Here is a 72,089-nt window from a genome sequence, read left to right as displayed (position 1 = left end):
GACAACAGATTGCCCACTATATCTGCATACTCAGACTAGCCCACTCGTGAGTACACGAGTGAGAGTGGTGCCCACAACGTGAGGGGAGATGAGAGAGGACCCGCGAGGGGGATATGAGATAAAACGCACAATATGAGGGAGAAATGAGAGGTGGCCCACAATGTGAGGAGGAGAAGGGAGAAGATCCAAAATAGGTGGAGGAGATGCGATCGGAACCACAATATGACGGGGGATAATAGGGGGCCCACAATGTGAGGAGGGATGAAAGAGGGCCCACAGTAAGAGGGGGATATGAGTGGGTGCCCACAAGATAAGGGGAGCTGGAAGAAGAGGGGGCACAATATGATAAGAAGATGAAGGGTACCCAAAAGATAAAAGGGAGATATAGAAGTCCAAAAGATGAGGGGTAGTTGAGAGGGGGTCCAATGATGAGGGATGGTCACATTGTGATGAGGAGATGAGGGGGCACAACATGAGGGGGAGATTAGTGAGGACAAAATATGAGGGGGAGACACAAGATGAGGGAAAGATAAGTGGGGGGCACAATATGAGGGTAGCTACATTATGAGGTGGCAACAATATGAGAGTGGCAGAAATTTGATGGGGCTACAATTTAAGGGGACCCGTAATATGATGAGGGGGCAGTAATGTGATGTGCCCACGATATTACATAAAGATAACAGGGGCCACAATTTTTAGGGGGCAATGAGGGGAACACCATATGAGGGGGAGCTGGGGATGGCACAGATTGCTTCTAATCAGATGTACTTTATAATGCAGGACCTCAATAAATGTGGCAAATGGCATTTCAGGTGCAAAATACTCCAGTTTTCTGACGTAGACAGATTGATGCATCTCCCCCAATGGGGCACATTTACTTACCTGTCCGATGAAGTTCTACCGAAAGTGCATTGTCCGTCGAGAATTCACTAAGATCGTGCGCCCGATATCCTGCATGTGTCGCTCACCGCTCAGGTCCGACAGAGTTCCCCTTCTTCTTACTGGTGCATGTAAGTGTATTGTCTTGCGACACAATTTGAAAGTTAAATCCTGCGCTCAGTCCGAATCAGTCAGATCATCCAACGGCACCCTCCCCCCATTTCTGTCGGATGAAAGTCGACGCAATTGCGCCAAAATCCGATCGCGTACAGCACAATCCCCTTCTTAATAGCTGTCACAGCGAAGCAAATCATGAAAATTTCTAAAAGCCGATGATCCACGGGACCCTTAGTAAATAAGCTCCATGGTGTTTAGTGCTTTAAGGTATTATATCTGCTGCATTCACATGTTGTGTTTGTTAACGCAATTCAATTGTGTTTTTACTATGTAACATTGTGTTTATGTGTCTACTCAATGAAAACTTAACGTAAAAATGTTGTTAATGTATCACAACGCAAATGCAACGTGTGAATGCAGCCTTAATACCAATCTCCATCTACATGGCCGAGCTGCGATATGTTCATGGAATGCTGCCAATCACAGCCAGTGGCCCAGGCCTGCCATTGTAATATTCCTATAAAGCCCTTCTGGATATGAACATGTCTAGAACACTCTCCCATAGACGTCACTGAGATGTGCTGCCAGGCTGCAGGGAGTCACTGTACTCTATATGACTGTAGTTTACCCCCCTTTCCCCCGATCAATCAGAGAGAATTTCTGTTCTTTGAAGGTCACACATTGGTGGGGGTCTTCTATTTTCACAAAAGAAATGTGAAGATCAGGCTAGTGGCCAGATTTCAGGTTCTAAAAAGTTGATTCACATGTAAAAGGAAATTTTAATCTACGAAAATTATTAATTAATAGCAGAGGTGCAGATTGTTGTAAAAACCCCTGGCGGTGAAACAGTTATAATTGAAAGTGTAAATATAAAATTGGTTTTGTTGAATGCCCCCGGGCCTGACCTCCGTCCTGCTAGAACTAATTAGTGAGATATTGATGACAGTTGTTTTCATGAGTGGGCATGCTGAAATAATGCCCTACTTCCCCAAACTAGATGCATTCAGGTAACCAGCCTGCCAGTATCAACTACAAGGATTGAAATTGTTTCAATGCACCATTTTCACTTTGTTACATGGAGCACTGAATGCTGAACATTAAACATGCTCACTGTAGATAGGATGTTATGTAGAAACTGCTCAGTTCGTCCTGATTTATAACATGCCACCTGCACATAGGACACTATAAGCAATCCACTTGGATCCCCTTGCCCTATAAGAGGCTGCCTGCAGATAAAACGCTACATGCGCACAAATGAGCCAATAATTGACTGTGATGTGAAAAGACATTTCTTCCACTTCTTCAACTATTTTTTTCTTTTTTAGCAAAAGGACATAATTTCAATAATGGCACTGAATAGGACTCAGCCCTCATGAACACAAACATAGCTTATGGCCATGTGCTAGCTCTATTTCAGCCAGCAACCGGCCTTGTAGCTTTCTTTGAGCTCACGGCCATGGTTTCAACTGTCCCATGTGTGAGAGATATCATATTTCTCTCCAGATGCCATCTTGCTCACCCAGACACCATCTTGTCTTAGCCGGGGGCCATGTTGTCCGCTATCCAGCCATGTCATGATTCAGCCACCTTGTGTAATCTGTTTGCTTTTCTGCCTGATTCTCCTTGACTCTTGTTAGAGATAGTTGTCCTTCAGCCTGTTTTTTTTTTCTCTGATGAAGAGTGATGTTTTCAGAGCAATGTTAAACATCCGTTTTTTTTGTGGACACGGAGACAAGAAGGATGCATTATGGAAACAAAACAGAAGTAAAACGGAGACAAAATTCAACGGATGCGCAACTGTAGCTGAAACCCAACGCCAATGTGAGAGTAAAATAATTAATAAAAATTATATTTTATCTTGCCACTTTTCCCTCCAAACGCCTATCCTCATCTCTGATTTACATACCATCAACTAGCATATGTCAGGTAATATACATTAATATAATGTTAATATATGCCTTTTTACACATTTTACGAATCTACATACACTCACCGGCCACTTTATTAGGTACACCATGCTATAAACGGGTTGGACCCCCTTTTGCCTTCAGAACTGCCTCAATTCTTTGTGGCATAGATTCAACAAGGTGCTGGAAGCATCCCTCAGAGATTTTGGTCCATATTGACATGATGGCATCACACAGTTGCTGCAGATTTGTCGGCTGCACATCCATGATGCGAATCTCCCGTTCCACCACATCCCAAAGATGCTCTATTAGATTGAGATCTGGTGACTGTGGAGGCCATTTGAGTACAGTGAACTCATTGTCATGTTCAAGAAACCAGTCTGAGATGATTCCAGCTTTATGACATGGCACATTATCCTGCTGAAAGTAGCCATCAGTTGTTGGGTACATTGTGGTCATAAAGGGACGGACATGGTCAGCAACAATACTCAGGTAGGCTGTGGCATTGCAACGATGCTCAATTGGTACCAAGGGGCCCAAAGAGTGCCAAGAAAATATTCCCCACACCATGACACCACCACCACCAGCCTGAACCGTTGATACAATGCAGGATGGATCCATGCTTTTATGTTGTTGACGCCAAATTCTGACCCTAACATCCAAATGTCGCAGCAGAAATCGTGATTCATCAGACCAGGCAACATTTTTCCAATCTTCTACTGTCCAATTTCGATGAGCTTGTGCAAATTGTAGCCTCAGTTTCCTGTTCTTAGCTGAAAGGAGTGGCACCCGGTGTGGTCTTCTGCTGCTGTAGCCCATCTGCCTCAAAGTTCGACATACTGTGCGTTCTGAGATGCTCTTCTGCCTACCTTGGTTGTAACGGGTGGCAATTTGAGTCACTGTTGCCTTTCTATCAGCTCGAACCAGTCTGCCCATTCTCCTCTGATCTCTGGCATCAACAAGGCATTTCCGCCCACAGAACTGCCGCTCACTGGATGTTTTTTCTTTTTCAGACCATTCTCTGTAAACCCTAGAGATGGTTGTGCGTGAAAATACCAGTAGATCAGCAGTTTCTGAAATACTCAGACCAGCCCTTCTGGCACCAACAACCATGCCACATTCAAAGGCACTCAAATCACCTTCCCCATACTGATGCTCGGTTTGAACTGCAGGAGATTGTCTTGACCATGTCTACATGCCTAAATGCACTGAGTTGCCGCCATGTGATTGGCTGATTAGAAATTAAGTGTTAACGAGCAGTTGGACATGTGTACCTAATAAAGTGGCCGGTGAGTGTAGAAGTAGCATTATTTCCATTCTCTGTATTTTTGTTGTCAGAGCTGGCAGGTGATATAAATGACATAAAATGATCCAGTTAAATTATGCGCAATGTATATTTATGTCTGTAACCAGAAAAAAAAAATAGAAAAATATTATGCGGGTAAAAGCTGATTTACAAGATAAATCTATTGAAAGCACATTGTGAACAGGCTAATTGTGGGTTGAATCTGGTCAAGCAATGCTGAAGTTAAATAGTGGAAACTGATGCTGGCATGCAGGCCAGTGGTAGCTGGAAATGTTCATAAGGAGGCCCATGACTAATAAACACAGGCACAGTCAGCTATGGATAAAATATGAGCATCCCCTCAAAAGGCAACATATCTGTTGTCAACAGTGGCAATGGAGTACAACAGAAAGATAATGGTTGCTCCAAGGATGTTGTTTATTAAATAAACAGAGGCTACACAAAAAGATTAATCTAAAGCAAACAAAGGATATCCTACTATCCTACTATTTGCTTATCCACACAAGCAAGACTACTACAAAAATTCTTATCACGATGTTCCAATGAAGTCTGTGAAAGTGAGTGGAAAGCATAACTGAACAGGTATAAGGATACAAGGAAACAGGAATAAGGATACAATTTTTATCAATATGTGATGATATTTGTTTTGATAATGCCGTGATTGAATTGGCGAAACGTCGCACTACTATGGTGGAATAAACTTTTTTCTTTATGGAATTTTTGGAGTGCTGCTTCTCGACTGTCTACTACTACATATTGGGGTCTAAGTCGGACCTCTTAAGAAGACCTGCACCCGACATTGTTTTTACACACGGTGCCGCTCCACACACGCTTTTTGGACTGTTTTGTTATGTGCTATTTATGTGTTGTTGTTGATGGGAAGGAAAATAATGACATTGTAATTGTGTATTTATAAATAAAGGAAAAAAAAAGGAATAAGGATACAATAAAAGAAGCTAATCCGGCTATAGGCCCCTGTGCATCAAGGGGGTCCCTTCCATTGTCATACCTGCAAAATTCATCTGTGATTTTATAGCCACCTGTCACATGGAAAATGCAACCTAAAGCCTCCTTCACACACACATATACTCGCCGGGGCCAGAACCGGGGTGTAGCATATGGCCGGCTCCATAGGGAGAGATAGAACACGTTATATCTTTTTTCCAGCTGTGGCCCAGTACGGTGATAATGATGATACACATTGTGGCCACCGCACCATGCCAGTGCAATTCTGTGGCGGCCATATAATCAATGACAGTTAATATCAGCTTTTGTTGTATATTCCAAGGATAAAATGCACATGGTCACATCTACGACAATCAATATTTGCAAGCTTATCAGAGATGTGACTGTGTGCATTTTATCCTTGTATTAAACAATAAAAGCTGATTTTAACTGTCACTGAATATTGGTGCTGGACAATACTGGTGCTACACTCACTGAAGCCACAGTGGAGCCCTGAGGGCGCGTTCACACGATGCGCTGAGTTGCGGTTTTTGATGAGTTTTTGACACATTCCAAAGGCTTCAGCCTCGATCACATGCTGAGGTTACACTGCGTTTTAGCAGATGCAGTGGAAACGCAATGTAACCTCAGCATGTGATCAAACCTTTGGAATGTGTCAAAAACGCATCAAAAAATGTGACATGATGCATCACATCGTGTGAATAAATATCCTGACTGGATAGGTGGTGAGCTGAAATTTTTCCATTATGTATTATGGAAGAAGCACATGACAGTCAAATCGGCCATAAGCTGTTCTCTTTATTTCTTTTTACTACGGACAGCACATGACCACAGCGCAATACTTTCTTTTCTTTTCCCCAAAGGAATTGACCTGACTTTTATTTATTCTCTTCTAAATCTACATTACAATCTGGATGTATTACATACAATGAACATTGTATACCAGATTTTGCTGGAAGTACCCAGGGGCGGACTGGGAATTTAAAATGGCCCTGGAAAAAAATATAAAAGTGGCCCCATCTTATGGGCGGAGTCAAAACAAGTGGGTGTGGTCAGATAATGTGGGTGAAGTTATAACAGACAAATTGTTGGTAGATGGCCTTAATGCAAAACAAGAACATCTTTTGCTAGTAAGTGAATAGAATGTGCAAGGATTGTGACCTGTCGATCAGTAAATTATGCCTTAATTACCTTTCCCTTGTGCCATACATGTAGAATTCAGAGAAAGAATATATTGATACTGCCTCCTATGTACAGGAATAATGCTACAATAACACATTCAATCCTGCCTTCTATATACAAAATAAAACTACTACAATACCTTCTCCCATGTACAAGCCAACTACTATAATACTGCCTCCTATGTACAGGAATATAACTACTATAATACTGCCCCCTATGTACAAGAATATAACTACTATAATACTGCCCCCTATGTACAAGAATATAACTACTATAATACTGCCCCCTATGTACAAGAATATAACTGCTATAATACTGCCCCCTATGTACAGGAATATAACTACTATAATACTGCCCCCCTATGTACAGGAATATAACTACTATAACACTGCCCCCTATGTACAGGAATATAACTACTATAATACTGCCCCCTATGTACAAGAATATAACTACTATAATACTGCCCCCTATGTACAAGAATATAACTACTATAATACTGCCCCCTATGTACAAGAATATAACTGCTATAATACTGCCCCCTATGTACAGGAATATAACTACTATAATACTGCCCCCTATGTACAGGAATATAACTACTATAATACTGCCCCCTATGTACAAGAATATAACTACTATAATACTGCCCCCTATGTACAGGAATATAACTACTATAATACTGCCCCCTATGTACAAGAATATAACTACTATAATACTGCCCCCTATGTACAAGAATATAACTACTATAATACTGCCCCCAGTGTACAAGAATATAACTACTATAATACTGCCCCCTATGTACAGGAATATAACTACTATAATACTGCCTCCTATGTACAGGAATATAACTACTATAATACTGCCCCCTATGTACAGGAATATAACTACTATAATACTGCCCCCTATGTACAAGAATATAACTACTATAATACTGCCCCTATGTACAAGAATATAACTACTATAATACTGCCCCCTATGTACAAGAATATAACTACTATAATACTGCCCCCTATGTACAAGAATATAACTACTATAATACTGCCCCCTATGTACAAGAATATAACTGCTATAATACTGCCCCCTATGTACAGGAATATAACTACTATAATACTGCCCCCTATGTACAGGAATATAACTACTATAATACTGCCCCCTATGCACAAGAATATAACTACTATAATACTGCCCCCTATGTACAGGAATATAACTACTATAATACTGCCCCCTATGTACAAGAATATAACTACTATAATACTGCCCCCTATGTACAAGAATATAACTACTATAATACTGCCCCCAGTGTACAAGAATATAACTACTATAATACTGCCCCCTATGTACAGGAATATAACTACTATAATACTGCCTCCTATGTACAGGAATATAACTACTATAATACAGCCCCCTATGTACAGGAATATAACTACTATAATACTGCCCCCTATGTACAAGAATATAACTACTATAATACTGCCCCTATGTACAAGAATATAACTACTATAATACTGCCCCCTATGTACAAGAATATAACTACTATAATACTGCCCCCTATGTACAAGAATATAACTACTATAATACTGCCCCCTATGTACAAGAATATAACTACTATAATACTGCCCCCTATGTACAAGAATATAACTACTATAATACTGCCCCCTATGTACAGGAATATAACTACTATAATACTGCCCCCTATGTACAGGAATATAACTACTATAATACTGCCCCCTATGTACAGGGATATAACTACTATAATACTGCCTCCTATGTACAAGAATATAACTACTATAATACTGCCCCCTATGTACAGGAATATAACTACTATAATACTGCCCCCTATATACAAGAATATAACTACTATAATACTGCCCCCTATGTACAAGAATATAACTACTATAATACTGCCCCCTATGTACAAGAATATAACTACTATAATACTGCCCCCTATGTACAAGAATATAACTACTATAATACTACCCCCTATGTACAGGAATATAACTACTATAATACTGCCCCCTATGTACAGGAATATAACTACTATAATACTGCCCCCTATGTACAGGGATATAACTACTATAATACTGCCTCCTATGTACAAGAATATAACTACTATAATACTGCCCCCTATGTACAGGAATATAACTACTATAATACTGCTCCCTATGTACAGGAATATAACTACTATAATACTACCCCCTATGTACAGGAATATAACTACAGTACTATAATACTGCCCCCTATGTACAGGAATATAACTACTATAATACTGTCCCCTATGTACAAGAATATAACTACTATAATACTGCCCCCTATGTACAGGAATATAACTACTATAATACTGCCCCCTATGTACAGGGATATAACTACTATAATACTGCCCACTATGTACAAGAATATAACTACTATAATACTGCCCCCTATGTACAAGAATATAACTACTATAATACTGCCCCCTATGTACAGGAATATAACTACTATAATACTACATATATACACAGAAGCGAACATGAAAAAAATCAGTATTTATCATATACAGCTACAGAAAACACATGAGATCCTCACCTTTTGCATCCAGTGACATCAGGTGACGTTTCCTCGGATTGTTCTCGTTCCTCTTCTTCATTAGTTCCACCATCATCTTGTCTCTTCCTCCAGGTACACAGCTTTCCTGCAGAGTTTACCACACAGACGTCTTATGTTCTGCACGTTCCTATTGTCCCTTAACTGTCCCTTCTTCTGCTACCACCAATACTGTGCCCCAAATACTGTAATAGAGCCCCCTGAAATATTAGCACCACACAAATAGTGCCCCATAATGTAACTGTAATGGGAGGGATAATTTATTTCTTCTTTCTCTCCTTTAAACCCCCCCCCCACCACCACCACCACAACCACCACCGACCCAACCCAGTATTGATAGAGCTCCTACTATGACCCAGGCATAAAAATAATGGCCCCAGCCCGCCCCAGACATATAACTAATGCCCCCTGCCCGCCCCAGACATATAATTAATGCCCCCTGCCAGCCCCAGATATATAATTAATGCCCCCTGCCCACCCCAGACATATAATTAATGCCCCCTGCCAGCCCCAGATATATAATTTATGCCCCCTGCCAGCCCCAGATATATAATTAATGCCCCCTGCCCACCCCAGACATATAATTAATGCCCCCTGCCAGCCCCAGATATATAATTAATGCCCCCTGCCCACCCCAGACATATAATTAATGCCCCCTGCCCACCCCAGACATATAATTAATGCCCCCTGCCCACCCCAGACATATAATTAATGCCCCCCTGCCAGCCCTAGATATAGAATAATGCCCCCCCCCCCGCCCCAGACATATAATTAATACACACTGCCAGCCCCATATATACAATAATCCCCCCCAGACATATAATTTATGCCCACTGCCAGCCCCATATATACAATAATCCCCCCCAGACATATTATTTATGCCCCCTGCCAGCCCCATATATACAATAATACCCCCCACCCCAGACATATAATTTATGCCCACTGCCAGCCCCATATATACAATAATACCCCCCACCCCAGATATATAATTTATGCCCACTGCCAGCCCCATATATACAATAATACCCCCCCAGACATATAATTTATGCCCACTGCCAGCCCCATATATACAATAATACCCCCCCCAGACATATAATTTATGCCCACTGCCAGCCCCATATATACAATAATACCCCCCCCAGACATATAATTTATGCCCACTGCCAGCCCCATTTATACAATAATACCCCCCCCCCCGACATATAATTTATGCCCACTGCCAGCCCCATATATACAATAATCCCCCCCCAGACATATAATTTATGCCCACTTCCAGCCCCATATATACAATAATACCCCCCCAGACATATAATTTATGCCCACTGCCAGCCCCATATATATAATAATACCCCCCCAGACATATAATTTATGCCCACTGCCAGCCCCATATATACAATAATACCCCCCCAGCACTAACATTTTTCCAGAAGGGTAAAAATACTCCTCTCACCATTTTTGAGGAGTATTTTTACCCGAGGAGGAGTATGAAAATTTCGGTAATACACATAGCACACTCACACAACACACACACTCACAACTCACAGCACACACTCCCCACTCACAGCACACACTCCCCACTCACAGCACACACTCACGGCACACAACACAACACCGCACACACTCCCCACTCACAGCAGAGCACACACTCACACTGCACACACTCCCCTCTCACAGCACACACCACAACACCGCACACAACACACTCACAGCACTGCACACACTACACTCACAACACACTCACACTGCACAGCACACACTACACTCACCCGGCACTGCTCTTAGGCCCCGTCGATCACAAACGCAGGCAGCTGCGGGCAGGTAGAGATGGAGCAGGACGGGGAGCAGCAGCTTCGTGGCCCACATGCAGTGGCGTAACTAGAAGAGGCTGGGCCCCATGACAAACTTCTGCATGGGGCCCAGCCTCTTCTAGTTACGCCACTGCATGTGGGCCACGAAGCTGCTGCTCCCCGTCCTGCTCCATCTCTACCTGCCCGCAGCTGCCTGCGTTTGTGATCGACGGGGCCTAAGAGCAGTGCCGGGTGAGTGTAGTGTGTGCTGTGCAGTGTGAGTGTGTGTTGTGAGTGTAGTGTGTGCAGTGCTGTGACATGTGCGCCGTGACAGCGGGCACACGGGACAGGAGGAGGGGGTGAGCGATGCTTACCCCCTCATACATACAGCATGTACACACATACAGTATATACAGACACGCTGCATACACAAAACAAATACGCATACGTACAGCATAAACACACACAGCATATTCATACACTCACAGTGCACACACACCATACACTCACACAGCATATTCATACACTCACAGTGCACACACACCATACACTCACACAGCATATTCATACACTCACAGTGCACACACACCATACACTCACACAGCATATTCATACACTCACAGTGCACACACACCATACATTCACACAGCATATTCATACAATCACAGTGCACACACACACAGCATATTCATACAATCACAGTGCACACACACCCGCCATACACTCACACAGCATATTCATACAATCACAGTGCACACACACCCGCCATACACTCACACAGCATATTCATACACGCACAGTGCACACACACCCGCACACACCATACATTCACACAGCATATTCATACAATCACAGTGCACACACACACAGCATATTCATACAATCACAGTGCACACACACCCGCCATACACTCACACAGCATATTCATACAATCACAGTGCACACACACCCGCCATACACTCACACAGCATATTCATACACGCACAGTGCACACACACCGTACACTCACAGTGCAACTGCACATACCATGCACAAACAGCCCATACTCTCACACAGCACATACACTCACAGGGTGCACACACACCATAAACACAGCACACATACAGACACACCACAGCACACATACAGACACACCGCAGCACACATACAGACACACCGCAGCACACATACAGACACACCGCAGCACACATACAGACACACCGCAGCACACATACAGACACAACACAGCACACATACAGACACAACACAGCACATGCACAACACATACACACAGCACATACATAGAGGGACTTACAGTCGGCTGTCTGTCGCATTCGGGCGCAGGAGCCGGGAAGCAGAGAAGCCGAGGGGAGCGGAGGAGCCAAGCAGCGGACGAGGGGAGAGGGGGATAGCGGAGAGCGGGGGAAAGAGCGGCATCGGTGACAGCCCCGCCCCCCCTTCTGATGGGCCCGGTCTCAATGGCGACCGCGGACGGTGCGCCGCTGCCCACATGTCTCCCCTGGGGCGGGTGCTCTCACTCCGGCCCGCCCCCCAGTCACGTGTCCCGCTGAACGGCCCGGCGCGCGCTGCGATCGCGCTACTGACATTTAACTCTTTTGCAGCGCGCGCCGGGCCGTTCTGCCTGCGCGCTACAGGGAATAATTGCCAAGCGTAACTTTACGCATGGCAATTATTTTGGGGGGTAATGGCGCCTCATCACGCGTCTATGACGCATGGTGAGGCGTTAATGCGACCTCTGCCCCCCAGACATATAATTTATGCCCACTGCCAGCCCCATATATACAATAATCCCCCCCCAGACATATTATTTATGCCCACTGCCAGCCCCATATATACAATAATACCCCCCCAGACATATAATTAAGGCCCCCTGCCAGACCCATATATACTATAATCCCCCCCACCCCAGACATATAATTTATGCCCACTGCCAGCCCCATATATACAATAATACCCCCCCAGACATATAATTTATGCCCACTGCCAGCCCCATATATACAATAATCCCCCCCCAGACATATTATTTATGCCCACTGCCAGCCCCATATATACAATAATACCCCCCACCCCAGACATATAATTTATGCCCCCTGCCAGCCCCATATATATAATAATCCCCCCCCGACATATAATTTATGCCCACTGCCAGCCCCGTATATACAATAATACCCCCCCACCCCAGACATATAATTTATGCCCACTGCCAGCCCCATATATACAATAATACCCCCCCACCCCAGACATATAATTTATGCCCACTGCCAGCCCCATATATACAATAATACCCCCCCAGACATATAATTAAGGCCCCCTGCCAGACCCAAATATATAATAATCCCCCCCCCCGACATATAATTTATGCCCACTGCCATTCCCAAATATAGAATAATGCAGCCCCCCCTCCCAGACATATAATTAATGCCCCCGGTTCTGTAATTTAAAAAAAAAAAACATCATACTCACCCCTTTGGTGCAGTTTCTTACCGTCTTCCTCGGTCTTCGGTGGCTTGGTGTCGAGGCGCGGGATAGTGACGTCACTGCTCCGCGCCTCCACACCAAGCCGCGGAGCTACACGGAGGCAGGCGACAGCTGACATGGTAAGTGCCAGCCTCCTCCACGCTACACAGGTCGCGCAATGACGTCGATTGCACGACCTGTGTAGCTGGGTGTATACACAGACGCAGAAGCAGCGGTGCTGCGCTGCGTCTGTGTACTAATCAATAGTAACTGCATCGTACGATCGTACGATGCAGGTACTATGGATTATGTGAAAAGTTTTAGCGAGTGCGGACCGGCCCCAGACCGGCCCAGGACCGACCGGCCCACCGGGAAAATTCCCGGTGGGTACAATGGCCAGTCCGCCCCTGGAAGTACCCATTGTGAGGCACATTTACTGAGGGTTTGCGACAGTTTTCTGTCAAACTTTGCACGTTCTATTAAGTGTAAACTGCTTGCACGGGTATTTAAGAAGTGTCTGTGTCCACCATTGTTTTGCACGCGACCATTTTGTGGCGAAGCTGCACTAGCCACCATGCAACACAAATTAAAGCTCATTTTGGCGCTCATTCGGACCGTGCCGGATTTAACATGCAAAGTCTGTCGCACGCCCTATGTTAAAGGTGCACCACATAACAGTTGTTGAACTCTGTCGGGCCAGTCCAGGGAAGCGACAGATTCATCATTTCAGGCACACATACAGGGATTTTCCCACTTATTGGTGGGGGTCTCAGTGATAAGTCCTTCACAGATCACGGAAACAAGGGTTCGATGGGGTCCCACGTACCTCCGTTGGACCCCCTGTCGCTCCAGGAGACAGCCACGCATGTCCATTCTGCTCCATACACCTCTATAGAGCTGACGGAGAGCTGACTGAGGTACGTGGGACCCCACTGGACCCCTCCTTTTCATGATCTGTGGGGGTCTGAGACCCCCACTGATCACCAAGTTAGGCCCTATCCTTTATACACTACAACATACAGTTGTTCCCTTCTAAACCCCATCCCCAGTGTTTCAATTATGATAATAAACGTGCTATAAAAAGAAGTCACAATGAAGAATCTGGAGTTTGCAATGATGATATAGAATTATGTTATTCTATAATACTAGAAATATAAAATAATCAAATGCATTATAAACGAAACTGGAGCCTGTTCACTATGAGGTCTAATTAACCCTTTCTCACAAAAATTTATTTTTCTTTAATGAATGCGTAGTTTTGTTTGTATGCGTGCCAATCCACATCCAAAAATAGAAGCACTTACATAAAAGAGTACTTTTGCTGTCGGTTTGTAATTTACCTATACTGAAAGATTAGCTGGGCATCCTAATTCACATCACAATGCTGCTGCTTCGTCACACTGTGCCCACGACACCAAAATTAGACTGTGCGTTTTACTGGGTGGAGAATTCTATGAAACATAAGCCAAGTCATGCTGCTTATCTCAGGTAGCAGATTGCATTGGAGAACTAATGGATTTGCTTCCATGTAAGGCCTCAGAACACCAATGTCAGTAAATTTCCTTGAATGTGAACCAGTGATTCAGTGATATTTGCCTTGTGCTTCCAATAACTATTTTATTTTAAGTCCTACATTATTGGTTTCGTGCTCTGCCCTTATTCCTGCCTGTGTTCTGGTAAATCTATTCTGTACAGTTCTGAATATATTAAACTCACTTTTCTTCCCCAAGGCCTGTGAGTGTCAAAACCAGAGCTTTATTTTATTTAGGGGGTGGAGAATCAGCAAGCAGCTATTTTTAGATTGCTGAGCACAGGTTGGAGGCCCCAGTGTTTGTCTGCCCATATAGTGTCTACACAGCATACACATATTTCTACACACCTGAATACATGTTCACATGTGTCTGACACATCAACATGCCTCCACTTATTCACATGGATGCACCCGTCTCTTTTCTGGCAAATGGAATTGGCATGCTGCCAGGCAGTCTGTGCTTTTATACAGATAATAACACACTAAGGAATCAGTGATTATATACAGACAAATCACATAACTATACCCTGTGCATGTGTCTTCTGTCTGATCTACTGCTTCTTAACCTCTTTCAGCCTGGAAGCAAGATTACATCTAAGGATGAGCATCAGAAAATAAGGATTGACCTTAATAGTATAAGCATAATTATACTGTCCGAATAGAATATTTTTATTACTGACGTATAAGTACTTTTCAGCACCACATTGCCCACACCACAATATAGTAACAGCTTAATGATATCTCAATCACACAATGGGGCACATTTACTAGGTGCGCCAGTTTTCTGTCGGACTTTGCACGTTCTTTCTAGTGCAAACTGCTTGCACAGGTATTTAAGAAAAGTTTGCTCCACATTTGTGTCGCATGCAACCCTTTTGTGGCACAGCAGCACTAGGCATCATTCAACACAAATTTCTACACTGAAGTGGGCATATGGACTGTGCTCCACATTTAACATGCAAAGTCAGACAGAAATGTGTTACGAGCCCCATGTAAAGGCACGCAGCTCTTTTGTGGTGCAGCTGCACTGGCTTCCATGCAACACAAATTAGGGGAAGTGCCGCCGGATGGTCCTACTGATTCGGACCGAGTGACGTATTTAACTTTCAAATTGTGTTGCACACCCTATGTTGAAGGTGCACCACAAAAAAGATGGGGAACTCTGTCGGACCTGAGCGGGGAATCGACACATTCATGATTTCTGGCGCACACAATAAGGCATTTACTAAGGGTCTGCACACTGCATTTCCGTTGGGTTTCCCAACTATATGCCCCACATTCCACAGGGGTTTTTGGCATATGCGATTGGATTTTGGCGCGACTTTTATGCGACACAAATCGGGGGCGTGGCCGTTGGACAACCCGACTGATTTGGACTAAGCGCGGGATTTAAAATTCATATTGTGTCGCAAGACAATGCACTCACATACACCGGAAAGAAGAAGGTGAACTCCGGCGGACCTCAGCGGGGAAGCGACACATGCAGGATATCAGGCGCACAATCTTAGTGAATCGCGCTGGACTTCATCCTCGTCGGACAACACACTTTGGGGACAGACAATGCACTTTTAGTGAACTTCAGTGACCTTGTAAGTAATTGTGCCCCAATGTGTTAAGAATATGTTAAAATTATATTAAATGCAAATATGAAGATGAAGTTAACATATATGTTAACATTGTGTTTTTTAAACCCAAATACAACAGCTGAGGGTAGGAGATTTGCTTAATTTCATTGCTTTTAATATTTCTGTTTACAAAACCCATTGTTAACACACTGTGTAAGTGATATGTTAACATTGTATTAATTAATGTTAATGCAAGCATAAACATTGCGTTTTGTTAATGCAAATGTTAACATCAATATAATTAGGCAAAAGTCCTCTCAGCAGTTGTATTGCATTTCAAAATGCAACGTAAACGCCACGTGTGAACACAGGCTGCTTGTCTTTACTATTTAGCTGCATGGCGCTCTGTTATCTTTGGCACAAATACAGTGAATGGGAGTGCTGGAGATAGCCAAGTGCTGCGTTCTGCAATTTCTAACACTCCCATGCCACTGAATGGAGCAGTAGGATTCATGCTTATCCTGTTGTTCCAGCCCATTAATAAGAATTCTATCCCGTGCATAGGGGATATCTTGGTACAACTCTTTGCTTTGGGGGACAAGTACTTGTGCAGGACTCCTCTCTACAGAGGAACTGCATTTTTATCAAATAATGGGTCATGGGAACACCTAACATTTCAGTTTACTATTGGATCCACTTTGTTCTATATATACCAGCGCTACAGACTAAAATCTACTGGAGGAGCATTATTAAGGCTTGTACACCGGTTTTCTGGGGTACTAGCCTTGAAACAATTGCAGTTACTTATACACTGACAGGAATTGCAATTATTTCCCCCCTAAAACTAACTTCATGCCAAGTGGAGTGTGGAGGGACAAGAAGGGGGCTATGCCCGCAGGCACAGAGGGGCGGAGCACCTAGTTACTGCCCAGAGCCTGTGAACAAGCTATAGCCTGTGATCATTCAGGCATAGGTTAGGCTACATGCAAACAACTATGTTCTCACCGGGGCCAGAAACCCAGCTATAAACCGTGTGGCTAGAACACAGCACCCATTACAGTTGTGTGAATGTAGCCTTGTAGTCTGCCTGGAATAGAACAGTTACATCAGAGGGGAGGTGCCTCTTGTTATATACAGTGGGTGCAGGGGGTGAGGTTCACATTATAACCCCCCACCCCCACACATTATTTACATTTGCTTAGTATTTTCTTTGATCGGTTATAAATTATTTTATATGTAAAAATTAAAGCAGTGATGCATTATTATTAAAGGTGACAACCCCTGTAGACTTCTATATTTCTTCTAGCTTTCCTCCTTCCTTCCAGTTTCTTTCTGTTACTTCTATGTATAACATGACTGTATTTCTTACTGTCACAAAAAATTACAATGAGCATTCACATTCCATTGTAAAAAGATATTGCATTCTTTACATTACTGAATGCTTCAACATTCTGTTTATGTATATGTCATGTTATTTCAGTTCTTTCTGCTTCTCATTGTTGTTATTTTCTATTTTATGTAAGCGTAAAAGCCTTCTCTCATAAAAGCCTGGTTCTTACATAATTTCTCTGCTTTTCTGCTGTCACTCCATTCAGATCTCTCAAGAAATATATTGTGGCAGTATATCATCATAATCACAAGCTGGCTTTGGATGCAAGGGTCTCAATGCAATGTGAGCTGGCAGCAATTTGCTACTAATAAAAACTTGCATAATATTTTAATACATGCATTCTTCTCTCTTATTGGAGTTGTCTTTGTGACGCACATTGGAGGACATTTATCATACACCAATGCAAGTGCGCCAGTGTATGATGAGTCCCCACACCGTTCGGGTTCCGCGCTTTACATCAGGAGGCTCTGTTAAAACATTTGTGTGAATGTAGCCTAAGAGTAGAAACTAACAAGAACAGAGGGAGCAGAGTCAGAATGGATTGTTAATTTTTTAAATATATGTATATATTATATCTCCGTAATGTATAGAAAAGAAGAACAATTGTTCTGCATGTAGGTGGTGGTAATGTTGCAGAGTATTGTATATGAGTGATTGGAGTGCGATGCCTTTATAGTAATGTGACTTATAGGAATCACGCATGCATTTTCAGGGCTTATTCAGACAAGTGTTTTAATGTCCTTATACTATCAGGGATGTTCACCAACAATGACCCACTGTTCTCTATGGACTTTTTCAGACTTTCAGTGAGTATAAATTGTGACATGCAATACTTTTTCACTAATGTGGACCACAGGCTACCAGAGAAGTCAATGGGTCCACAGAAAAACATCACAGACATCACACAAATGTCATCCATTTGCTTTCCATTTTTTTGCTGTGGAACCTGTTTTTTGGCTAGCCAGTTTTGTTCAACCCTCCATTTTTTGCAGATATGAAGTACTGTACAATATTGACCCAACACAGACAAAAACAGATGCATTTTCTGAAGACAAATAATGTAATATAAGAATCACACAGTTTTTGATGGATGCAGTTTTTTAAGGGAAACAATGGAACAGGCCAACAGAAGATGAAAAACTATCGAAGGAAAATTGATTAACTTCTGTGTTTGACACAGAGAATTCTGTAGAGAATTGCTACATAAAATGCGTGTTTACAAGTAACCTTATATCTGGAACAAATCAGCTAAATAAAGACTTTTTATGTCATGACATTTTTTGTTTTTAGTGGATTATGAAGACTCCAAACAAGCAAAATGGTCCATTTCAGCTTTTACACACCAATCCAGCTCTGCTAACAAGGGATTGAGACCTGTTAGAATGAACCAAATGTATAAAATGTCCATTCATATGGACAATACAGGGACACATACAACAAAGACTCTTATCAATGTTCTTCTTTATATATGAATATTATATGGTGACATCAAGGTGCATTTCACTTGGTAAGAATCTTATATGGGTGAGAATGCATCAAAGAGTTTAAGAAAAGAGCTACTGCCATCATTCACTTCTTATTCACAAGAGTAATCTTTTCATAAGGTTAACATGCTCCTGAACCACTCTCTGAAGTCTCTCCACAGGCTGAAATGGCTGCTTCCAGAGAACAATAACTGCATGCCATGCGATGTGCAGGGTGTCCTCCTGTCCCCTGTGTCTCCCACCTTTCCACTCTGCTGCGCTCCTCCCTCCCTCCCGTCCTCGGCTCCCTCCTCCCTCCTCCCTCCATTGAAGCTGTGTGCAGGAGCTGTCACTGCACAGCGGTGCTGAACACAGTCTCCAGCCCGGCTCCCTGTGCACTGCAGAGCCTATGGCAGAGACATGAACGAGTCCAGCAGCTCCCTGCTCAGTGCAGGGGAAGCCAGGCGACCCCATGCCAGGTACCAGCTGCCCCATGAGCCTGATCCCAGCTTCAGGAGGCCTCTGTGTCACCCACGGGATATTGCACTGGCCGGGGGAAGGAGGCGACAGTCCCCGCGGACAACCGAGAGCCCCCCGATAATGAGAAGACTGCCTCAACAAGAGGGAGGCAGGAGAAACAGGCAGCCCGGGAGCCCACATTACCAGCAGTACCATGCCAGCCACCATCGCTACCCTCCGATTTATCCCCAGTACCCATCCAGCAAGTACCAGTCCAGCAGCCCACCTCCTGACCACCGCAGCCACATCCAGCACCACCCCAATTATCATCAACACACCCCCACTCACCAACCTCACATCAGTCAGACCCATGTCCACCAGCACATGTCTCCAAGTAACCACAGGCAATCTCCAAGCCCTAAGCAGCAATCCCCTAGTCCCAGGCACCATCCCCAGGTCCCTAGACATCATCAGTCCAGTCCCAGGGAGCATACCCCTAGTCCCAAGCAGGTCTCTCCTATTCCAAGGGAAGAAGGCAGCCAAGATCAGAGGGCAAAGAAGAAGGACTCTAGAAGAGGATCTGAAGGCACCTCCACTCAACCCTCCAAAGTCAATGAGCTTCCTCCAGCTAAGAGCAGTGACAGTGACCCTGAGCCTGACACGGAGCCTCTGTTTGTGGAGTTGCACCCCATCCTTAGCTCTGTGTTTGGTCAGGTGAGAGTCCTCTATTTATTTACCATTCCTAAATCCTGGTCATGATTTCCTCTTACCCTCATTTCCTTTGAACCCCATTAAGGACAATGTGACCTCTCTTACTAAGAAGTTCTTTATTAAGGAGTCATTTATTTTAGGTGTATATCTCATCTGTGATATGCTGACAGTGTATTCAATGATGTACTACAATGTATGGTATGTGACCACAAAGCTGCATTATTGATCCTTGCATCATGAATATCAGTCTATGTCTAAAAGCCTATGCAGACAATGTGAATGGATGTAATGACCTTACTCTTACTGGTGACATTCTCCTTTATAATTGTTACTTGTTGTTCCTAGCAGTAGATTCTAGATGTGATATCCCTGCACCCATCTATCATTGTAATTAGCCTGGTTCATCTACTAATAACTCAGAAGTATATTAATTCTGCTAACACTGGTGTCATTGATTTTGTATTTACAAATTCACATCATAAATAATATATTAGGTCAATATACACTGTAATTTGTTTTTAACAGTGAAATATGAACGATCAGGCTGCTATAACATATTAGATCTTCTACTTTATTGGTTCCCAACCTCATTAACTTCAGAAGGCTTCATTGCAAATGTCATAATATTTCATCTTACCATCAGTGAAAGGCACTGGAATAATTATATGCACATTACAGCTCCCAATCATTTTTCATACCACTTCATGTTGTAGATTTTAGTCATTTCACATATGCAAACTGTTCAATTTGTCCTATTCTAAATATTATCCAATAAGGGCATGACCTTGCCCAAAACTACTTATGTTCTTTTGCTATAGATATAATAATAGCAAGCTCAAAAAGAATATAAGATCACAACATATCTAAGACTCTAAACAACTGGGCTGCATTTGATATGTAAGTGTATTATATTCTCTTAAGAACATTTTCTATATAGGTAAATGGGAATGAGCATACATAAAATCTTGGGTTGCATTCAACATGAGCCATTACATATTTTACTCTGAAGCAATGTGATAATCAATATTTATTTATGTTACTTATTTGTTTCTGCCATATTCTTTCATAATGTACAGATATTTTCTACCAGTCCCTTCAGTCCTTGTTCCTAATGGGGACTCAAAATCAATTTTTCCTATGTGTGACTCACATACTCAGGGTAAATTTCATAGAAAGCTGGTTAACATTTCAGTATATTTTTGGTGTGTGGGTCAAAAAGCAGAACCCCACTCAGACAATGGGAGAATATTACTGCAATTACAACTCTTACAGGAATCACTCGGCTTTTCTAAACTCCTGAATATCACTCCAGTCTAGCGATGCATAAATACAGGATAGGGTGGTGATATCACTAAAAATTGTTTGGTTTATAAAATAATTTCAAGTTCATGTTTTCACCTCATGTTATAAATAACTCTATAAATGTTCTCATATATGTAACAATATATAGGTATTACCTAAAATAATGAAATCAGAGTGATTGCTCACTATGTAGCCATTGGACTGCGGTGTCCATGTCTGCACATCATTGGTCTCTTCCTAATTTCCATAATTGGAAATTGACGTGTTGTTTCAGGTTCACAGTTAACTCCATGTTATATATATATATATATATATATATATATATATATATATATATATATACATACACACTCACCGGCCACTTTATTAGGTACACCTGTCCAACTGCTCGTTAACACTTACTTTCTAATCAGCCAATCACATGGCGGCAACTCAGTGCATTTAGGCATGTAGACATGGTCAAGACAATCTCCTGCAGTTCAAACCGAGCATCAGTATGGGGAAGAAAGGTGATTTGAGTGCCTTTGAACGTGGCATTGTTGTTGGTGCCAGAAGGGCTGGTCTGAGTATTTCAGAAACTGCTGATCTACTGGGATTTTCACGCACAACCATCTCTAGGGTTTACAGAGAATGGTCCGAAAAAGAAAAAACATCCAGTGAGCAGCAGTCTGTGGGCGGTAATGCCTCGTTGATGCCAGAGGTCAGAGGAGAATGGGCAGACTGGTTCGAGCTGATAGAAAGGCAACAGTGACTCAAATCGCCACCCGTTACAACCAAGGTAGGCAGAAGAGCATCTCTGAATGCACAGTAGGTCGAACTTTGAGGCAGATGGGCTACAGCAGCAGAAGACCACACCGGGTGCCACTCCTTTCAGCTAAGAACAGGAAACTGAGGCTACAATTTGCACAAGCTCATCGAAAATTGGACAGTACAAGAATGGAAAAACGTTGCCTGGTCTGATGAGTCTCGATTTCTGCTGCAACATTAGGATGGTAGGGTCAGAATTTGGCGTCAACAACATGAAAGCATGGATCCATCCTGCCTTGTATCAACGATTCAGGCTGGTGGTGGTGGTGTCATGGTGTGGGGAATATTTTCTTGACACTCTTTGGGCCCCTTGGTACCAATTGAGCATTGTTGCAACGCCACAGCCTACCTGAGTATTGTTGCTGACCATGTCCATCCCTTTATGACCACAATGTACCCAACATCTGATGGCTACTTTCAGCAGGATAATGCGCCATGTCATAAAGCTGGAATCATCTCAGACTGGTTTCTTGAACATGACAATGAGTTCACTGTACTCAAATGGCCTCCACAGTCACCAGATCTCAATCCAGTAGAGCATCTTTGGGATGTGGTGGAACGGGAGATTCGCATCATGGATGCGCAGCCGACAAATCTGCAGCAACTGTGTGATGCCATCATGTCAATATGGACCAAAATCTCTGAGGAATGCTTCCAGCACCTTGTTGAATCTATGCCACGAAGAATTGAGGCAGTTATGAAGGCAAAAGGGGGTCCAACCGGTTACTAGCATGGTGTACCTAATAAAGTGGCCGCTGAGTGTATATATATATATATATATATATATATATATATATATATGTACATAAGGAATATTATATATTGCTTAAGGACATCATGTGAATAGTAATCTTCATTTTCTAGCAGTTTGTTTCTCTGAAGTGTGCTTGCAGATCCTAGCAGCTGACACTCACTCTTTCCCTTTGTCTCCTGCATAAAACTTTTATGTAAACTGACACCTCTCTGAGCTTATGTCTGTCATGGTAGCAAGATGAAATATATGGGCACATTCACAAATTGCAGTTAAAACTATATCATTATCAGTTTTGATTTGGTTGTAGGTGCAGTTTTTAACTGGAGAGTTGAAAGACATGAACTGAACAGGTAAATGACAATTAATTAACAGTTTCCTCCTTCAGAATCAAATGCACTTGTTAAGTTCATGTCTTTCCCCTTAAGAAACTGCATCTAAAACCACCTCGTAACTGATTAAGATGCTGTTTTAAATGCACCTTACACAGTTTTCAGAATAAAAAAGCAAATAAGGAGAGGATTGATAAGACCCAAAGGAAGTAGAGAAAATATAATATAACTTGACTTACTACAGGAGATGGTATAAACCTCTTATAGAACCCAATAACATTCAGTGTAAAACCGTGAGATTTGGAGGATCTGTACACACAGGATGAAATAGTCATGGGTTAGCTACTGGTAATTTAGTGATTTTACAGTTTAAGCAGTATGGATGGGATTAAAATGATCGTGTAAGTTTATGCTGTGGATGCCAGGAAGGATCTGAATAGACAGAGAATTTCGGCCACAAAGACCATCATATTTTAAGTGCTTTGTAAGGCATTGGGGCACATTTACTACAAACAGTGCAAATTGTACAGTTTGCCTGTGTAGTGTGCAGAAGGTGCCAGATTCATGGCACACTTTCTTCATGAATATGGCGCCCCCTGCATTTCACCGACTGAGTGCACCAACTTTTTTGGGGTGCACCTTTAACATGGGGCGTAGGACACACTTCGGATTTTGTATGATAAATCTGGCGCAAGGTCCGAGTGTGCACTGGAATGCCCATTTTGTGTCATGTGAAGAATAGCGCAGCCATAACACAAAAGGGTCACGTGTGACACATATGTTGAGCGGACACTTCTTAAATACCTGTGCGAGCAGTTTGCACATAAAAAATGTGCAAAGTCCAACAGGAAACTGGCACCTTACTAAATGGGGGTCATTTACTAAGGGCCCGATTCGCGTTTTCCCGACGTGTTGCCCAAATATTTCCGATTAGTGACGATTTTTCCTGAATTGCCCCGGGATTTTGGCTCACGCGATCGGATTGTGGCACATCGGCGCCGGCATGCACGCAACGGAAATCGGGGGGGCCTGGCCATAAAAAAAAAAACCGGCGGATTCAGAAAAACCGCCACATTTTTTAAAAAAAAAGTGCTCGACACGTGCTTACCTTCACCCAGGGTAGGACGGTGAAGTCCGAAGCAATCCGATGGTCTTCAGCGGAGCAGCGACACCTGGTGGACGTCGGAGGAACTGCCTTAGTGAATCCCGGCCAGACCCGAATCCACCGCAGGGAACGCGCCGCTGGATCGCGAATGGACCGGGTAAGTAAATCTGCCCCAATGTGTCCATTGTGTTCACAGCTGAATGTTCGTAGTTGACAATGAGATGCAATCTTTCCACATGTGTCCGGAGCCTAATACATTGCTCTATACAGGGTGTAACAAAAAGGTTGGGATGGTGAAAGTCTTGTAAATACACATCACATCAAAAAACTTTAAATATATATGTGTCAAATATTTTTCATGAATCTGTCCAATGAAATAAAACCCTGCCACCTACCCTCGCCCCCTAGTGGTGGGGCAGTGGCCAACTTTAAAATTTTAAATGGAAACCCCAATTTTATTATTGCAGATTTGTATTACATTGATTCAATTACATTGATAGGCTCTGTAATTGCTGAAAATCAATATGGGTAAAAAATGTTAAAAAATGGGAATATCTTGAGAAATACACATCGGATCGAAAAAAATTAATAAAAGTAACTATTATTTCTTAAAAATCTTCCCAATGATACTAAAGATGACCCTGTATTTTCACCTCCAGTGGATGAGGTGGGGGAATCAAATTTTTTATGTAGAAACTACATTCAGTGAAACCCAGGAACAAGACTGTGGATGTAGCAGTTTTCTGTTCTCTTCGGGGGCTGGTTTAACGAATGCTCTACATTTAGTGCTCGAATTTGGTATCATTTGATAGCTTTTAGAAAAATATTGCATAAATTTATTTTCAGATTTTGGATTTGATGTGTATTCAGGGTCGGATTAAAGGAGGGGCTCCCGGGGCTTGAGCACCGGGGCCCCCACCACTGTCACTTTTTAAGGGGCCATCACCAGTTTCCGACGGTCAGCGACTCAGCTCAGCTGCACAGAGACCCGTGGCCACCCACATGGCACATAGGGGTCTAGGATGTCAGCTTGTCAGTTAGACACAGCTGCCATCGCTAGGGGAAAACGCCAATGCACTGTTTCGGTGGCAGCAGGTTGTGAAAACAGTGCATCGACGAAACAGTGCATCGGCAATCTCCCCCACCGATTGCAGCTGTGTCTTCAGTGGCCGGCGACTGCCCGAAGTGCGAGGAAGACCCTGCAGCATCGTGGGATCACTGGAAGGGAAGGTGAGGTAAGTATAAAGTTTATTTTTTTGTGGCTATTTTCTACAGGGGGCTGGCTGTAGACTACAGGGGCTGGTGGCTGTATTCTACAGGGGCTGGCTGTATACTACAGGGGCTGGTAACTGTATACTACAGGGTCTGGTGGCTGTATTCTACAGGGGCTGGCTGTATAATACAGGGGCTGGTAACTGTATACTACAGGGGCTGGTGGCTGTATTTTACAGGGGCTGGCTGTATACTACAGGGGCTGTCTGTATACTACAGGGGCTGGTGGCTGTATTCTACAGGGGCTGGCTGTATACTACAGGGGCTGGTAACTGTATACTACAGGGTCTGGTGGCTGTATTCTACAGGGGCTGGCTGTATAATACAGTGGCTGGTAACTGTATACTACAGGGGCTAGTGGCTGTATTCTACCGGAGCTGGCTGTATACTACAGGGTCTGGCTGTATACTACAGGGGCTGGTGGCTGTATTCTACAGGGTTGGCTGTATACTAAAGGGGCTGGTAGCTGTATATTACAGGGGACTGGTGGCTGTATGCTACAGGGGGCTTGCAGGCTATATACTGCTGGAGCTGACAGGCTATATAGTACAGGAGCTGGCTGGCTATATACTTCCAAAAACATTGTTGGAAGGGCCTCCACCAGTTTGCGCCCAGGGGCCCCACCACCCTTAATCCGGCCCTGTGTGTATTTATTGAAATAACCCGTTTCAATTTTTTGTGATAACAGAGTCATCAAAATGGAAAAAGATCTAGGTCATATCAATGTAATTTTTCCTGGGGAATTGGAATCTGCAATAAAAATGGAGGTTCCCATTTAAAATATTTAAGCTGCCGAGTTTGGTATAATTAGACAGATTTTTGAAAAATATTTGATACGTATATTTTTAGTTTTTTGATCCAACGTATATTTCGTGAGATATTTCACCATCCTGACCTTTTTTGTTACACCCTGTATAATATTTATATAGCAGTTATTGATGTATATTACTATATGGGAGTCCAGTCACTAACATATTCTGCAATAGATTATTTAGCTATTTTTGTTTATTTTTTATTCATTTTTTTTTTTAGATCACACCTGTTCTGTGATTACCTCTAAACTCTCCATGTTTTAGGAAAGTGTAATGGAAACCTAAAATGTAAGGTCTTCCTTTCAGCTTCTGTTCAACATACAGAAGTCTATCTTCTGTTACGAATTTGTTATTAATAGTGGGAAAAGATGCGGCTGATGTGCTATTTTTCCCCTTTTAATAACAGAAAGTCGAATGGAACCTGCAGAACAAAGTTGAGAACTTATCTTGGGTTATATTTCAATGTTTTTTTTAGGAGCTAGTATTTTTTTCTGGGGATAGTCATATTTCCATGACAGGTCCTACATTTGTTCATCCAGTCCATAAGCCATGTTCTTCTCATAGATTTTTATTGTGAAGTTTCTTCTTTCCTTCTTAGTTCTCTGTATATAAATTTGAAGTAAGCACTAGCCAGAACTACCCCAAAAGGGAAGCAATTCCATACAGGAAGTTACCTACTTAAAGGGGTATTCCCACGAAGACAAGTTACTTAAATATACTCAGGATAACAAAATAACACATTCTCTAATTCATTGTTATTAACAAAAATGCAGCATTTCAAAGATATAAGTCCAGCACAAGTTCATCTGCCCCTAGACACGACCTTATAACTTCTGATTTAGGGTCGGGAGGCTTCCATCTTAGATTCCATGTGTCACAAACTGTCCTCTAGGTGATCTATCTACTCATGCCCATAAGGCTTATCCCTGCTACGTTGGTTAATATATATCCCCACAAACTGAGCTTAGGGCCAGGGCTGCAAAGCTACCAGTATTGCAGAGACCTTCAGTTCAAATTGTGCCCTGACCTTGGGGATCTCCTGGGGAGCTCAGCTATTACACACCCTCTGAAGCACTTGTGAGCCACCTCCCTTGCCTTGCCCACCCTACCTCTGTCTGCTAGACATAAGGAGCTAATACTCCTAAGATTTTCTAATATATATCCCCACAAAGAGGTCGGATCGTGTATCTGGTGTGCTGGCAGTCGGCCTTATTCATTAGGGGGCGTGCCGACACACCCCCAGCACGCCCCCGCCAGCAGTCACATTGTAGGAGAAGCACAAACAGCGGCTGCGAACTGGCTGACTCACATTGCCGGCCAGCTGCGCCACACGCGTCAGCAGCTGTGACCGGGCCGGGCTTGCGAGCCCTCACCATGCACCTGGCTTGCGCCGTACTAGGATGGCGCAAGTCGGGAAGGGGTTAAAACATAGCCCCCACTGTTGCGGAGTTATTAGTCCCGAGATCTGACCATTACAATTTGTGTTTGGTCAGAGAGGAGGAGCTGGGGCTGGAGGCGTGTGTTATGCTAATCTTCTTTCATACTGTCAGTAGTGAGCTGTAATTTGTCTTTCAGCATCTAAAGGCTATGTTCACACACATTCGAATATTCTGTTGACATTGCGTTTACACCAAGTTTACAAAAATGCTATGTCACACGCATTGTAAACACGTATGTAATGTAAACGGAAATGGAAACGTTATGTAAACGTTAGTGCAAACGAGACATCAATGCATACACCACATAAGCGTAAATAAGCGTCACAAATTTTTTACGCTTTCAGTCGTTGCATAGCATTTGCACTCCCGGGCCATTTGCATGGTGTTTATGCTTACAGGGCGTTTGCGTTGCGATTCTGCTTACGTGGCATTTGCGGCACGTTTCAGCCTATGTGGCGTTTGTCTCACATTTACATTGAGTTTATGCGTACGCGCCATTTGTGGCACGTTTATGCCAATGCAGTGCTTTTTGAGGTGCTTTTACACATACATACATTTTCCATTTAAACTACAAAAATCTATGTATGCGTAAACACACCTCAAGCGCTGCATAAGCGTGAATGTGGCACAAATAGCGCAACGCCACATAAGCAGAAAAGCGGTCCAAAAGCCATGTAAACATAAACAACATACAGAAACAGGTGTAAGCAGCAAAGCTTAAACGTGGCACAAACACAGTGTTAGCGTAACCATGCCGCACGTAACCGTCAGTGTGCCACAACGCATCATAAATGCATACGACAGGCAAACACAGCGGAAGTGTAAACATGACGCGAACACTGCTTAAGCGTTACTGTGACGCAAACGGAACTTAAGCGTAACCATGCCACAAACCCTGCGTAAATGTAAATGGCACAGTGGAAGCGTAAACATGCCACGAACGCCGCATAAGCGTGACCGTGAAGCAAACGCAGTCTAAATGCAAACGCCACATAAACACAGTGGAAGAGTAAACATGGCTCAAACGCCGCGTAACCATAACACAATCGCAGTGTAAGTGTAACCGTGACGCCAACATTGCTTAAGCATAACCGTGAAGCAAACGTCGTGTAAACGTGATGCAAATGCTGCATAACCGTGACGCACACAATCCATAAATGTAACCATGACACAAACGCTACCGCCAGCAAAACTGGTGAAACGTGATTATTTATACGCAATGTCAAAAACTATATAAGCGAAATGTGTGTGAACGCAGCCTTTAGATGAACATAGAAAAAAAATCATAGCACAATATTCATAATAGCTTCTCTGACATTGCCTGCCACTGATTGAACAGTATGAGAGAAGATTAGCACAACACACACCTCCAGCCCCAGCTCCTCCTCTCTGACCAAACACAGATTACAATGGTTAGGAACTATGAATGATATCTCCGCAACCGCGGGGGCCAGAAGGAAAATTCAAAGTGCCCCTGAATCTGTGAGATGTGGTGAAATGTCCTCTTTAAGGTGCCCTGCAAGCAGTAGTGTAACTTGAAGAAGCCGGGCCTCAGTGCACAATGTGTGCCAGGCCCCTAATTTTAATGTTTATAGTACTAGTCTTCTCTTACAGGAAAGGTACGCCATATGGGGCCCCTAAGGCTGGTGCCATACGTAACGCTTTGTCTGCATTTGCAAACGCAAACGCAGACAAAGCTGCGTCCACCGGGGCGGGCCGCGGCCCGATCAGATGCCTGCGATCGGGCCGCGGCCTGGCCCTGTGGGTGCAGCTTTGTCTTCGTTTGCGTTTGAAAACGCAAAGCGTTACATGTGGCACCAGCCTAAGCCTCTTGGGACCGGTTGATACTGCACCCTCTGCCCCCCTCAATTTACACCCCTGCCTCCAAGTCATTTTGTATACACATTAAAATCATGTTGTTTTGGCTGTTGATGTCTAAAAGATTTATACCTTTTCCTCTATGACTTTATGTCCTCGTGTTGCACAGAACGCATCTGTAATGAACCTGCTATTTCCAGCTGTCAGGCTTGTATTCTGGCCACAGTACAGCACTTTATATATTGGATTCCTCTACCCCCAGAAGTCAATGTCAAAATTTTGCATCATAAATAAAATAGGATTTCAAATATGTTCAAAGCTTTCCAATAGTAACACTTAGAAAGTCAATAAGCCAAGATGACATAGAACAGAACAGTTCTATCATGCTCTTGGAATTTAAGATGGTTGTGTGTTCCTCAGATTCGGATTATTTATTCTGTAACAATGTTTCTGAAAAGAGTCTCTCATGTTGCCTTTAATTCATTCTGTGCCCTGTGCCGAGATTACAGGTGACTTCAGTTTGAGTCTGCAGGAACTGTCTAAGTGATACATGAAATGTACTTTGATGTATTATCTCCAGAGAAATCCTCAGCGCCCTCATTTTTTTCTAGTGCACATTCAGTCTCTGTGTATTTTCATCTGTCTGCTCAGTAGAGCTTTGTAGTGTCACCCCTAAGACAAATATAAAGCCTGTGACATGTCCTGGGCATGCCCTCTGCTGTTGTAATGTGGAATAGCACAGCCATGTTCAGTTCTCTTTGTCTTTTATGCTGATGTGTAAATTATTCCTAGCAGCATATATGTATTTATTCATTGATATTGGCTAGTCTTCTGCTCTGTACCGGTCACTATAAAGATAGTAGCAAGTGTCATCAACTGTATCATACTTAAATTATTAAGTAAAGCTCACATGAAGTGTAATTAAAGTTACTGTGACTCATCCTCCATCACTCTATTTTGAACCCTTAGATGCGCCTATTGTATTATATAGTAGAGCTGTGTTTTGGATGTTACAAGTGGTCCTCAACCCCTTGCTGCAAACCGCTGTAATAATGCATATTATTAATTAAGGAGAGTATGGAAAGGGCTCACAGGCTGAGCCTTCGCTATACAGCTATGGTGTTTGGCGAAAACACCAATGGCAAACATCTATGAATGGGGCTGGCACAGACTGTGGGTGTTAACCCATTAAAGTACAACTTGTAAAGTAAAAAACCCTTTTGTCTAGCTCAGCACTAAGCCAAAACAAGCAATTTTCTCATTTACACTCATAAACTATTTGCAGCCATTTGTCAGCTAGCAGCCTAGACGCTACCAGTTACCTGGTCTCACTGACTGTCTTTCCTTGGTTGTTTGCTGTGTATATCCGTAGCTGGACGGAGAAGAGGAGGGCGGATGTTGTTGGAAGGGGATACATTCACACGGCCGCATATACATCCCCCCAGATGGCCGTATGAATGTACCCTTAGGCCTCTTTCACACTTGCGTTGCAGATCACGTCAGAGTCTGATCAGGGTGCGATCAGGGTTTAGTGAGTGAAAAACTGACATTTTGCAACATGGTTCAATCAGTTTTCAGTCAGAGATTGTTCAGTGTCTCAATTTTTCACGTGCATTTTCACTGCAATTTCAATGCGTTCTTCACGTGCAGATAACGTGCATTAAAAGGACTAAGGACTGAGGTCTATCTTTTCTATGGCAATTGATGCGTGATTGATGCATCTCCATAGACTTGTATGGTGCGTTTTTTCACACGTGTGACTTGCAAAAGTAGCGCATGCTGAGATTGAAACGTGCATTTAAAAAAATGTGCATGAAAGAAAATGTCTGTTGATTACAATGGGTCAGAGTGCAATGCAAGTTCTGCGCATCAAAAGCACACGCAGAACATGTGCATGAAAATCGGAAGTGTGAAAGGCCCCTTCCACACTCGCTTTGCATTTCATGTCAGAGTTTGATCAGGGTGCGATCAGAGTTTGGTCAGTGAAAAACGCACATTTTGCATCAGAGTGCAATCTGTTCTCAGTCAGAGTTTGTTCAGTGTCTCAGTTTTTCACACGCGTTTTTGATGCAATTTCAATGCAATTTCAATGCGTTTTTCACGCGCAGAAAATGCGCGTGAAATGGACTCAGGGCTGAGCTCTATCTTTTCTATGGCAATTGATGCGTGAAAAACGCATTGCACTTGCAAGTGTGTCAGAGTGCAATGCGTTTTTGATGCATCTCCATAGACTTGTATGGTGCGTTTTTCACGTGCGTGACTTGCAAAAGTAAAGCATGTCGAGATTTAAACGCGTGTTTAAAAAAACGCACGTGTGCGCGTGAAAAAAAAATGCAAGTCTGAAAAGACCCATTGATTACAATGGGTCAGAGTGCAATGCAAGTTCTGCGCGTCAAAAGCACGCGCAGAAAACGCGCGTGAAAACCGCAAGTGTGAAGGGGGCCTTACTCATAGACCCAGGCACCAATACTGTGGTAATCTTCTTATATACACTCACCGGCCACTTTATTAGGTACACCTGTCCAACTGCTCGTTAACACTTAATTTCTAATCAGCCAATCACATGGCAGCAACTCAGTGCATTTAGGCATGTAGACATGGTCAAGACAATCTCCTGCAGTTCAAACCGAGCATCAGTATGGGGAAGAAAGGTGATTTGAGTGCCTTTGAATGTGGCATGGTTGTTGGTGCCAGAAGGGCTGGTCTGAGTATTTCAGAAACTGCTGATCTACTGGGATTTTCACACACAACCATCTCTAGGGTTTACAGAGAATGATCTGAAAAAGAAAAAACATCCAGTGAGCGGCAGTTCTGTGGGTGGAAATGCCTTGTTGATGCCAGAAGTCAGAGGAGAATGGGCAGACTGGTTCGAGCTGATAGAAAGGCAACAGTGACTCAAATCACCACCCGTTACAACCAAGGTAGGCAGAAGAGCATCTCTGAACGCACAGTACGTCGAACTTTGAGGCAGATGGGCTACAGCAGCAGAAGACCACACCGGGTGCCACTCCTTTCAGCTAAGAACAGGAAACTGAGGCTACAATTTGCACAAGCTCATCAGTAGAAGATTGGAAAAACGTTGCCTGGTCTGATGAGTCTCGATTTCTGCTGCGACATTCGGATGGTAGGGTCAGATTTTGGCGTCAACAACATGAAAGCATGGATCCATCCTGCCTTGTATCAACAGTTCAGGCTGATGAAGGTGGTGTCATGGTGTGGGGAATATTTTCTTGCCACTCTTTGGGCCCCTTGGTACCAATTGAGCATCGTTGCAACGCCACAGCCTACCTGAGTATTGTTGCTGACCATGTCCATCCCTTTATGACCACAATGTACCCAACATCTGATGGCTACTTTCAGCAGGATAATGCGCCATGTCATAAAGCTGGAATCATCTCAGACTGGTTTCTTGGACATGACAATGAGTTCACTGTACTCAAATGGCCTCCACAGTCACCAGATCTCAATCCAGTAGAGCATCTTTGGGATGTGGTGGAACGGGAGATTCGCATCATGGATGTGCAGCCGACAAATCTGCGGCAACTGTGTGATGCCATCATGTCAATATGGACCAAAATCTCTGAGGAATGCTTCCAGCACCTTGTTGAATCTATGCCACGAAGAATTGAGGCAGTTCTGAAGGCAAAAGGGGGTCCAACCGGTTACTAGCATGGTGTACCTAATAAAGTGGCCGGTGAGTGTATGTTATCCATGGCCTCCTTCTTTCGAAATAAAACTTTTAAAATGATCCTAATGAGTCTGAAGAGTCTGAAGCACTGTAAAAGCCTGTGAATCTGCAGTATGGAGGGGCTCTGGTAACTCCCCCATTAGCATAATTTTAAATGTTGATTTAGAAGGAAGGAGGCCGTAACAAATATAAGATTACCACAGTCGTGGTGCCTGGATCTATGAGTAAGAGCTCTTTGCCATGCTTATTTTGATGCTAGATTTCCTTTAAACCATTTTCAACTACATTTCCCTTTAGTTGGCTTTAGCCCTTTTTTTGCCTCTCTACTACAAAAAAGTATTGTAAAGTACCTAGTAATACTTACTAATAACAGCTTCAGACTAGATTTCAAGGTCTTTTAATTACTCCTAAGTAAATATTGAACTAGGTTTATCATAATTCATCTCTGGATACATATTTGAGTCTATATGACACCAAACCTACCCACAGATTGCAGTGATAAACACTGTACTTTATTCATAAGAAAGAAGTCAAATGAAAAGGAAAGGAAAACCTGTAAGGAGTACAGATAACATGCTCTAACCATATAAAACAGCTTTTACATTCCAGATAATAACTGTGTTATGTATTATACAAATCTAATAAACATTATTCTTATAATCCGCTTGAAAACAAAACAAGACTGTGACCCAGTTGCGTGTTTCACATTTGCTTCCGCATTAGGCTGTCGCTTTATCCTGTTGTATACTTAGCTGCCAGTAATTTTTGGATGGGTCACAGTCTTTTTATGTGTTCAGTCTAGAGTTCTCTTATTTTATGGACTTATTAGAAATAGCATCCATAAAAATATGTTCATTGAGCATGGTGCCCAACCCAAATAGCACTATTAATGATAACATATGTCAATGGTAATAATAATAATAATATAATATAATAATAATAACACTCCTTCCCTTCCAAGCCCCGCAGTGCACCCATACAGCAGTGTGTGATCACATGTGGGATATAACTGCATTCAGGAGAAACTGGGTAACAAACTATGGGGTGCGTTTACTTCTTTAACCCCTTCTAAAAATAAAAATTTAGGTGCCAAAGCACCTTTTTGGAATGAAAATATCACTTACATGAGCCACTGTAAATTTCTCGCTATTAAACATCTGTGGTGGTAAAAAGCTCAACATAAACCTTGATAAATTCTACAGGGGGGGGGGGGAGGTCACTGTTCTCGTAGCTCAGGAACTTTTCAAATATATAATGACACCTGAAAACAACATCATCAAAATCTGCCCTCTAAAAGCTCAATGGCTCCTTCTGCACTCTGCTGGGGACCCCTAAAGTGGTTTACATTGACATGTGGGGTATTTCCCTAAGAAACTGCACAACAAAATCTGAAATGTGTTTTCTCTAACAAAGGCTGTTCTGAATAGTTTGAGGGGTGCAGTTTTAAAAATGGGTCGACACTGTCCTGATAAAATAAATTAACATATAAAAAATGATGTCAGCATAAAGGTAATGTTGTAGTTAGCAACCAAGTTGGGCAGTTAGACTAACTGTATGATGGGTATGGTGAAATTTTCACCAAATTTCCATTTTTTACAAATAAGTGCAATATATTTCAATTAAAATATAGCATTAAAGGGGTGTTCCCATTTCAGCAAATAAATGTTATTGTTTTTATAATGAACCGTTATAGAATTTTCCCATATACTTTTCATATCAGTTCTTCACAGTTTTCTAGATCTCTGCTTGCTGTCATTCTATAGGAAGCTTCATGGTTTACTTCCAGTGGACAGAAATCTGACTATGGTCACACAGGTGCATGGCTCGTTATAACCCACAGCTCTGATTACTCTCTATGATACTAACGAGCCACAGCACCTGTGTGACCATGGTTCGATTTCTGTCCACTGGAAGTAAACCATGAAGCTTCCTATAGAATGACAACAAGTAGAGATCTAGAAAACTGGAGAATTGATACAGAAAGTATATTGGAAAATTGTATAACTTTTTATTACACAAACATTAACATTAATTTGAGAAAATGGGAATACCTCTTTAATGTTAAGTACAACATAATTGAAAAAACAGCCTGAAAATAAACTCGGCAAGATAAAGTGTTTCAAAGTTGTAACTGCATATCGTGATATAGGCAGATTTGAAAAATCAGGCTTTGTCCTAATGGGGAAAATGAGCTTAGTCCTTAAGGGTTAAGTATAATGCACTTCAGTGTGTTACCATTAGTTTCAAAGTGATCCCATTATTCGTTATACCATGCAGGATGTTTAAATGAACTAAAGTGCCTCCTTATTTGCAATGCAAACATTTAACGTTTTTCAAGAATTCCCATTAATGTTATTGTTTTATAAGCTGCACAGAACCATCATGATTTATACTGTACTCCTAAAAAAGTACCCAAACTTATACTTATCCTCCTGCCCCAGCATCACTTCACAATGGAACATTGAGTGCCTTACAAATGTTTGCTTACAGTCACTTTCTCACTCCTGATTGATGCTGAAGTCCATTAGCAAACACAAGTGGCCTTCTCAGAACTGCAAACGGGCTGAGGTGGTGACATATTGATTAGTCCTACATGACTCTACCAGAGTCCAGGCAGATACAAGCAAAATAAAATCTGAGAATATGTCACCTGTGATCTAACTTTCCTACATTGACTTTTATGAGGCGTAGAATACATATGTAATACTTACATGTGCAGTTATTTAAAGGGAACCTGTAACCTCACTCCTTCCTCATAAACTCCCTCTTGTACCATATTCTGCTCATCAATTGTATCCAATTCCTTCATTTCCTATTCTTGACTACATGACAGAGAAAGAATAAAAGTGGATTTTTATAAGAATGCTGCAATAGTAAATTTACTACTGGGGTTTTTAGGAAAGAAGCAAGGTTCCCTTTAAATTGATCCCTGTATAGGGATTTTATACAGTAACAGTTCGTATTGATCAGATGTGGTGAAAATACATGTTACAATATTATGTGGCTACTGCATAGTGGTATTTCATGGTATGGGTATTCCATCATTCAGGGCTGTCATGAGGAATTTCAAGCACACATAAAGGCACCTGACTATAAACTCTTTTTGGCCAAAAGACAGACCCGCCAGATTATAATAAGTCCATTAAGGCAATATATCATGTTCACCTAATTCTAAATAGAAGCACTCATTGAGAATTCAGCACCCATATGTGTTCAACTTCACACTGTAACCCCTCACTATATTAAAATATACACATTTTTTTAATAAAGTTTTTATACTGTATCTAATTTTTAAATGTTTCTGCCTTAAACTTATGTATTATATTATGTTCTTATTATTTATTATTGTATTATGTATTTTACAAAGGTATTTGTAAATTTGGCATCTATATGTATTTAGCCCCCTAAATCAATACCACCTTTAGCTGCAATGACGGCTGAAAGCATGTTAGTTTATGTTTTTACCAGTTTTGTACATCTGAAAGCTTAAATATGTGTCAATTTTTCTTTGCAAAACAGCTCCAGCTCTATCAGATTGGTTGGAGTATGTTAGTGAACAACAATTATCAAGTCAAATCAACAGATTTGGAATGGGATTTAGGTCTGGAGTTTGATGTAAGCTGTCCCATTGTATCTCTGGCGATATCATCAATGTGATTGTTCTGGTGGAAGGTAAATTTACACCTTAGCGTATGCAGAGCCAGATTAACCCCTTAAGGACGCAGGGTTTTTCGGCTGATTTCTCGCTCTCCAACTTCAAAAATCCATAATTTTTTCATTTTTACGTGTACAAACCTGTGTGAGGGCTTATTTTGTGCGTAACAAATTTTACTTTCCCGTGATGTTATTTATTTTAACATGCCGTCTACTGCGAAGCTGAAAAAAATTCCAAATGTGGAAAAATTGAAAAAAAACCGCACGTGCGTCACGTTCTTGTGGGCTCAGTTTTTACGACTTTCACTCTTCGCTCCAAATAACACGCCTACTTTATTCTTTGGTTCGGTGCGATCGCGGTGATACCAAATTTATATAGGTTTTATTGTGTTTTAATACATTTTCAAAAATTAAACGAATGTGTACAAAAAAGAAAAAAAAATTTTTGCCATCTTCTGACGCTAATAACTTTTTCATACTTTGGCGCACGGAGATGTGTGAGGGGTCATTTTTTGCGAAATGAGGCGACGTTTTCATTGCTACCATTTTGAGGTCTGTGCGACATTTTGATCATTTTTTATTTCATTTTTTATGTTATATAAAAAGGTGTAAAAGTCGCATTTCGGACATTTGGGTGCCATTTCCCGCCTCGGAGGTCACCGCCGGCCGTAACCGTTTTTATATTTTGATAGATCGGGCATTTTGGGACGCGGCGATACCTAATATGTTTGTGATTTTTACTGTTTATTATGTTTTATATCCGTTCTAGGGAAAGGGGGGTGATTTGAACTTTTAATATTTTATTAATTTTTTTTATTTTTTAAACTTTTTTTTTTCTTTTTTTTTTCACTATTTTTTAGACCATCTAGGGTACATTAACCCTAGATGGTCAGATCGCTCCTACCATATACTGCAATACTACAGTATTGCAATATATGGCATTTTTGCAGGTCATACATTACAATGAGCCACTGGCTCATTGTAACGAACCTGCATAAACCATGTAGCCTCGTGTCAAAAGAAGACCCGAGGCTACCATGGTAACCGATCGCCGCCCCCCGATGACGTTCGGGGGCGTGGCGATCGAAAAAAAGATGGCGGCGCCCGCGCGCCGCCGTCTTTTAAGCGCCGCCGGCGACTTTGCCGGCGGCGTTTAGAGGGTTAATAGCCGCGATCGGTGCAAGCACCGACCGCGGTTATTAGCGGTGGGGGTTTTGTGCAAAATGCAAAAACCCCCACCTCTGTATGAAGAGGACTCAGCCCGTGAGCCCTCTTCATACATCCCTTATACCTCTGCGCCGTAGAGCTACGGCGCAGAGCGTTAAGGGGTTAAGGTAGATGGAGGCCCCAGGGTGCCAAATCTGAATCTAAATTATCATTAATAATCTAAACTTTGGCAGTAGTACTGACTACTAGTCCTAGTTGTAATGCCAGACCCATGCGCCAGTGCTTCCCTGAGAGTTCTGCCCGCCATACCTATGCAGCACGCTGGAGAGGAAGAAGGGGCACCCCCCCCCCCTCTTCATAGAAAATAATGCTGCAAGGCTGTTCTCACGGCCGAAGTGGCCACTCTCTCACGGCTCTCTTTTGTGGCAACGGCTCGGAATGGTGAGCCCTCGTTGTGCTCCCCATCCCAAGCCATAGCCATCTATATTTGCGGCCGGACGTACGTTGCCCCGACGGTCGTGTGAATGCACCCTTAGAGACACTCAATTCAGGGCTGTAAGCTGACTGCTAGACATTGCTTATAAGTAAGGTGGTGGAGGCCCCCTTTAATCCAAGACTTTTGCAGTCTATAACAGGTGACCCTTTAGGATTAACCTGTATTTAGCTCCACCCATCTAATCAACAACTCTGACCAGCTTCCCAGTCCCTGAGGTGGCAGGCATCCATGTGCAGTGTTGGCTTTCCTCCACACATGGCATTTGAGAATCATCTGACCAGTGCTCCTTCTTCCATATGCACGCTGAGTCCTCTCAGCATTAACTACAAATAGAACTTACGTTCACAACTGGCTTTCTTATTGCCACCCTTCCATAAAGGGCAGACTTGAAAAGTACATGACTAGTGGTTTTCCTGTGGATAGATTGTCTCACCTGAACTTTAGATCTTTGCAGGTCTGCAGCTCCATATATATATATATATATATATATATATATATAGATATATATATATATATATATAGATATATATATATATATATATAGATATATATATATATATATAGATAGATAGATAGTGCAAAGCTCGCATGTTGCATGTGCCTCTTGAAACATCCATTCTTCCTTTTGCTTCTAATATCTTAGTTTTTGAGAAACACTTCTTTAAAAATTATACAAATGAACCTCTGGTGCTCCTGTCTACATCACAGGAGCCCTTTCTGGCTTCGCCATCTGGTAATTATTCACACCTCAATGAGGAGATGACAGCACGTGCATTGGAATTGTCGAGAGCCAGGTAACATTGGCAGTTCAATGGCTGGGGGCGGAGGGAAGAGACAGAAACAACAAAAAGAGGCATGAATGATTAGCAGACAACCAAGCCAGTAGGGGCTTTTGCAAAAGACAGGAGCCCCTAAGGCACATTTTAAAATTTTACAAAAAGTAAAAAAAAAAACAAAAAAAAACTAAGCTATAAAAGGCAAAAAGAAAAATTGATCCAGTCTCAGGAGTCACAAGCCAGCATGTAAGTGTGCTTGGTTTAGAAGTACTGCATCCATGTGGTTGGTTTCCTTTAAACACTTTTGCAGTCAGAAACTCATAACTTTTTTAGGAAAATAGAGTGTAGAAATGATGCATTACTTTACCTCAGTCCCAGTTTGCATATCCACACTCCTTGTAGGCATACAACACTCATATTTCTTAGTATCAGACCTTATAGCCCTTGCACTTTTTAAGGATGACATCTCCCATTCTAGAAGCATCCGTGAGAATGCACGTATAAGCTAATTGATGTATGGCGGGATCCAACACCTAATGTAGTTGAAAGGTGAAATGCTGATGAAAATGGAGGAAAAATAGTGATTATGATAAAGAACAGAAACCATTAAATTGCTTTATTCCTTTTATGATTTTAAGATTACAGTTAATATGGTAATAGTCTCATTCAGTCAGCTGCTGGGTTGTAAGGGTTTGACCTCCTACACACATGTTGTGTGTATCAATGACTTCTTTAGCTTTTGGCATAATATTAAAATCATACATTCAGGAGAGTAATTCAGCATTTGTCACATCTTCCCAATACGTTTATTGACCTTCAGCATTGTTATGTGATGTGTCTTAAATAATAATTGGGAACTCAAAGCCGTCTTCTTCTTTCATCAGCATAATAAGCAACCCGCAGAATGTGTCATTGGTAGACTCAGGTGATGTGAAGATAGATCATCTGTAATCTCTTTCTATTCTGTGAATGTTCTGTATGTTAGAAAACCCTTTGTCCCTTCAATCTGTCTAGTGATTCAACAAGATCTGTTGAGATGAAATTAATTTACTGTTTGCTGGAAATTTTAATGTCTATTATGAGTTGCTTACATTTTCTACTATATGTGTATATTTTAATGCACTGCACATATATGTCAGGCAAGCACAATAAGCATGCACTATCATTCTCCTCTCATTTAAGTGAGAGCTTGATCTTCATGGTCAACATTTTTGTACCCTCTTTTTCAGAATAGGAATATCTGGGATTCTCTAATATGTTCCTACGGCACTGTGTGTAATCCAGAAGGCAGTCTTATCTGCTGTAACATTTTCTCTTGTTCTGAAATGTCTTGAGATTGGAGGCATCGTAATGTGGCAGGGCCTGTGATACATACTTGATGCAGATATGGAGTGGTACATGCTCAGTCCGTGTCCTCTAATGAAACACAATAGTACATTGTCCTTTCTTTGACAGCTCATGTCGTTCTACATTGTGTCCGGTGTAGATCATGCATCTTCAAACAGACAACCATATTAAAATATGAGCATCCCATTCCAGTTAAGCATTTTATGGTTAGATGACGGTACTGTGCTTTGGAAGTAAACTAACAATAAAATTCCAAAATCCAAGAATCAGAAGGTTCCTAGCGCTGCACAGAGCCGACGTCAGTTGTCATGAATCCTGTGTCCGCCTCCAGCTGATCTGTCCCACATCATGTCATTGAAAAGCTGTAAGGCTCATGGGGGGAAGGGGGACCAGCTCCAAATTAGCCGGATTCTCTGAGCTCATCAGGGAATAGTTTCTGCTGCAGTTTATCTGCTGTAATCAGAGGCTCTATAAGAGAAACAATCTGCGGCTCAAAGGGTCTAATCTGTGGGATGCTGCTGACTGCCCCCAAGGCTCAAAGGCGCTCACTGTGCGGGATGCCTCGCTGGCTGCTGCCCTCTCAATCTCTCACCCCTCGGGAAAGCTCGTCCTCTGCTTTGTACTGTGTGTTATGGGGAATTGTGTGAAGTCTCCTCTCCGAAACCTCTCACAAAAGGTATGTCTCCCAATAGAGCAATACCTGCAGCAAGCGATGGAATTGGGTTTCACAAAGGAAAGATAGCTATTAGGAGAAGGATGTAGAGAAATATCTAGGGATCGCAATGAAAACAGCCTTAGGTTTGTCCCTAAAAAGAACAAGCACTGACGTTTCAGCATCAGCTGAGCAATAATGCCCACATTGACTTCTGTATGTATCTATAAATATGATTTTCATATAATGCTTTCGTATTTTTAAACTTGAGATGTATCCTATATTTGTAATGTGTCCTTCAAAGCTTGTTGCATGTTCCCAAAGGACTTACAGAGACAAGCAAAGTAAATATGTCTTATAAAGGCGTGGGAATGGAAGGTCCGACAGGGCCAGATTAAAACAGTTCCTTATATAGAGAGGAGATACAGGGGTGGGAGGGAATGGAAAGAGGTGGCAAGGAAAACAGACACAGGAAATTATTCCTACACAAAACCATAACCACATAGAAAGTCTATCAAAGAGCAGAAGAGAGAAGTGGCACTGTTAAATGCTGGTAACAGGGATGGTATGATATACAGCACCACAACAGACTACAACAGAGAAATAGAGAAGGAATGCAGAAGGCTTAATTGTAATATATCCTAGATTCAGAGGGGGGGGGGGTTCTTGAGACCCCAGAAGTGTCTAGTAGTTTGAATATTTTTACAAGTAAAGGATCAGATAGATCCAGGTTTTGATGCTGACCCCTTAGTGTTCTGGTAACACTCTGTATGTTGTAAGATGCACCAGGAGGAAAGAAGCTGCCTCAGACCGGCGCAGACAGGGGAAGAGGGTGCTCAGGGACCTCTTATGCTTTTGGCTCAGAACTGCGCAGTGATGCACAACCTGCTGGGCCCAGCCTGTATTTTTCTCCGGAAGGGATTCGCTGAAAGTCGGCAGCCTGTACGTGAGTTCTGATCCTTCCACCTTTCCCACTTTTGTGTGACTGGAACCCCCTTTCACACTGGAATTCCCATTCACTTCTTTATCATCATTACCATGGAGGAAATAGTGCCACTCACTTCATCCATTCTGTGGAAGTATGTGCTTGTTGAATAGTAGAATACCATTACTGTACAAGAGATTGGTAAATGTGTATATTTGAACCTATCATCTTCAGAGTGGAACTTCAAACAATGTTTCCTCTTCCATCTCAACATATTCATGTCATAACGTTAGCAAATTAATTTATTGTAATTTCAGAAGGGAATGCAGTTTTCTTCAAATTGAATATTATTTTATTACTTAGGTATATAGATAATAACATAATGAACAAAAAAGTTCCAATGTATCATTAATGCAAAACAGCTCTTCTTTAAGTATATTTCCCATTATCTCTCTTCCAAAATGTATTTTGCCATCATTATTGCTGCTTTTAGAAGACGTTAATACCCTGTGACCAAGCAAATCTTCTTACTCTGATGTCTTATTTGTAGACTTTAAAAAAAAACATACTGTGCCATACAAAGGCCTGGCAGGAATCAGTGTCAGCAAAGCAAGAGAAAATTTATTCACGGTCTGATTAGAATGCTGTTGTAATCTTTAAAGATATGCTTATTAATTGGTGATGAAGGAAGAGAACAAGATATTGTGTACAAATGACTACAAACGACATGGCCAGATCTAGACGGCTGAGCATCCAAGCTCCTTGCCTTATACCCACTGGCTTCTGTGTAATCATTGTCCAGATTATTGGAGTTCAACCATCTAATCCTCTTCATTTCACTGCTCCCTTCTTTAGATCTAATCTTTTATTCAATATGTTCTCTTTTAGGACAGAGAACTACGTCCAGAAGAAATAGAAGGTAAACAAATTGCAGTGTTTGTAATGGGAAATACGTCAAAGTCAGGAGAAATATGTGATGCTTACTGTGACTGAGACGCTTGCAATGTGTGATATTGTGAAGAACAGGACAATGACTGTGAATGCGACAGATGAGCTGGTTTATAAGGAAGCTGCTGTAGTGGAATAAAAACAAGTGCAGAGGGAGTGATGACACTAAATACTGCGATTCCAATATAGGGTTTTTGGATGTAGTGAATCTGGTAGGATATGGATATTTAATGTAATGACTTGTAAAAATCAACATGCTATACTATAGGCATAGTATACAATAGTATAGTTAATAGTAAGTCAAAGGTCTGCTCATTTGGTTCCTCTGTTGAAAAAAACTATATACACCAGGTTTGGGCCATTAAAACTGTCCTCAACCCCAACTTGGTAGTCTCAAACCAATTATTAATAAGATTTATCATTTTAATCTGCATGCAAGATACATACTTCTTGGCTTAAACCTTGGAATGTGCACTGGAAGCACTGGAAATTAGTCCTGGAATCATTTCTACAATTGAATGTAGGAATAGATAGAATAGCTAGGTAGAAAAGTAAGAAGATAATAAAGAATAATACAATTATTATACTTAGAGGAGAAGATCAAAGCATAAAGCATGATTTACCGTAATTTGGTATAATGGCAGAGGTTAACAAGTGCAACTTGATTTGATGCTGAAATTTGTCATCTCTATCAACTTTGTTAGTGGATGAAAAAAACTAATGAACTAGTCACACCGTGCAATTATTGGGTGCTTATGTTAGAAACACTGAGAGCTATTTATCATTGGTTTTGTCAGTTTTTTTAACGTAAAAAAATCTCAATAAAGTTGTAATGACGTCTTTTCACTGCCAAAAAGTCACACAGGACTATTTCCGTCACTTCTCTTTTCTGGCGTAAACATAGAATTACTGCTAGTGCAAAGCCAGGTTCATGACATGCTACTTTTTAAAAAAGTCGAAAAAAAAGTTGCATAGTTACTCCGCTCCCCTGCTGGTCTATGTGCTGCGACTTTTTATGCATTTTGCGACTTTTTCGCGACTTATTTAATAACAAATCCCATACAACAAGAACATTTATTATAGGGCCAAAGCCACTTTAATTAATTTGCGGGGCTCCATAGACAGACATAGAAGTGTCCCAGGGAGCCAGCCTAACGATAAATAACTCCTATTGTGTTAAAATGTTGGATCTGCTAAACCAGAATGTATCAGTATGAAGGATGTATGAATCACAGGGACTTTATGTTCATTAGAATTTGTTACATGTTTTATGTACAATAAATAATAATGTATAGTGAATATGGAATTCACTTTTCTGATTATGGAATTAACATTCTAAATGCAATGATTAATACGGTAGGTTGATGTTTAGGTATAAGATTAAAATATTGATTATATAAAGTATAAAGATCTAATGTAAGAATGCAAAGAAACTGCATATGTATAAATACATCAAAGAATAAATATTAACTTCAATTATCATTTAAACTTAATAATATTATAATTATTATTAATAATAATCAAAATATCAGCAGAAAATATAATAAATGGCATCACATCTTAGCAGGAAACATATTGCATTTCCTGGAATATGTTTTGAACTTTAAGCTAATATTAAATGGATAGACAATAAATTAATTGTTCATAAACCAAGTCTGTCCCTTGACCAATATCCATCTTGACATTTTACATCTACACAAGAGAAAGTTGATGTTCTACAACTGTATTTATTGAACATATTAAGTGAAATTGAATATACAGTTTGTACAGAGAATTCTTTATCTTTAGAAGATTAACACTACTATATTTTCTATAGAACTAAGAGAAGCCTTCAAAGAATTTGATAAAGACAAGGATGGATACATCAGCTGTAAAGATTTAGGGGATTGTATGAGGACCATGGGATACATGCCAACAGAAATGGAGCTAATAGAACTGTCTCAACAAATCAATATGAACCGTAAGTAATGTAGTTATGTTCATATGCAATTATTCTAGGCATCTACATGTAGTAGGTATTGTATAGTAACAACTATAATTTTCTTGCTTTATAACTTTTCTTGTTCTTTATTTTACTGTCTTAGTTGGAGGTCATGTGGACTTTGATGATTTTGTGGAGCTAATGGGTCCCAAGCTACTTGCAGAGACAGCCGATATGATTGGCGTGAAGGAACTTCGAGATGCTTTCAAGGAGGTAAGAAATGCTTTTAGTGCATAACCTCTTCCCTGTTTAAGACTTTTCATGAACTAGAAGCCATTTTTAGCAGCATTCAGACAAACTAGACACCAAGGTAATAAGAATTTTTTTTGCACCAACATTCAGTTTGACACCAATGGAGATGGAGAGATCAGCACAAGTGAACTAAGAGAAGCCATGAAAAAGCTCTTGGGACAACAAGTTGGACACAGGGATATTGAAGATATCATACGGGATGTTGATCTAAATGGAGATGGACAGGTGGACTTTGAAGGTTAGCATTGTTCTATTATACTAATGAGTTCAGGTAATTAAATGTGGCAAATTTGTGGTAGATTTAATAAAGCCCCTGCAACAGTTTTCTTGCCAGACTTTGCACTTTCTTTCTTGTGTGAATTGCTTGCACATGTATTTAAGAAATGTCCGAGACTCAATTGCACTCTGAACTATACCAGGCACCACATAAAATTCAGAACTGAAATGGGCGTTCTGGTGCTCAGTGGGACTGTGTGCCACATTTAACATGCAAAGGTCGACAGAAGTGTGTCGCACGGCCCATGTTAAAGGTGCACCAAAAAGGATTAGAGGGAGCCCTCTGCACACTACAAAGGCAAACTGCGCATAGTACAGACTTCACTGTTTTTAGTAAATGTGGGCCAATGTGTTTAGATTTGTTAGAATAAAGAGGTCTTATTTAAGGCTTGGTGAATTATTGTGTGCTATGGGGCTGGTCTATGGGCTTAGTTTTTAAAGTAAATCTGTTGGCAGTTGTAACCATAGAAAACCACAGATAATCTTAGGTAACAGCCCTACAGAAATGTAAATTTGCATCTTTTTGTATGCTGTTAGTAGTAATAGTGAAAAGTAAACCTTTTATCCAGGTCTACAACTCAACTGTAGCCTTTTAGCCTGAATCTTGCTGCCTCTTGGACCTGGGGGTGTGTCCAGGATCCTGCTGCTGGGGGGATGTCCAGGCCCTCCATTTAAACTCACCTGTGAGTTCATTCATTGCCTGTCTAACAATTCTTCTGGCTCTTTATTATACCACATACTTTTCTGTGCTTGCACTGATAGTGACCATTGCTGGTAGCTTTTGATTATTCTACACCTTATGGTTTTGTACCGTGCTGCCATCTTGGTTTTCGATTTGGTTTGCCTAACCTTGCTGTTTTTAGGCTGCATTTACACACACAGCGTATATACATCCCCCATCTTCCTTGTCTTGACATATTCAGGCTGAAAGACTGCCTAGCAGTTTACCTCTCTCATACCTTTAAACTGCCGACAGATTCTTTGTAAATTTTTCATTGTTTAAGGTCAACATTTTTTACATTTGCACTGATTTCTTTTTTACATTTTCTTGCAGAGTTTGTTCGTATGATGTCTCGCTGACCTTTGGTAAAGCGATGACCATCTCTTCCATCTGACTGTGCTGCATTAGCAAAGCTGTGCCTGAACTAACCCGCTAATGTCTTGGACTTGGAAGGGCAGTGCCCACATCAGCCATGATATCCCTATCAGCCATGATGTCCTAATATTCTTCTTATGGGATACAGCACAGGTTATTCTTCCCTGCTGCTTCAACTTCTTGTGTGCCATCCCATAAATGTGATATTCTACATATGGGGAACACTGACTGTTAAGCAAGATGAAGAATTCCCCAGACCAATGGGAAAGGCAAATTGATGTGTGCATGAGCCAGCGCCCTTCTTGTGACTTTACTCCTAAAGGATTTGTGCAATAATAGAATAGATTCTGCTTCCTGGCTTTTCCAAGATATAAATAACAAATAAGTAATAATTTTATGGGTTTATAGTGAAAGGAATCTTATTGTATAGATAATATAAATGTGCAGATACTTCAGACAGCCCTAGCACTTAAATAGAAAATTAACTGATAATCAACTATCTATAATAATCCAAGGAAATTAATAGTCCAGTATTAAGCCATAGATGCCAGTAAAAATACTTTATTCCATTTTTTAAATTTTTCATAAACATGTTCTCTATTTTGTTTTTAGGTTTCCTAACTTTGTTGCAGTTACACTGCCATAACAATTCATGCGGCCTCCATTTAAACTCACTTTGCTATCTTCAAAACAGAACATTAAATAATAATAGCAATGTTGTATTAATACGGTAGTGTATCGCAAGAAATATTTGTTTCAATTTTCTTTAGGCACTTCATAACCAGTGTCATGTAAGAGCAACTTGCCATCATGAAATGTATTATAATCTGCAGTTAGGAGTAGATTCACTGGAACATTTAATTTATCCTTGTAAATCTCTGCTCCTTCTTTGCTGAGAAGATAAAGGGAACCTGTCTTTCAAGGTCAGTGGCCCTTCTCCAGTAAGAGATGAGTCCCAAAGGCAGAGAGTATAGCACTGAAGTCAATCTCTCCCCTCCTTAGAACACCCCGCTGTTGTGATTGAAATCATACATCAAACTCCAGGAGAGTTGGTGAGGGATGTCCCTTGATGAAGAGGCATCAATTACAGGGAAGGGGACATTCTTAGGTAGGGAGAATGTGACTTTATTGCTAAACTCTCCACCTGCTTCACCTTATACAACCAATTTACATATCACTTCAAAGTTGATTTTCTGGATGATGCCACCATTCTGGAAGTAATTAAGTTGTTTGAGAACATACTAAAAGTATTTTGAATCAAGTCCCCTTTAAGGTGTAGTCCTGGGTCCATGTATCTGCATAAATTAAGCAGAGATTTATGTGAAGAAAAAACATTCTAATTAATCTTCCCCAACTAAACTTTATGTAAATATTATGACAGATTTGAAACATAATGGGGTAAATTTACTAAGGGTTGTGCACCAGTTTTCTGTTGGACTTTACACATTCATTTTAGTGCAAACTGCTTACACAGGTATTTAAGAAGTGTCTGCACCACATTTGTGTTGCACGTAACCATTTTGTGTGGTTGCAATAGTCATCATGCAACGCAAATTATGGGCGTTCCGGTGATCAGGCTGACCAAGAGCCAGATTTAATATGCAAAGTCAGTATTTTGTTGCACACTCTATGTTAAAGGTGCACCAACAAAAAGTGGTCCATTTTGTCGGAGCAGTGCAGGGGGCGCCAGATTCATGAAGTATGTGCTCCAGAAATCCTGAATCTGGTGAACCCTGCAAACTGCATAGGCAATCTGCATTTAGTACAGTTTGCACTGTTGTTAGTTAATGTGCCCCAATATGATTACCTTGTAACTGTAGTCACCTTGCCCACAAAGTGTTCTATACATTCTTAAGAAAAGGAAAGTACACCCTCTTTGAATTCTGTGGTTTTTCATATTAGGACATACAAGTTCCAGTGTCATTATTTTTTTTTTTTTACCAAAAACTAGATCAAGATGTTACAATGGCCCAATCATTCCAAATTCTATGGTGGATCCCTGAAGGGGTTTTCCAGGACTACCAATAAAATAGGGACGGGCTTAGGCACCTGTACTCACCTCTTCCATCACTCCCGATGTCCCGCGCCGCGGTCCATCTGATCTGTTTGTTTATAAAGCCACGGGAGCTGCACTTGGGGAGCAGAGGTGGCCGGCCACTCCCATCTGTCCCCATCTCTCAGCATTGTAGGCGCTGGGATATGGTGATGGATGGGAGTGGCTGGGTCAACCGGAAGATCCCCGAGCGCAGCTTCTGTGCCCCTGGGGACCGCGGCGTGGGATATCAGCAGCGGCGGCGGAGGGTTAGTACAGGTTTTTTTTTTTTAAAGTCTCGGATAACCCCTTTAAAGGGGTTTGTTCATGAAAAAAAGTCCTCAACTCTTAATCCATTAGTGATGAAAATTAAGAGATGCAGATATAAAATGCAGCCCTGTGGGAGTGCGTTAGCTGAGAAGACACCTGATTCCTCTATGCTATGCTCATGCACATCCTCCTATCCACCTGTCGCTGTGTGGGGACAATGGAGGAGATTTACCAGAAGTGTCTGAGGTAAAACTGTTATAGTTGCCTATGGAAACCAATCAGAGCTCAGCTTTAATTTTATAAACAGCTGTGGGAAAATAAAAGTTTAGCTTTTATTGGTTGCTATGGGCAACTAGACAGCTTTGCTCTCAGACACTACTAATAAATCCCCCACAGTGTGCTTAGAATCTGACACATAGGTAAAGAGAGATGAGACAGATCAGAGTCAAGAGATGGATGTAAAATTCCTAATAACACACTCAGCTCTACTACCTCACTGAATCATTCAAACACACACTCAGCACTGCTATATCTTGTTTGTAGAGCTGTTTTCCTCCTCATGCTGCTGCATAGATGGTTCCTCTAGCTCTAGTGATCTCTGCGTCCTCTTCCCCTGCTCCTGCAGTAGTGTTCATGTGGGAGGAACGGGACCAAACAGGAAGACCTGCCTGGCCATAGTCAGGTCTGGGTTTATGGTCGGCTCCCATGCAAACCAAAACACACAATAGCAGGACCAATAGAGACAGGTTAGAATTATATCTGAGAAACGTTGTAACATTGAATTAGAGAATATGTTATTTTGCCATCCTGAGCATTTTTAAGAATTTTTTTATTCATGGGAATACCCCTTTTAAGTAAAGGCTTAGAATCAAGTCATACAGAAAATAATTTCTTTGAGTTATTGTTTTAAAGATGGTTCGACAAGATATTGTTTTAAGGATTGTACTTTTTCCACACATGGCTTATTTTAGATATGCTTGTGGCAAATAATTTTAAGACCTTTTAAGGATCATATTTATTTTAATTATGTGCAAATATGCAAAACCATAGAATTAAAGGTTGATGTAATTATTTCTCTCATGATTGTACTCCATAGCTGCACACTTCAGCATTTTCTAATATTTATGCCTGTATTTCCTTCTAAAACAATATTTACCATGCTTTCCATTTTTTTTATTATGATCATACAAACTTATGTTTTATACATGGATTATAATTCCCAGTAAAATATATAACAAGGCACAGCCAACTGTGACCAAAAGAAAAAAGTGTTCCTATAGCTGAACAAAATTTACCAGTACTCTTAAAAGTCCTTTTTTGTACCAAATCTATAAGGTATTTGTCCCTCCAGCTTTATCACGGAAAGCAAATCAATGTCACTTGCTTTGAAAGCCTGCAACATCATAAGGATAGCTTGTCTGATGGAATGAGACAGTGTAAGGAAGTTACCTTCAGGCTTGAACTGGCCATTCATGTTACCAGCATTTCCACCATGGTCCCCACAGGGTGTAGGTCCCTCCAGCATATGAAAGTCAGGGGAATCTTGGAAAAACTCATCCTCGTGTTTTAACAATCATTTCCTAACATCCTTATTAGAGAATGAAATGCATGTTTATTATTCTATATTAATTCTGGGTCATAGTGAACATCTAGAACTAGTTCTCCTGTTGGCTCCCTTCCTGCACTATCTACCGTCATATTATGCTGTTATATGTTACTTAATGTGTTACTTATATGTTTATTCTTGTTCATTTACTATTGTGGAATGCATTTTCTAAAGTTCTGGTTTTAATAGAAACCAACAGTGCCAACTACATTAATACAGTAGATGCATTCTTATAGTATGTGTATTATGTATATGATTAGTTCACTTTGCTAAAGACTACAAATGACATTTCTGGCTGCAAGCAAACACATAATGTAGCAAAAGCTATTATCCCAAAAATATTTCAGTTTGTTTATTAATTATCATAAAGTTTCAAGGTCATTACTTATATAACCCCAAAAGGCTTCCTTTAGTTTATTTTTGGATTTTAAAACTGCTGTGTATTTTTAACTTTTTATTTTATTGTTGAAATGGCCCTTAAAATCCTTTATTAAAGATATGATGACTTGTGTTGTTATTGATGTTTCTCAATGCAGTTTTCCAACTTCACAGATTAGTTCCCATGCCTTTTTACATGGACACTTAACTTTTCATTAATAAATAGTGCTTTATTTCATTTTTTAAGTTTCCTGTCCTGTAAATGCATCAGAAACTATGAGCATATTGTCAAACATTTTCAAGAACTCGTACAAATTAAAATGAGGGCTTGGGGCACTAACTGGTTTATCAAAATGTGATTTATTCTTTCTTATCTAAATACTGTAAGTGCAGAGGGCGCCCGATTCATGCAGAAAGTGCAACAGAAATCCTGAATCTGGCGCACTTTGCAGACTACACAGGCAAACATAATGCAGCTTACACTGTTCTTAGTAAATGTGCCCCTGTGACTGAGCTAATCTTCTTATATTTGTAATCTATGACCTCCTTCTGTCTAAAATCAACTTTTAAATTGATGCTGATGAGCCAGAAGGCCTCTCAGGGACGTTGCCAGAGCAGGAGCACTTCTCTCCTTCCCTGTACGAGATTACAGCAGGCAGAGGGAGAAGGAAGTGCTGAGGGAGCAGGGAAGACTGTGAGATGTGAAGATGCACCAAGGATCGTCTCCTGTAACACCCCGCAGAGCACTTATTGCTCATTAGTATTATTTTAAAAGTTGATTTTAGAAGGAAGAAGGCCATGGATAACAAATATAAGATTACCACAGTTACGATTCCTGGATTTTTGCTTAAGTGTCCCTAGTTTACCATCCTTAGTTTTGATGGTAGATTTCATTTAATATCATGACAGATTATTGGATTATATAATGAGTATTATGATGAATTAGATAATTGTAAATATAATTGTAGTCAGAAACCATAAAATAAAACTGTAATATACATTATATAGAATCTACAAATTAGAATCATTGAAGTATTTCTTTCATTAGGTTCCACATTTTCTAAACGCTTAAATAAAACCAAGAATTGTACAGTTGATTGTGGGTTATGTGTTTGCAGAAGGTCAGCATTTCCCTTTGACATCATTATCCAATTTCTCTGTTAATCTCAATGTGTTTATCCATGAGCTGCTCTAGGAAAGCAGCCATGCACATTGAGATTACACTGTCTAACAACACAGCTTGCCTGAGCAGCAGAACTTTGTCTGATACAAGTATAACCAATATCAATGCATTATTTGCCTTTTGCAGGAAATCTCACAGTTTACTGCAAAGATATACAGAGCCAAATCTCTGCAATTAATATGTATTTTGTGTATATGTGTATATTGTAGATAATATTCAGACCTATAACTCAGCGACATAACATAATAATAATCTTAATATATATATATATAATATATATATATATATATATATATACATAAAGATTATTATTATGTTATGTCGCTGAGTTGTAGGTCTGAATATTATATATATATAGAGAGAGAGAGAGAGCCATCAAATTGTGTAGGGTTTACAGTCTATGAGAAAGAAGGGACACAAAAGGAATAATCACTTGTATAATGGTCCAGCCATTTTATAAAGGAATGGCCTTCAGTCGCAATCTTATATACAAAGTCCAAAGTCAGTGGGACTGCAGAGACGCCTGGAGCTTGGTACCTGTCATTTTACGGATAACAGACAGGGGGAGTACCCAGAATTGGTTAATAGAGAAAGTTAAAGTGGTAAGCAGTAAGCAAGTGTGATAGGACTGCCTAAATAAATTGGTTTTATGAGCATGTTTGAAGCATGCTTTGCAGGGGTTGGGTATTAGACTCATAGACCAAGGTAGCGCATTCCAGAGAATTGGTGCAGCTCGGCAGATGTCCTATAGACAAGAGTGGGAGGTTCGAATTAAGGAAGATCACTGGTGGATCAGAGTCCAGGGTGGGCGACAGACTGAGATAAAAGAGGAGAGGTAGGAAGGTGCAGCATTATGCAGAGCTTTGTGAATGATTTAAAATGTATTCGGAAGGAGATGGGCTACCAGTGCAGTAAATGGCACAGACTCGTGGAATCCGTGTAGCTTTTGGTCTGAGCCTGGCTGCTGCATTGAGAATGGATTGTAGAGGAGAGAGTTTAGTCAGTGGAAGACCGGTTAGTAGTGGGTTACAGTAGTCTAGACCACAGTGAATAAGAGTGACAATTAGTACATAAAGGAATATAAATTTAGCTTAGCATACCTCCTGCATTTGGTCAAATAAAGACACTTCATGTTTCAGAGGTTCAAATCGGCTATTTCACACGTTTATACTTTTCAATATCTCTTTATGAATGCAAAATATAAAAGCCATTAGACCATATTTATACACAACAGATTCTTTCCGCAGCAGGACTTGAATAATAGTAAAACTAGAAAGGTAAGCCACAAAAGTTATGTCATACTGTAGGATTTCATTTTTGTAGCATGCTAAAATATTTACTTTTATCATACGGCACTTTTATTGCAAATATTTTCAATAAATCAGCTACATGTGACCAGAGACACTAAACTATATTAAAAATATGACCTACAATTAGTTATTGTATGTATTGAATGCATGTATTATGAGTTACTGTATAAAGAAACTACAGGCGGTCCCCTACTTAAGAACACTCGACTTACATAGACCCCTAGTTACAAACGGACCTCTGAATATTTGTAATTTATTCTACTTTAGTCCTAGGCTACAATGATCAGCTGTAACAGTTATCACAGGTGTCTGTAAGCTTTAGTGTTAATTCTGGTTCTTATGACAACCCAACATTTTTAAAATCCAATTGTCACAGAGACCAAAAAAGTTCTGGCTGGGGTTACAATGATAAAATATACAGTTCCGACTTGCATACAAATTCAACTTAAGAACAAACCTAAAGACCCTATCTTGTATGTAACCCGGGGACTGTCTGTACTTTGAAAACAGAAGTGCATCAAGAGGTCTAAGCCTCATGATTAGAGATGGGCGAATCGATTCTAACGAAGTGGAATTCGTTTCGAATTTCAGGAAAACTTCTCTTCTGCAAGAATTCAAAGTTTATGGTGATACGTGGAAATGAATTTTTTCCCCCCTTTATTAGCAAAATGGGCACGAGTACAACGTGTTACATCGGGCAGAGAACTCTGTATTCCCCAAATTTCAATTCTTTTTTGTTGCTTAAGTAGATATCAAGAAATCGGAGTCAAATCCACATAGTTGGTGGAGTGATTTTTCCTCAAAGTCCAGGGTGTCAGTTTTTGGGGCTCTGTATTCCCCAAATTTCAATTCTTTTTTGTTGCTTAAGTAGATATCAAGAAATACGAGTCAATATGTCAGACAGAGAAGTGGCAGGTGGAGCAGGCACAGGTCGCAGCACAGAAAGGGGCCGTCACAACAGGGGTGATACTGTGAGGCCAGAACTGCCGATGTCATCTAGTGGCAGTGTGTTGATGAAAAACCCAAAGATTTTCGATTGGTTGACTAAGTCATTCACTTCCTCCCAAATGACACCTGACAACCCCAGCCAAGAGTCCGTGGGTTCGTCAGATACAACCCTTAGATGGCATGGCAAAGAAGCAGGTCAGCGACCCTCATCTGTCCTCAACCAGCCTCTGTCCTGTTCATTTTCCTCAGCTACAGATCTACTAGGTGGTCTGGGCTCAGTTCCACTATACAGCGAGGACAAACTCTTTGAGGACAGTCAGCAGCTGCTTGGCAGTGAAGAGGTGGGGCATACATCCGCTGCTTCGTGCAGTAGGCAGGAAAGTAGAGATGTGGAGACTGGCACGGGAGGTTATGTTGCACTTGCAAGTAGTCAGGCTGTGAATACTGAGACCGTTGAGGAGAATAGCAGTGACAGGGAAACACAAATCGATGATCATCATGATCATCAGGAAAAGAGGGTGTCAGCTTGCACGTCAGGCAGTGAAGTTGCTACTGTGGGTGTGAGTCAGCAGGGTGGCAGCAGTACGAGGACGGGAGACAAACGGCCGCGGGGTACAAAACCCGCTTCGCAGGTCCAGCTGAGCAGTGGCAGAGGGGCTCAGGGAGGCAGCGGCAATAGTAGTCACACAGTGCAGAGTATTGGTGGTAAAATAACCCACTCGGTGATGTGGCTGTTTTTGTTAAGACACTAGAGGAGCAGAGTGTGTGTATATGTATAATCTGCGGGCAGAAAGTGAAGCGTCACCATCCAATGGTCTGGGAGAAACATGTCTCAGATGTGGTGGTCCATACTGCTGCCACAGCAACAGTAGCACTACCTGGTGGCACACATGCCATTTCAGCCAGTCAAGTCTCCAGCGCGTCTGCTGAAGTGAGTTGTTTGTCTTTGACATCATCTCCCGGTTCAGATGCTCCTGCTCCTCACTACACATGGCGCCAGCAGTCGTTGAGTGAGGCAATTACAAAGAGACAACTCTATGCGTCCAGCCATCCTAAGGTGCAGGTATTGCAGTCCCTTCCTTTCCAAGTCGTGGACTCTGCACCCTTCAGACAACTAATGGCTTTTGCTGAACTGAGGTGGAGAGTTCCAAGCCGAAATTTATTTCCCAAAAAGGCAGTACCAGCCCTTCACAAATATGTAGAATGGAAGGAAGCTTATCAGTTTCTTCCAAGGTGCATGGCAGCGCAGACGTGTGGAGCTGTAACTACGGTGAGGGCCAGTACATGTCCTTTACGGCCCACTTGGTAAATGTGCTTCCTGCCCAGCCATACCAACAACTTGAACAGGAGACACTTTCTCCTCCACGTTACCAAACTGATGCTTCTGCGCCAATGTCCGCCTCCTCCTTCTCCACTACCACCTCAGCCCCCAGGCTAAGTGCTGCTCCATCACAACACATATGCAGGGCACAGCGGTGTCACGCAGTTCTACACCTGGTTTGCCTGGGCGAACGAAGTCAGACAGGGGAGGAGCTGCTCCGCGTCTTTCAAGAAGAAATCAATCTGTGGCTTTCTATGCGACAACTGCAAATCGGAACCATGGTGACAGACAATGGGAGGAACATGGTGTCCGCGCTGCACCGAGGAGGGATGGTCCAAGCGCAAAGCCAAGCACACCCTCCTCAAGTTGCAGCAGCAGAACGGCCTCCCCCAACATAGGCTGATATATGATGTTTCCACCTGTTGGTATTCCAGCCTCCATGTGTTAGACCACCTGTATGAACAGGGAAAAGCCATTAATGATTTTTTTGATGATGCAAGCGGACAGGAGTACTCCCCTGTGTAACTTTGATGTCAGCTACTGGCAGCTCATGCGTGACACCTGCCGTTTGCTCAGGCCCTTTTAAAGAGGCCACATTATTTGTCAGGTACCAGGACTGCGGGATTAATAACATCATTCCACTGCTTCATGTCCCGGGACAGATGCTGCAAAATCTTTCTGGTCAGGGCACTGGAGAAGTGGCAACGACATCTCATGGCCACATGAGTCCAGTGGGGGCTGAACTGGAGGAGGAGGAGGACATTGGAGCACAAGCACAGTCTGGTGCAATTAGTGGTTTTTCTTCTCAGGTGGCAGGAGAGGAGGAGCAGGAGCATCCAGAGGAGGTAGAAGACAAGGCAGATTACCCAGAAGCACCGTGGCAGTATACAGTGAAGATGGAGGCAGGGAGTCCCTCAGAGTCACTTGCATAGATGGCCCGCAGCATGCTGCTTTGCCTAACTAGTGACAGCTGAATAGTCAACATCTGGCATAGGGATGACTTTTCGCTCTCCTCCCTTTTGGACCCTCGCAACCGGTCCAAAACGTGTGCCTTTTTTCCAGCCGCCAAGAGGGAGGAACAACTGGCGTACTATAGAGAAATACTGTGCGGACAGTTGGCACTGCCTATGTGCACCATTGTCCATCCTCTGTCAGGTCTGACCAGTCATCGCTCACGTACTACTGCCATGGCTACTGTGGGGAGATGGGGGGGTAGGAGTAGTAGCAGCTCCATCAGCAGCTTAAGTCTGGAGTCCTTAATGAGCAGCTTCCTTCACCCGCCTAGTGAGGAGGGTAGCCGCCACCAGCAGCAGTTGGACATTGAACAGCAGTAGGTGGTGGCCTACTTGGACAGCACTCTACCATCCCAGAGGATCCCCTGGACTACTGGGCAGCCAAACTTGACGTTCGGCCGCAACTTGCAGAGTTTGCTATAGAGAAGCTGTCCTGTCCAGCCAGTAGTGTGGCATCAGAATGGGTGTTCAGTCCGCCGGGGCCCAAGGAGAACACGCTTGTCCACCGGTAATGTGGAGAGACTGACCTTTGTCAAGATGAAGCAGGCGTGGATCGGTCAGGATTTGAACACCACATTCTGGCCTCCTGCTGCTGCTGCAGGCACCTCCACACTCTGTCATTGTGCAACACTGTGGCCTACCATGTTGCTGCCACCACCAGAATTTGTCATTGTGTCACTCTCTGGCCTCAGAGAAGCGATTCTAAGATTGGTGGCTGTCATGTGCGTGTTATACTAAAACACTGCATTGTTTGAAGACCAAACCACGCTCCCTATGCATATTTGAGAATGGCACAACGTTCTACAACACCCAACAGGCTCTCTGCAGCCAGGAAATACCTGTTTTTTTAATTCTCCAAATTTAGTTTGAAAATTCGGTGAACTTGGCGAATCGAATTTTTCAAAAAAGATCATTTGAATTATCACACTTTAACAAATATATAACATTTTTCAAGAGGACTTTACATTACTACACTATCTGTCATAAAAACTGATTCTTTTTTTGTGTGACAAAAATATGCCTGTTAATATAAATGTCACTTAATATCAATATATATCTTCTCCTCGTATGTATTGAATAGTAGTGAGATGAAGGTGCTTGCAGATTATAGGACACTAATCAAACAACTGTCGTCTGGCAGAGAGATTATCGTGGATTATGCACCCCATCCTACCAAGATTTTCTCCCTTCGGTAATCCTCTACTACACTATGATATTGCTCTCTCTTCAATAATCTTTACTTTCCAAAGCTTGATACTGTTGTATGGATTTTCCCTAGAGGATGTCATTTAAATCCCTGTTTTAAAGTCACCTTATATGCAGACTTTGACTTGAAAGTGATAATAATGTTAGAATGATGAAAGAATTGTCTTGGAAACAATCAGAAATATATGGTTCACAGCTACTTGCTAAATTAGCAATATACTACAATATTACTATTAACAAAATATTGACTCTGGGATAAAATTGGGCTCCAGTCCTTTTCTGCTTTTGCATTTTTTCTCCTCACCTTTAATAGCAGTGGTATTTTTGTTAAAAAATGTGTCTCCGATGACACCTATTTATTGAAGAATTTGCTAAAAATATGTCTTCAGCTCCTTGCAGTGCATCTCTTCACTGCGTTACTTATGACATTAAGGGGCATATATATTTACCGTTCCGACAAGAATTCACTCTGCCACGTTTCACTAAGATTGTGCCCAATATCCTGCATGTGTCGCTTCCCTGCACAGGTCCAATGAATTCACTTTCTTCTTCATGGTGCATGTAAGTGCATTGTCTTGCAACACACATTTTAAAAGTAAATCCCAATTAGTTGCATCGTCCTACGGCACGCTTCCCAATTACTGCCACATAAAAGCCAGTGCACCTGTGCCAAAATCTGATGCGACACAATCCTGGTGCAGACACCTGTTAAACACCTGTCACACACCTGTCAGAGCCATGCAAATACCTGAAAGTCCATTGAAAGTGTGCGCGCTTGCCCATAGTAAATAAGCCCCAAAGTCTCCTGGATAGCAACTATGTTTCACATTATGCTCCTGAATAAAATATATTTGTCACAAGTGACCGCACCATTTCCCCATAATATATAAAACATACACTACGAACAAAAAAAACTGTATATACACAGAACAACTCCCACAAACTAATTATAGTAGTATAACTATAGGCAGAGCACCTCCATACACCATCTATGATCCTGTGATGATACCATGGCCCACATTTATCAAAACTAGTGCAGTCTATACTATGTGCAGTTTGCCTGTGAAGTGTGTAGAGTGTGCCAGATTAATCAAAACTGGCGCACATCTTTATTAATCAATGAACCTTCCACTGCTCTGGAAGGGTGCACCATTATTTTTGGTGCACTTTGATCATGCTGCAAAACTTTGGAGCAATTGTGGTGCAAACTCCAACTAAACACTAAAATGCCCCTTTAGGTGCACAATTTTTCTGTCTTGTGGGACACAGTGCAGCCACGACACAAAACTGGTGCAGACACTTTATAAATACACGTGCAAGCGGTGTGCTCATTCTTTTCAGTGCAAAGCTGGACAGAAAACTAGAGCAAAAACGTTTTTAAATGTGGCTCCATGTATTATAGCATTGTTCTAATTGCAGTTAGAATGTGAGATTCTGCAGGCACTAGTAGCTTGGCACTAGCGGCATAACTTGAAACTGATGGGCCTTGTGCAAAGTCTCTGCCAGGCCCTTGACTATAATGTATACTAAAATGTTGCTAGTCTCCTCATATGGCAAAATGACACCTTATGGGCCCCTGAGCTTCTTGGGCCCGGTTGCGACCACACCCTCTGCACCCCACCAAGTTATGACTCTGTCTGGTACACACACAAGATAGTCCGCTTATTCTATCAACTGATAATTAGTTATTTTAAAGGAGTACTACCATCACAGGTATCCTATGGATTTGGGATCCACCTTATCTGTAATGGGAGTGCAGTCATTAACATATACCGTGTGTAGTTTTGCGGCAGGGACCCTATTTCTGTCAAACATACATTACATTATTATAAACTGTCCCATACATACAATAGGCTGGGGCATCATAATATGTTAATGAAAGAGAAGGGTGCATCAGAGCCATTTTTCATGTATCTGATATTTTAATAACAGTACAGCAGAAAACACTTACATAGTTCCAGGGCTTGCCCTATGACAATACTGATAAATGTGCCCTAGGGTATCTATATTTTTCAGCGCAATATATTCTGCATTGGTATTTTATTTCATAGGCCAGTCACACAGTCTCAGGAGATTGGGGATGTTGAGATATCCATTTAGCTCCTGCTGTTAGCTGTACTATGTGGAAGATGTGTAAATTGAGCTGAGAGGTGACACCTGCATTCACCGCAGAGATCAACCTCGCAATACACAATACTGAAGTACAAGAACATATCATGCTATCATGATTGGGATAAAAACTGGATTGCTTCATTCTCAAAAAATCAATTTAAAATATTTAAAAGATCATCTTTAGGTCATTTTATATACGCTACATTCACACAATGCATGGGCACCGTAGCGTAGTACGGTGGGCATACATTGGCGCGGCTCACCCCCACCCCCTATCCATAGGAATACACAGTGCACGGCGCTGTATTCTGGAGAAAGATAGGACATGTCCTATCTTTCTATGGGCTATGGAACAGTATGGTGCCGCACATGTGCTGCACCGTACCACTCCCGTACCGCTCAGTGAGGCCATAGAAGTGTATGGGGGACGTATATATACGCCCTATATACGTGGGCCGTATATACGTCCCCCATACATTCGTGTGAAGGTAGCTATATACTGTATTTCTCACTAGTTAAAATACAATGTAATATAAAATTATGTTCAGTAGGTCCCCCTATTATAAACATGGTTATTGTCAGGCTTCTGAGGTATTGGACCCATTCCGATGACGTAAGCTGACACCTGAGACCAGAGTCTATGGACATTCTACAGGTGCGACTTTGTCCACGGTGGCAGCCAAGGTGAGGTACAGAGTCAGAAGGCAAGTTCGTGGTCGGCGACAGGCAGGAGGTCAAGATGGTCGGCAAAGGTTCAGGGTCAGAGGAAGAACAGAAGGTCAGGGCTGGTAGCGGAGCAGAGTAAACAGGAACCAGTCTGGGGTCAATACACAGATATACGGCAAGGGAACAAGCTTTCTATTAGGCATATAGCACAAATATCTAGCAGGGAATGCTGGGAGAAGCATTCAACCAGTGTGCGCCCTAGGTAAACAGGTACTTGCGTGCTGGGAAGCCGGGACGGGAGCAGGAGCGTAGAGAGGGGAGTGAACCTGGGAAGTGGATCGCAGGAGCACCCGTGACAGTTTTTCGAAACCTACGAGAGCCAGCACATGCTATATATAAACATTTTTGTAGTCATGATTTTCTAATCCATAGAAATCAGCAGAAATAAAGCAGAATAACAAGTTACGTCACCATTTTGTTCATGGCCTTAAAGACCAATATCTTTCACAGTGACTAAATTCATTTAAGCTCTGTTATTTTACAATACAGGCAATTTAATTATACATGACACGCAAATAATATGTGAGTCATATATCAGAATTACAAATCCAAGTTAAAAGAATTTAGCATTTCCATGTCAGACACAGAACAGTCAGGTAATACGGCTAACAAAGATGCCCATCCAAGGCTGCTGCTAAAGCAAATAAAATAATGGGATGTATCAAGAGAGGAATAGATTCTCATGATAAAGACATAGTTTTGCCCTTATACAAATCCCTGGTCAGACCACACATGGAATATTGTGTACAGTTTTGGGCACCAGTGTATAAAAAGGATATAGTAGAGCTGGAACGGGTGCAGAGGAGAGCAACCAGGATTATTAGGGGAATGGGGGGACTAGAATACAATGACAGATTACAAAATTTGGGATTATTCAGTTTAGAAAAAAGACGACTGAGGGGAGACCTCATTACAATGTACAAATACCTGAACGGACAGTACAAGGATCTCTCCAAAGATCTTTTTATACCTAGGCCTGTGACCAGGACAAGGGGGCATCCTCTACGCCTAGAGGAGAGGCGATTCTACCATCACCATAGACAAAGGTTCTTTACTGTAAGAGCAGTGAGACTATGGAACTCTCTGCCGCAGGAGGTTGTTATGGCGGACTCTATGTACATGTTCAAGAGAGGCCTGGATGACTTTCTGGAGAGAAAAAATATCACAGGTTATGGGGATAAAACATTTATTTAATTCTTAAAGGTTGGACTTGATGGACTTGAGTCTCCTTCCAGCCTTATATACTATGATACTATGAAAATAAATGTCCTTGTAGAAATAACAGTCCAGAAACTGTTAACAAATGAACCTCTAACTTCCCACTAGAGCACCACAGATCAATATTTTCCCCTCCCTGTTTTCAGTCAATGTTAGAGTTAAAGGGGTTTCCCACTTTCAGCAAATAAATTATATGGTTTGTGTAAAGTAAAGTTATACAATTTTCCAATATACTATCTGCATCAATTCAAGTCCTGCTATAGGAAGCTTCTATGTTTACTTCCAGTGGATAGAAATGTGATCCCTGTCATGTGATGGACACGTAGGTGCAGGAGCCTGTGTAATGTCACCATGGACAGATTTCTTCCCAGTGGAAGTAAACATATCTACATATCTAGAAACCGTGAGGAATTGTAAAACATTTACTTTGCTGAAAGTGGATGACCCCTTTAAGTCTCACCAATGTCCCCTTCAAATCTTCCAGTCGGTATCATTTGGTGTAATGAAATGTAATTATTAATGCATTTATTTATTCTCTTTTGAAATTACACAAAAAATTTCTCTCCTCTTCTCCTCCATTCTATCAGAGAACAGATAAGTCTTGACCTTAATGCCCAGAATTTCCATCATGGGCACCTGAGGATCCAACCATTTTTTGCAGTAAACATTCTTTAGCAGCAAGTGGGAAGTATTTAAAGGAAACCTACCACTTGAAGTGGCAGGTTTCTGATGGCAATACCGAGCACCAGCTCAGGGTGAGCTGGTGCCAGAGCTTATTTTAGTTAGTGTTTTAAACCGCGATACCGCTCGGCGCTTACCATGCGCGCGGCTCTCATTCACTTCCTATGTAGCTGCGCGCACGGTAAGCGCCTGAACGCGTACCTGCCTGCGCCGGCTATAAAGTTTAAAAAGTGTTTTAAACCGCGATACCGCGGTTTAAAACACTAACTAAAATAAGCTCCGGCACCAGCTCACCCTGAGCTGGTGCCCGGTATTGCCATCGGAAACCTGCCACTACAAGTGGTAGGTTTCCTTTAATGTTCTGCACACAAGATGGTGCCTACTAGAAGAACATCTACAAAATAATTTGGTTTACACTAAGCACAAAGGGAGGAAACTAGTACAGCATTATTTCAACCATTGATAATCAAACAAATGATAATGAGAAGAGATACAAAGGATAGAAATGAGAAAAGTTAGTTATAAAAGTACTAACTTATTGGCAATGGTTAATCAAGCCTTTCTTTGTTTTTGCATGGAATATGGCTGGGAGAAATATCCACAAGTTATAGATTCCACAATCTTCTTCAAAGCTTTCCACATTCAAAACCTGAATTATTTATGTTAGAAGTTCTTCAAAGTAATTCTGCAGGTTGAATACAGTCATAATATACTCGGTGACTGTTATTTAACTCTGACGCACACCAATAAGTGTTTCTAGATAGATACAAGACAGTAAACAATTGGAGAGAAGACATCCTTTATCACTGGCATACTGACAGTAACATTAAGCCTTTCAATACTACTGATATAGAAGATAAACATGTTTAACCCCTTAAGGACGCAGGGTTTTTCTGCTCATTTCTCGCTCTCCAACTTCAAAAATCCATAACTTTTTCATTTTTACGTGTACAGAGCTGTGTGAGGGCTTATTTTGTGCGTAACAAATGTTGCTTTCCCGTAATGTTATTTATTTTAACATGCCGTGTACTGCGAAGCTGAAAAAAAATTCCAAATGTGGAAAAACTGAAAAAAACAAACGCATGTCACGTTCTTGTGGGCTCAGATTTTTCGACTTTGACTGTGCACTCAAAATAACACCTCAGCTTTATTCTTTGGTTTGGTGCAATCGCGGTGATACCAAATTTATATAGGTTTTATTGTGTTTTAATACATTTTCAAAAATTAAACGAATGTGTACAAAAAAGAAAAAAAAAATTTCGCTATCTTCTGAAGCTAATAAGTTTTTTTATACTTTGGTGCACAGAGCTGTGTGAGGTGTCATTTTTTGCGAAATGATGTGACGTTTTCATTGCTACCATTCTGAGGTCTGTGCGACATTTTGATCATTTTTTATTTCATTTTTTATGTGATGTAAAAAGGTGTAAAAGTCGCATTTCGGACATTTGGGCGCCATTTCCCGTCTCGGAGGTCACCGCCGGCCGTAACGGTTTTTATATTTTGATAGATCGGGCATTTTGGGACGTGGCGATACCTAATATGTTTGTGATTTTTACTGTTTATTATGTTTTATATCTGTTCTAGGGAAAGGGGGGTGATTTGAACTTTTAATATTTTATTAATTTTTTTTCTTTTTTAAACTTTTTTTTTTCTTTTTTTTTCCACTATTTTTTAGACCATCTAGGGTACATTAACCCTAGATGGTCAGATCGCTGCTACCATATACTGCAATACAACTGTATTGCAATATATGGCATTTTTGCAGCACTGGCTCATTGTAATTAATCTGCAGAAGCCATGTAGCCTTGTGTCAAAAGAAGACCCCAGGCTACCATGGCAACCGATCGCCGCCCCCTGATGACGTTCAGGAGCGTGGCGATCACAATAAAGATGGCGGCGCCCGCGCTCCGCCGTTTTTTAAACGCCGACGACGACTTTGCCGGCGGCAATGACATGGTTAATAGCCGCGATCGGTGCAAGCACCGACCGCGGTTATTAGCGGTGGGGGTTTTCTGCAAAATGCAAAAACCCCCACCTTTGTATGAAGAGGACTCAGCCTGTGAGCCCTCTTCATACACTCCTTATACCTTAGCGTTAAGAGGCTGCATTCGCATATAATTTTGCTCACATTTAGCACTGAACGTGTCCATAGACTTTGGCAAATGGAGGAATACTTTTCGCTCATGTCTACTTAGAATACGCCATATAATACACACAAGTAAAATAGCAGTATTTTAGGGTTATTTCATAAATTGTATATATTCTAAAGCAGAATAAAAATAGATACCAGCAAGCCTAACTTTCCAGTTTTTAATGAATTTGCAAAAAATGGTGTGTAGTTACAAATTGAGTGAAACCATCTGGCAACAGGCTATCCAAATGAAGGCCAAAAGGTTGACCATATCAATCATAACGATAGTAGTTGGTCATTCCAAGTCTGTGATTTCTAGAATATTGCATCTGTGCAACATCACAAACTTATTAAAATCACTCAAGAAGGCTGGTTGCCCTTAAAAGACAGATGCAAGAGAGGACAGGATAATGTGGAGAAACTCCATGGGTAATTGTTACAACACTGCAGATGGAATTGCTCGCTAGTTCAGCACTGAACAGTGTAAGGATCTGTCTCGTTGTACAGTGTCCCAACATTTAAGAGTATTTGAAATGAAAGGTCACTTTGCAGTGACCTGCAGAGTCACTTTCATATAGACATATTCTATGAGATAACTAAAACATTAGACTATATATTGACATATTGCTAGTTTTGGCACTATAATCAGGGCCATATATGCCACTAGGCACCGGGGCATGGTTGAGGCAGACTGGCTACTGGGGCAGGCAGCACTGGCTACTGGGGCTTAGGGGCAGGCAGTATCGGCTACTGGGGCAGCACTGTGACTACTGGGCATAGTCGCAGGCACCAATGGCTACTGGGGCAGCACTGTGACTACCGGGCATAAGGGCAGGCAGAAATGGCTACTGGGGCATGGGTGTAGACAGCACTGTGACTACCAGGCTTGAAAGTAGACAGCACTGGCTACTGGGGCAGCACTGTGACTACTGGGCATGGAGGCAGGCAGCACTGGCAACTGGGGCATGGGGATAGGCAGCACTGGCTACTGGGGCAACACTGGTAATGACTGTCTGGGGTCAGAACTGGCTATTGGGGCATGGGGCAGCCCTATGACTACTGGAGGCAGCCCTGTCTACAGGGGGCAGGTTCTATGACTATTAACACTGTATTGGCATAACTGTGATCTCTAGTGGGACAACAGAGCATTATTGAATTTGTCAGAAGAAGGATGGAGATGATGATAAAACGAGGCACCTAACTTTTTTTGTGTTTCTAAATCTTTATAGCTGAGTTCTGGCAGAAAAAAGATGATGAAAGAGAATTCCTCCAACCAAAGACGTCATATGTGGGTTGCTGGATTTACTGTAAGGGGAAGGTCATAGGCCACAATATGAGGTGGAGATGAGAGGAGCCACAATATGAGGGGAAGGGAGAAGTCCCAATATGAGGAGGGGGGGGGGGTGAGAGGACACAATATTAGGGGTGAGAGGTCACAATATGAGGGGGAGATAAGAGGTTACCAATGGGGGCCATATATGCCACTAGGCACCGGGGCATGGTTGAGGCAGACTGGCTACTGGGGCAGGCAGGTGACTACCGGGCATGAGGGCAGGCAACACAAACATTTAATAAAGTATAAAAAACACAAATACACAAAAATAACCCACATATTTGGTATCAATGGGTCCGTAACAATCTATTATAATTAAACACAATACCGTTAAAAAAATGTTCTAAAAAGTGATTTAAAAAAAAATAATTGTCAGACAAAAAATAAAAAGTTATGCATTTAAAAAGATGGGGATTCTAAAATTACCGAGATTTTCTCCAAATTAGTGTCACATCCGTGCCAAAACGCTGCACTATCTGTAGGTGGCGTTAATATGTGTGTGAACTGTGCCTTAATGTTTGTTTATGTCTGCAAGAGTTAATACTCAAGTTAATACTCAAATCTGACCTGTGTCACTAGGTTATAGCTTTGGAACGCTATGAGATATCCAGGGGATTTTGAGATTGTTTTCTCGTGACATATTGTACTTCAAATTAGTTTAAAAATTTGGATGAAATCTTTTGCGTTTAGTTATGAAAAAAAACAAAATTTGGCAAAAATTATGAAAAATTCTTTATTTTCAACGTTCTAAATTCTCTACTTTTGATGCAGACAGTCATAGCACCCAAATAAATTCATAACTTACATTTCCCAAATGTCTGCTTTATGTTGGATGTTTTTTTAAGATTCCACATATTTTACTAGAATGTTATGAGGCTCAGAATTTAGGTGCCATTTTTCAAATTTTTTGTAAAATCAACAAAACCTGAATTTAGATGGACCTGCTCAACTTCTAATTGACACTGAGAGGCCTAAATAATAGCTAGACTCGTAAATTAAACTAGACCCCTTAACGTATGAAAAACCACTTTTAAGAAGTTTGTTAACCCTTTAGGTGTTTTATAGGGGTTAAAACAAAATGGAGTTGCCGTCTGCAAATTGTAATATTTTTTGACAATACATTCATTTTGGGTGGAAAATTAAACATTTACAATGGATTAAATGAAAACTCCACAAAGTTTGATACCCAATTTCTCCCGAGTACACGGATACTCTACATGTGGTGGTATCCTGCTGTACTGGCGCACGGCAAGGCATAGAAGGGAAGGAGGCGGCATCCAGATCATCGCCATCCAGATGTGGACCTATAGGGGCTTATTTCTTTTGCCACATGAGATGCACTTTTCTGGTAGGTAATTTTGGGGCATCTATAGCTAATTGGTGAGATTTTATTAACTCTTTGTTGGTGGAGGAAATGAAAATCATAAATTTTTAGGAAAATTTTTATGTGTTTTTTTTTTTTTGGCCGTTAACCATACCATAAAAATAGTATATTATTTTTATTCTATGGGTCGCCACGATTATGAAAAGACCTCAATTATATAGGTTTTTTATTTTTTCCCATTTTTACTGAATAAAAAGTAATTTGGCAAAAATGTTGTTAATTTTAGCATCACCGTCTTTCATATGCATAACTGTTACGGACGCAGGGATATCAAAGATGTGGGGGTTTTGTATGTATTTTATTCAATTGTACTGAATAAAAACTAATTTGGAGAAAATCTTGTTCATTTTAGCATCACCATCTTTTCATGTGCATAACCAGACAAATCTGGTTAGGGGCTTATGTTTTGCGAAAACAGTTGTTCTTTTTTTAGAGTGCATAACATTTTTTAAATCACTTTTTAGAGCATTTTTCATAGGGTATTATTCTCTGGCGTTTACCATGCGGGTCCAGTAACGACTCTGTTTTATTATACAGATTGTAACGGACGCAGCAATACCAAATATGCGGGTTTTTTGTGGTTTTTTATACTTTATTAAGTGCTTGTATGGGAAAGTGACATTTTAGGGGCTTATATTTTTATGTATTTATTTTTTATTTATTCTAATGTGTTTAGTGTTTTTACATGTTTTTTCTTATACTTACTTTAACTTGAACCAGCGATGCTCTGATCGCTTGCTCCTTGCTGTGGGTTTGACTTGCTCTGTGTTCTGAATTGTTGTGATGTCGGCTAGTTTTTGACGTTGACCCTTTTGCTTACTAATTTTGCTCTAGACGTACCCTCTTGTTGTGTCTCTGGCTAGTTAACTAATCTTTTGTGTTTTTATGCTTGTCAGTCTGTTTGTGTTTTCCCTTCCCGCACTTATCTAGTGTATTTTGAGTCTTCAAGTAGTCGCCCCACGGTTTAGCGTGGGGGGCAATAGGAAGGAACGGAGGTTGGTTACCCAACCCTAACAATTACAATTTGTAGTCCGCACCTCCATTTTGTTAAAAATCCTAAAAGGTTAACACATTTCTCAAAAGTGCTTTTTTCATACGTTGAGGGGTGTAGTTTCCATAATGGGGTAATTTAAGCCTTTGACAGTCAACTTAAAGTTGAGCAGATCCCTCCAGATACAGGTTTTGTCGATCTCTAAACAAAACGGCACCCCAATTCTAAGCCTCATTCTAGTTAAATATGTGGAATCTTATAACACCATGCCAACATAAAGCAGACATTTGGGAAATGTAAGTTAGGGTGCTATGACTATCTGCTTTAAAAGTAGAAAATTTCAAACTTTGAAAATAAAGAATTTTCAAATGTTTTGCCAAATTTTCTAAACACAAAAGATTTCGTCCAAAATTTTAAACTAATTTGAAGTACAATGTGTCAAAAGAAAACACTCTCAAAATCCCCTGGATATCTCATAGCGTTCCAAATCTATAAACACTTATAGTGACATAGGGCAGATTTGAAAAATGGGACGGCGTCCTAAAGGCCAAAATCTGCTCCACTATATTGATATGGAAAGTGAATCCTGTATTTTACCACATCCGCCAGACATAATAATAATCTTTATTCATATAGCACCATCAAATTTCGTAGCGCTTCACAAATCATAGGGGGCATATACAAATATAATAATACATTACAGAGTACAAACAGTCATACGGAACAATAGGAGTGAGAACCCTGCTCGCAAGAGCTTACAGTCTATGATAATGAGATTTGTGTTTGTAAAATGGCTGCAGATGGAGGGTCATGTGATCCTGTGTATGAACAATTGCCCTGCCAGGACCATGTGTTTATATTCATGAATACTATCATATGGTCTTTGATGGGCGATTGCTCATGGAAGTAAGAGATCACATGACCCTCCATCTACGGCCATTTTATGGACAGGAATGTCTGGCTGATGAGGTAAAGGACAGGAGGCTTCACTTTACATAACAAGTAAGCACTGCAGAACTTGTAACAGATATATATTGGTAATACCCTGCTCCCCACATTTACCACACGACAAAAAAGTGGCCAACCCCTTTAAAAATTCATGAATAGAATCTGGTGTTGCCAGGTTGCTAAGTCATTGGGGCTCATTTACTAAGGGTCCGCAGGCCGCATTCTCGTCAGGTTTCCGGATGATTTCCGTGTTGTGCCACATTTAGAAGATGTTTTTGTCGCACATAATCGGATTTTGCCGCATCGGCGCTGGCTTTCACGCGACACAAATCGGGAAGTGGGCCGTCAGACGATCTGACGGATTCGGACAACGCACGGGATTTAACATCTCAAATTGTGTCGCAAGCCATGCAGTCACATACACCGGGAAGAAGAAGGTGAACTCCGGCGGACCTGAGCGGGGAAGCGACACATGCAGGATCTCGGGCGCGCGATGTTGGTGAATCGTGCTGGACTTCATCTTCGTCGGACCGTCCGGATCGGGGATCATGACAGGACCGGGTAAGTAAATGTGCTCCATTATGAACTAAAAATCCTGTAGGTGATGGCCCAGGCATAGTTCTTAAGTCTGCACCGAATCTTCATCATATTAGTAACAGTGTTTTATATGTTAAATTATTCATTAAATGCTTTATAAATGCCATTATAAATATAATACTCCATTATAATATATTTTAAAATATACATTCCTTGCACTCACAGCATAAGCCTAAAACAAGCTCAGATCTGACTAATTATTCTATCGATATTATTCCATTATCACAGATGTCTAAATATAATACAGGCAGAGGCCGGAATGTAATAAGGGTAACAAATAAATTTATTTACGCACTGAGATTTCACTGTATTCGGAATTATTATGAGGATGTTTTATTAAAATGAATAATATATACAGAGAATGCATATCAAGTGGTAGCAGCCAATGTGGGCATTTAGAGATTACTGGGAACCAGAAAAAAAAAATCGGTTTTAGCAGTATAAGCTTAATGAGAAAGCCAGCACATGCAAATTTGTAAGAGAATTAATGGAATATTAATATGCTTTTTTTTAATTCCTCTTGCCGCTTCTAATGTTGTCAGCTGCTACGAAGTACATCTGGCTAGAGCCAATGCTATGCTGGGCCTGCAGCATTATGACACCGTCACAAATAACACTGCTGCAAACTGTGAATATGAAAGCATGGCTAGCAGCAGATGGGTTATCTGGGTTATGGCTTTCTCTATGGCAATTCATCTTTTAAACATAATATCCTGTAATTTTTTGTTCATTTTTCTTCTATTCAGCAGGGTTTTCACCTATGACTAAAAATATGTTCATATGCGATAAGTCTAAAATGTAAAGTGTATTTACGAGAATTCTTATTGCAGCATGATATGATTAGCAAATGTTAAATATCACCAATAAAAACATGCAATGCAGAAACGCCAGATGATTCGGATATTAGATCTAATATATAAAGCTGAGTGCATGTGTGTATGTACACTGAGGAATCTGTACCATCAACTTTACAAAAACACAATTTTGCACAGACACCTTCTGTGACCCAGGAAAAGTCATAGTGGGTCATTTACTAAGGGCCCGAATCGTGTTTTTACGGTGGGTTACCCGAATATTTACCATTTGCGCCGATTTTCCCTTAATTGCCCCGGGTATTTGGCGCAAGCGATCGGATTGTGGCGCATCTGCGCCGGCATGCGCGCGATGGAAATTGGGGGTCGTGGCCGAACGAAAACCCGATGGATTCGGAGAAACCACTGCATTTTTTAAAAAAAAAAGTGTCGCTGGACACTCGCTTACCTTCACTGGATTGTGAACTTAGTGAATCGCCGGAAGACCCGAATCCACCGCAGAGAACGCGCCTCTGGATCGTGAATGGACCGGGTAAGTAAATCTGCCCCATAGACTATGTTTTGAGTTGAAATGTTCACCCTGCACTTTCCAAAATATGCTTAGTAACTACTTTATTAATCAGCTTCTATTTTACTGCAGGTCATTAATATGAACTCCTATTGATTGTTAGAGGCAACAAAAGATACCTTAATATA

At 41.4% G+C, this 72,089-nt stretch overlaps 1 protein-coding gene across 3 annotated transcripts; it reads left to right on the top strand.

Annotated features, from left to right (window-relative positions):
- Positions 1-19,448: 19,448 nt before the first annotated feature.
- CABP1 (calcium binding protein 1) lies at positions 19,449-47,748 on the top strand. Of its 3 annotated transcripts, XM_072146104.1 has the most exons (7): positions 41,438-41,739; positions 42,496-42,657; positions 43,529-43,559; positions 45,405-45,548; positions 45,673-45,782; positions 45,912-46,059; positions 47,152-47,748. In XM_072146104.1, the coding sequence occupies exons 1-7, from the start codon at positions 41,695-41,697 to the stop codon at positions 47,175-47,177; spliced, it is 666 nt and encodes a 221-aa protein (XP_072002205.1). In that variant the 5' UTR covers positions 41,438-41,694; the 3' UTR covers positions 47,178-47,748. The 3 variants fall into 3 exon arrangements, with proteins under 3 accessions (XP_072002196.1, XP_072002205.1, XP_072002214.1); XM_072146095.1 differs by lacking the exons at positions 41,438-41,739; positions 42,496-42,657 and adding an exon at positions 19,449-20,300; XM_072146113.1 differs by lacking the exon at positions 42,496-42,657 and having other exon boundaries at positions 41,446-41,739.
- Positions 47,749-72,089: the final 24,341 nt, after the last annotated feature.

This window comes from Engystomops pustulosus, chromosome 1 (assembly GCF_040894005.1).
Source record: "Engystomops pustulosus chromosome 1, aEngPut4.maternal, whole genome shotgun sequence".
Lineage (NCBI taxonomy): Eukaryota > Metazoa > Chordata > Amphibia > Anura > Leptodactylidae > Engystomops > Engystomops pustulosus.
Note: the sequence above shows the minus strand (reverse complement) of the source record. Positions and strands in the feature narration are given on the sequence as shown.

What these genes read in the sequence shown, in the direction of transcription:
- CABP1 (XM_072146095.1), top strand. Translation starts at nt 19,548, where the DNA reads ATGAACGAGTCCAGCAGCTCCCTGCTCAGTGCAGGGGAAGCCAGGCGA. An exon ending in TCAACAAATCAATATGAACC is followed by an intron (nt 45,549 to 45,672) that starts GTAAGTAATGTA and finishes TTACTGTCTTAG; the next exon opens with TTGGAGGTCATGTGGACTTT. An exon ending in TTCGAGATGCTTTCAAGGAG is followed by an intron (nt 45,783 to 45,911) that starts GTAAGAAATGCT and finishes ACCAACATTCAG; the next exon opens with TTTGACACCAATGGAGATGG.